Source organism: Onychostruthus taczanowskii, unplaced genomic scaffold (assembly GCF_017590055.1).
Source record: "Onychostruthus taczanowskii isolate IOZ18803 unplaced genomic scaffold, ASM1759005v1 scaffold14, whole genome shotgun sequence".
In the NCBI taxonomy this organism is placed as follows: Eukaryota; Metazoa; Chordata; class Aves; order Passeriformes; family Passeridae; genus Onychostruthus; species Onychostruthus taczanowskii.
The window spans coordinates 8,811,465-8,871,559 of record NW_024498573.1 but is presented as its reverse complement, the minus strand read 5'-3'; the positions used below and the strand labels follow the sequence as shown (position 1 = coordinate 8,871,559).

The 60,095-nt window shown below is 42.6% G+C and overlaps 1 protein-coding gene across 2 annotated transcripts; it reads left to right on the top strand.

Annotated features, from left to right (window-relative positions):
* The first annotated feature begins 37,608 nt into the window (after positions 1-37,608).
* On the top strand, positions 37,609-59,701 carry SMAD5 (SMAD family member 5). 2 transcript variants are annotated; one of them, XM_041397536.1, is made up of 8 exons: positions 37,609-37,760; positions 47,277-47,801; positions 48,986-49,237; positions 50,396-50,515; positions 51,154-51,375; positions 53,650-53,906; positions 54,810-56,753; positions 56,828-59,701. In XM_041397536.1, the coding sequence occupies exons 2-7, from the start codon at positions 47,399-47,401 to the stop codon at positions 54,951-54,953; spliced, it is 1,398 nt and encodes a 465-aa protein (XP_041253470.1). In that variant the 5' UTR covers positions 37,609-37,760; positions 47,277-47,398; the 3' UTR covers positions 54,954-56,753; positions 56,828-59,701. The 2 variants fall into 2 exon arrangements, with proteins under 2 accessions (XP_041253470.1, XP_041253469.1); XM_041397535.1 differs by having other exon boundaries at positions 47,195-47,801.
* The last annotated feature ends 394 nt before the right edge of the window (positions 59,702-60,095 follow it).

Here is a 60,095-nt window from a genome sequence, read left to right as displayed (position 1 = left end):
TAGATTCTAATTTTGTTGCTATAAATTAATTTAATTTAATGGAATTTTTCAAAGCTGAGAATTACATTTAAGGTGGAAAAATGAACTGTCATTTAACTATTCTTTTAGAGGTAATATTACATCAATATTTATATTTTAATATGTTTTCCTCCTTCAGAGAAAATCTGAGCTCTTGTTTTTCAAGGTGAGGACAATTTAACTTCTAACACCAAGAAATGAGGTGTGGAACAAAAGCACTGAGATGTGTAGGAAAGCTGATCCAGGAAGGTGACAGGAAGCAGCATCTACACACCCAGTTTCCACAGCCTGAAAAAAGTTACTTTGACCATCTCTGACATAATATTGTGCCTCTGGCTATGAAAAATGTGGGAGTTCAACACCTTCTAGGATTACCCTTGGCCAATCATGCCGTTAAGTGGAATGGCAGAGTCACCATCCCTAGGAGTGTTTAGGAAACAAATGGACGTGGCACTTCGTGACATGGTTTAGAAGGCAGAGGGGAACTAGGTCAAAGACTGGACTTGATGATCTTGGAGGTCTTTTCCAACCTTAACAATTCCAGGATTCTAAGCCAAGTAATGCAGGAATGCAGTGTAGTCAGTGAAGTTTGGGCAGGTCCACATGGGCAGAGATGTGTTCCAGGCAGGGCAGCCATCCAAGCACATCTCTCCTGGCTCCTGCAGGAAAACACCCTCTAAGGAGATGGAGCTTTGGCATTTCTTCTGTTTTCTGAACGTGATCCTGTCACCCTGTCCAGAGGTGTCACTGCCATTCCCTGACAACATCCCATTCTGCACTGGGTCTGTGAGTCTTTGAGGCCATGGGTCCTCGTGGAGAGAGGGATATGGCTGGTAAAAGCCTTGGCTTTGATGTGATGTGCTTGAGGTACAGGTCAGCAATACACAAGCTGACAAATGAGATGATTGTATTTTCAGGGCACAAATTGTTTGCCCAGAAGAATCTCTCAAAGTGGGGGTTGGCTGTGAGTTTCCAGAAAGCCCAGTTTCTGGCAGAAAATGTTGTTTATAGAGGGCCAGTTTGGGAATATGGAGTTGCTGCTTGTCCTCAGGCTTGTCCTGTATTTATCTGCCTTTATTTTAATTGGATAATTCTTGGCTCTGGAAATGTTTCCTTTGAGTAATTATAGCTTTCATTTCTTCCTCTGCCTCAAACACATGGTCTGAGGGAGGTCTCATCACTTCTCAATGCCTTCTCTCTCTATTACTTCTCCCTGCCAGTGTCTTCAGCAATCTGCTCCCAAAACACATCAGGTGTTTCTAAATTACTTCAAATTGACTTGAGTGGTAATTTTGGGAAGCAGAGATTTATTTCCTATGTTTGATTGTTTTTCTGGGTTTTCTTGAAGAGAAGTCTTGGTCTCACTTTGCTTAAACCCTTTTAACAGATAATGTTGCTTATTTCTTTCAAACATTTTCAAGCTCTCCAGCACAGCATTTAATTTCTCGTGTCTGCATCTACAAAGCTGGGGGTGCAGCTCCTTCCCTACTCCCTTGCTGCTCATCAGATTTCAGGTAACGGCTGAGTGCTGTGTTCTGACTTTGAAAGCCATTTCCCACCATGAATTCCAGACATCTTTTTCCAGACTCCATGCTCTTACATTGTTGTTTAGACAAAGTTACCAGCGAGGGAGGATGCAATAGCTAGCTGGCAGCTCCTGCAGCTGGTACGAGCACAGCAGTGCTGCAGATGCCAGGGATCCCCGCTCCTCCTGAATGGGCTCCCTGGACGTGAGTCTGGGCAAGCACTTGTTTTGGTGCCATCAAACAAAGCCTTTAGAAACCAGTGTGGTCTTCTGAAACCCTCTTTCTTCTTCTTGGCAATGTGCTATGTCAAAACAGAGGGAACACATTTTTACTGTAGAGGTGATGCTCATATGGAATTGATGACATCGGGGTGAACTCTATGGCTCTTTACAAGTCCCTGACAGGAAGCTGTAGCCAGGTGGGAGTTGGTCTCTTCTCCCAGGTAACAAGTGACAGGATGAGAGGAAATGGTGTCAAGTTGTGTTAGGGGAGGATTACATTGGATATTGTGAAAAAAATTCTTCACTGAAAGTGCTGCCAAGCATTGGAACAGCCTGCCCAGGGCAGTGGTGGAGTCACCATCCCTGCAGGGATTCAAAAGTCATGTGGCACCTGGGGATGTGGTTTAGGTGGTGAGCTTGGCAGCGCTGGGTTGGACTTGATGAACTTAAATGTACTTTCCAACTAAAACAATTCTATGATTCTATGAAGGATGAAATAAATTCATGTTCAAGCAGAAAGTTGGGAGGTGATGCTTCATGTTCTGCAGCCCACAGTCACCACCCTGTGTGTGATGCCAAGTGTCTGATCATTAAAGTGTTGAGGTGACAGAAGGACAGAGCTCCTTACATAAACAGAAATGACAAGACAAAAGACCTAGTGGAGAAAGAAGCTAATTTTGGCTGTACATATAGTTGACTCACACGGAAATATCATCCATTTATAGGTTGCCTCCCGGATAGTGACTGGCCTGGAGCAAATTCACCCTGGAGTTTGTGGAAACACTTACAGAGAATTCAGTGGGAGTTCAACTTGGCCGTAGGGACTATTTTCCCCTTTGTAGCTCTTTGGTTTTTGTTGAATTGTTTCTTTCAAGCCTGTGGAGTGCTAATGGACAGCACTCAGTGTGATGAGGCAGACACATAATCCTTAGAGCATCACTGCTTCAGCTACTGATGAAACATGACTTTGTGCTGAAATCACATCTGGGGCACTGAGGAAACAGGGTTTGAAGCAGATGTTGGTGCAGGGCTGCCTGGAGATTGCTGCAGGGAGACGTTGCTCAATCACTCATCCAAACAACATCTGCACACTTGTGCCATTGAGTGAAAGCTGTGGGGCTGGAGAGGGACCTGGAGGGTGCCAAGGAGGAGAGGTAAAATCTGGGACAGGCAACAAGTGATGGGTCACAGAATCATAGAATGGTTTGGCTTGGAAGGGACCTTGTAAAAGTCATCCTGTGCAAGATCCCTGTAATGACCCAGGACACCTTTTAGACCAAACTGCTCAGAGCCTCATCCAATCTCACCTTGAATGTTTCCAGGGATGGGGCATCCACCACCTGTCTGGAGAACCTGTGCCAGTGTTTTACTGCCCTCATTGTAAAAATCTTACATCTAACCTCTATCAAACTTTTTTAGGACAAAGGGTAATGGTTTAAAACTATCAAAGGGCTAGGAAAGGATGGGATGCTTTGAGGACACCAGGCATTGTTGGTGAGGAGAAACCCTTTGTCCAAAGAAGGAAAATGAAGACTAAACATCACCTGAGCTTTTCAGTGGAACACTCAGGAGTTGGCAAGAGCCTGCTGTGCTCACAGAGCAGCAGCCCCCTCAGAAACCCCCCTGTGTGGGCAGCAAACCAAGGGAGAGCTTGAGGGCTTTCCTCCTCTGCCAGGCAGCAGAGCCTGGCTGGAGCATCTCACTGCTGCAGTTTGTGGGATGACTCCCCCTGACACCACACTATGAAACTTGGGCAGCAGAGAGCTGGGAGCAGCCTCTTCCACTCCAAAAACACCATCTCCATGGCCAGTACAGTGCAGCCCTGCCTAGCTGCACAGGGATGGCTCCCTTCCAAGTTCAGCAGTTAAAGGAAATTATCATATCAGGAAAGGAAACCCCCTTAACATCAATACAAGAATTAATCTGCACATAATGCAGAGCCCTGGTGATTCTTGCTTGCAGTCATTATTTCTCACTCATTTAAATGCTGCTCACTTTGGACCTTATCATTCAGGCAAGAAATCACAAGATGTTTGCAAAGGCTGGGGGCAATTTTGAGATTGGAGTTTTGCCATCTCACTATTAAACAGTACAAAGTTTAATAATAAACAGGTGGAGTCGTGCATATGGGTGAACAGCATTTTTTTGAGGTACCATTTAGAACTATCATTCCTATCACTACTGAAAATTGTTTCACAGCAAAATTATCTTTATATTTAAAAATCTAGATCTGATTTGTGGTGCATTCAGATGTTTGAACTGTGGTGCCATCAGATGTGAGCAAAAAACTCCTGACAACTGGTGGATGTTTTAACAGTAGAAATAAAAGTTTAAACACCCAGCCATCTCTTTGGTGATGATGTGAGGCAGAAGGGGCTTTTAAAGCCAAATTCTGTAAAATCTGGAGATGCAGCTTGGATGGAGGCACCAGGTGGTGCTGGGAATGTGGTCTGGAAGGAAACCTCTGTGCTCTGAGCATTTCCAGAGAAAGGTTTTGAAGTGGTATTCCTGATAGCACCATACATGCTGTGACAGAGCAGCAACCCCAGAGCCTTTCCAAGGGAAGCCATCTAAATCTGGGCCTGATCGCAGACTTCTACTCATAAATGTTTGTGTGTGTTTACTCACCCCTGAACCTCTTCTGCAAACACGGTCAGCAATTAAAGCCCATCCCAGCCTTCCTGCTCTGAGGCTGCCCTTGCTGCCCCGGGCTCTGGGGAAGGGGAGGCCGTGGCTGCTGTGGGTGCTCCTGGGGCACACGAGCCCTGTTGTGTGACCTGCAGGGCGCTGGGGTTTGCTGCAGGTGTGTGCTGGCACAAACTGCAGCTCCATATCCTCTCCTTGTTCCTGTGGCTCTCCTGGGGATTTGGGGAGGCAATCTAACCTCTAATCTAATTGTTGTGGGGGCCTGATTATACTCTGATTAGTGCTAGAAAGAAAAAAAATCTCCATCAGAGCAGCTGGGATTCAGGACTGCTTCCATGGGAGGCTCCTGCTGCCCCTGGGCCCCCTGCCAACTGAGGGTCCTGTTAGGAGAGGGAGGAGGAAATTGGAGCCTTAAACAGACACTCTGAAAATGTCCTCTTAGTCCATTCAGCCTCCAGTCTACCCATGGAGGGGTTAATTATATCTGGCTTCTTGGTTTTGGGCATTAATGGGTGTTCCATCTCTCCTCCAAGGTGTGGATAGGAAGATCCCACAAGAAAGTGGGCTTTAATGGGAGATGAGGAATCCATTTACTTAAACCCTTGTATGCAAATGTACTGATGCAATTCCGCTCTGGTTGGGAAGTCTGAAAATCAGAATTAAATCCCTACCCAAATGTTATGGTGGGGAGTGAAATGCTCTCTCTCTCCTTGGATTTAAATTGCAAATGCAAGGTTCTGATCTAAATGGGGTAGAAAAGGAATGTGATTCCCAGTGAATGGTTATTGGATCTTGGTCTGTCTCATGGGGATGTGCACTTTCTCTTGCTCACCAAGGTTTGGTTTGGAATGGGTGTGGAAGGGTAGAAGGTGTTTAAGCTTATGACATGTTTAAATCCCTGTGCTCTTGCAGTGGGTACGTGGTGGCTCCTCAGCAGCTTTGCCAAGCTGTGAGGCCAAAACCACCTTGTCACTCCTGCGCCTCCCTCCTCACACGCACTGGGGGCAGCTGATGCTGGAATAAGGAGCATGTGTCTTTTCTCTGAAAATGAGAACAGGGCTTTGCTGCCCTGGGGCTTGGCAGTTGTATCCAGAAATATTCACCCGAGCTTGGGCTCAAGGTGAGAGCTGCAGCTCCTTGCCGCACTGCAGGAATTTGACCCCATCCTACAGTCACGTTTAGGACAGCTCCGATGGCCTGGTGCAGAGGGGCTCAGCCCAGGTGGGGCTGCCCTCTTGCCCGCGCCCCGGGAGATGAGACGCTGCCGGCAAGAGCCTCCCAGAAAATCCTGGCCTCTCCTCTGGAAGAGCTGAACCTAGGCGTTTACCCGGGGAGGAGCAGGACAGCACAGAGCCGCCTCTGGGCAGCCGGAGCAGGGCGCTGGGCACGGGGGATGCTCACGGCCGGAGCTGGGCACGGGGGATGCTGCCCAGCCGCACGGCCAGATCGGGGCACTGGGCACGGGAATGCCCACGGCCGGAGCCCGGAGCTGGGCACGGGGATGCCCACGGCCGGAGCTGGGCACGGGGATGCTCACGGCCGGAGCTGGGCACGGGGATGCTCACGGCCGGCGCTGGGCACGGGGATGCCCACGGCCGGAGCCCGGTGCTGGGCACGGGGATGCCCACGGCCGGAGCCCGGTGCTGGGCACGGGGATGCTCACGGCCGGAGCCCAGTGCTGGGCACGGGGGATGCTGCCCAGCCGCACGGCCGGAGCCCGGCGCTCCCAGCCCTGGGCAATGGGTCCCTCTGGCGGGGATCTCCGCTCCACAGCCCGCCCGGAGCAGCACCGACACCGCTCGGCCTGGGCTCCCCACGGGCAGCACTGGACACGGCGGTTTGTCCTTCTGGCCCCACGGCAAGCGAGGGAAAGATTCCTGACAGCCCTGCCTTGCCGGGTCCTCGGGCCGCTCGCTGGCCTCGCCTGGGGGCACACCGTGGCTCCGCCTTCACAGAGCGGGATCTGCCCAGGAGCCCTGCCAGGCTCTCCCGGCACCTCCAGGCTCCGTCCGAGGGCGGTGGGGCTGGCAGCATCCCCCTCCCTTGCGGCACAGGAGCAGGGCATGGGGCTCGGCAGGGTGAGGGCAGCGGGGTGCGCCCTGCACCTCTCCAACTGCAGTTTAATTAGTGCAAAAACAGCCCGGGAGGAAAAACAGGACACCTGCTTGTTTGCCAGGATAAAAGGAAGAAACCCACCAGGGAGAGGTTGGCTTGGAAGAAGCGGCTGTCGGTAGCACAGAAACAATCCCATGACAGAGGTCAGCAGGGAAGTTTATCCCTGTTGGCCGTGGGAGGCAGAAATCACCTCTCCCCGCCTTTGGACACGCCGTCGGTCGAGCCTTGAGCGCTGTGGCTTGCCTGGCTTTGTTTATGATTTCTGTGATGTCCCCACCCTGCGTCCAAGGGCTTGGCAGCCTCGGGGAGGGCAGGGAGCGCAGGAGCGGGGTGGGAATGCTGGGGACAATGCAGCACGGGCTGCGCAAGTGCTCGCGCCCGGCCAAGGTCACCCATTGTTCCAGCGAGTATAAATAGCTGTGCTGTAACAACGCAAAACCCAGCCTGGAAATCAAAACTTGATTTCTTCTTCAGCTCTCTAGTGAGGAAAGTGGAACAAGTCACTAGGAGAGAAAGGAGTGTCTCCAGGAATGCCCTGTCCACAAAGCAGATGTATAAAACATTGTTATAAAGTTATGCCCAAATTTCCTGTTTGTACCAGTAATAGGATTTTTTTCCCCCCTGCAAACTGCAAGAGGTAAATCTGCTCTGAGCAGAGACTTAAAAAAATAAGTGTGTTTTCCCCTGTTATAAATAAATATGATATTTGTATATCACAAATACAAATGACAGTGTTACTTCAAAATCAGGTTCAGAAAAAAAATCAAGTTTCTATTTGACAGGTTTTCAGATACAAGAATAACATCGTGATTTAATATTTTTTTTAATATTATGGCTAAACCTCAGCAAAATCCTCACTGTATTCATCTCTTGAGTGAAGTTATTGGTTTTGCTGCTTTGGAGAAGGACTGGCTCTGCAGGGAGCTGTCTTCACCAGTGCAGGTTCAAGGACGTTAAAAGTGAAAATATTCTTGTTCAGTGGCTCTTGGTGCCCACTTGCAGCCTGTTCTATGAGGTCTGTGGTTTCAATCTCATCCCCAATGATCTTGTTTAATAGGGTTAATCCCTCTCTAAACCTTTATGTGATAGTCTGGCTCTGGACTGTCCATGTTGCCCAACCTCAGGGGGCTGGCTTTGGGACACTAGCAGAGCGGGATGTACCTTTTGATTAGTAGGGTTCTCCTTTCAGAGAACAGACCTGAAATCAGTTTAATTGAGACAAAAGAAGTTGTAAATCTAATCATCCCCTACCCCCACCCTGATATCTTCATTTGGGAATTTCACGTGAAAATGAGTATCACCCTAAAACCCATCCATGCTTTGTAAATCATGCATGCACTGAAGGAAAAAGGCACCACAGATAGATTTTCATTTAGGTAAAGGGCAGAATATATGTGCAGGTCCTACTCTGGCTGAGAAAAGAGCAGTTTTAGAGAAGCTGTGTAAAATGAATGTCTGCTGTTGTGACAGTGTGAAGTACTTTCATATGTCTCAGATTCTTTAACCCCTTTCATTGTGCAGTTTTCTTTCTTCTATTCAAACATTTATTGTTTCTAGAAATTGGCTGAAAGGCTGGACTTGCATGTCCACTCTTTTTGTGAATCAGAAGTTGTCAGGGTTATTTAACTGTTTGCGTCTATCTAACTGGATTGAGGAGTGATGAGATGAGATGAGATGAGATGAGATGAGATGAGATGGTCTGTTCCATTTAGCATTGATGCTGTTGGGATCACGTGTGTGACCAAATAGAAAGCTGTGCACTTCAAAACTCTGTTTGCAAGAACAGTGATCTGAATTGGGCTCTGGAGTGCTTTGATTGTATTAATGACAGCATTACTGCACCTTATAGCTCCAGTGCATGTGTTAGTTTATATCTTGTCTTCCTCTGTCTTGCGAGCCCAGAACAGATATAATTACAGCACATCTTTCCTTTTCAAGTTTCCTGCTGGGATATTTTCTGCTTGAAATCAATGCCTGCCAGTGTGCCTGTGAAATTTCCTGAGGAAGTAGTTTAAATGGTGCTGTAAAAACCAGGACTGATTTAGTAAGCAGGAGCAATCCAACATTGTTTCCAGAAACCCATTGCACAGAGGGAAAAGGAGGGCAGAGGGGCTGGAGAGTTTGTGCCCATCAGCTGCTGGCTGCACTGCTCTACTAATACCTGCATGGGAAGGAAAATAAGTGGAGAAAAAGGAACATGGATATGGAGCAAAGCAGATGCAGGACATCAGGAAGGATTGTGTTCTTCAGACAGGAAGGTCTAATGAAACAAGGGAAACAGCATCATTCCTTCAAACTACTCTGCTTGCAGAAGGTGTCCTCATCTCTCATTAGCACAATCTAGACTTCTGTTGTGGGAAATAGCAGAGTAATTCCCTCTTTATCTCCTCCAACTGTCTCCTGTCTCGTGTTAGGATGCATCCAGCCCAGTAGCAATTGTTTGCAATGATCTTTGGTGCCACACACTTGGCACCAGCAGCAAGTGGGAGAGTGAGCACTGGCCAGCTGGGAGAGGTCCGCAGCACTGCGCTGCCTAGGGAGCACAGAGGCAAGCAATAAAGATCTGTCTCTCCCTCTCCTGTCATTCTCCTCTTGCTGTTATGTTCCCAGGAGTAGAGGATGTCCCTTTGGCAGAATCTGGGGGTGGTACTGCTCTCTGCACACTCACCAACAGCATCTCTGATAGGGCCAGACTGCATGTGGGAGTGCTGCCAGGCTTGGGAAGGAGGGGAGAGACATCACCTCACTTTAAACTCTCACAGAGGTGCTAGACTGCTGTCCTGGGGGTATTGGACTGGAGCTGGTGATCAGGAGGGTCCCTTCCTCAGGTAGCTGTGCTTGGAACTTTGATAACATCCCTCTCCTAAGAACTTGAGCCTCTGTGCTAAGAGGTGTTTGAACAGCTGGGTGTGAGCATTGGCACCCTGCTGCAAGGCTGCCAAAGGAGCTGGTGTTTAGGGTGGAATATTAGAGCATTTCTAGGGTTATGGATATGTTTTACATCAGTTCACCATCAGATGGAGCAGTTTTGGAAGCAAAGACCAGAATTGTTCCACTTGCACTCTGCTTGAGGCCAGGATAAACAGTGCTACAGCATCCCGCTTTCAGATCAGTAAATCTTCAATTATTTGAGAGCCTTCATCTGTGGGGTAAAACAGTGGGCTCACAAGTCACTGTGAGTACTCACTCTCTTGGGAAGTGCAAGAGGCAGCTTTCAGTTTCTTCTTGCAAAATAATAGGAATTCAGCCTGGAGCACTGAGTGCTGTGAGAGTGTGGGGCTGGCAATGACTGCACCTTGTGGGGAACTGGGTCTGCAGGAAGGAAAATGGGAGAGGCTGTGCTGGGTCATGGCAACTCCAACAGCTTTGGGCAAGTACTGAAATTGCAATGGTGTTTCAGGTGAGATGTTAAAGCAGGTGAGTGAGCAGGACAGTGAGGCTTTTCTGTGCCTCAGACACAGATCTGTCCTGTCTCACCTGTGACATTGCCCTGAGTTTGCTCCTGTGGACATTGATTCACTTGAGCCAGGCTGTGCTGCTTTGCTCCAAGAGCAACAATCAGCTGCTTAGGGCAGATATTCAAGCTGTGTTCCAGAAAATCACTTAGTATTTACTTTGACACTGCAAGAGTAGTACATAAGTAAGTGCTTCTATATTTAGGCATTGGTCCATCAAGGGAGGTTTTCTGGAATGGGGTATCTGAACTGTGTGAAGTGCACTGTGAGGTGGGGATAAATTCTGGCTGAAGCAGTGGAGAGGAATAAAAAAGCCTGGATTTTGAGAGACTGAAAAAATCCCTTTGCCTCTGGAGACCTCTGGGGAGAAGAGAAAAAGAGTATTTTTCCTTTCAGCTGTGAAACTTCAGTTCTAGCAAGGCACAGGCTGTTGACTGCATGCTGTCTCCATTAGCATCTCGAGTGCTTCCCAGAAATACACCTGCTGACTCCTCTGAATAAGAGGAGTTAAATGAGGTACATTAAAGCCACACTTCCTTGCCATGACTTTCCAGGAGCTCAATAATGCTGTTTTGGCAAGTTAATCTGGCAGTCCTTGTAGTGATGTCTTTAAAGGGTCATTAAAACCTCCTGTTTTTTCTAAACAAAAGACTGAACCAAGGTTTTGGGAATAATGACCCGAGTTAAAAGACTTGGTAAACCTGCTGTTGCATCAGGTGATACATCATCATCTTTATGATGCTGGAACAAACATCTTGATGATGTTTGTGCCTCATTGTGGGACAGCACCTAATTGTCTGGAGCTTCCCCAGGCATTCCCTGCCCTCATCAGCTCTCCTGCCCCAGGTGTGCCCCATCACTGCAGGAATTTCAGATTTGATATCACTTCTTGGTGACCGACAGCTGGAGGTGTTAGGGGTTAAATCCTACCCAGCTCTGAGCACTCATCAGGAATGAGGACCTTTCTAAAGTGAGCTGGAATCCTCTCCTCCTCCTTGCAAAGGCTGCTACAGCTGGGATGCAGACAGGGAAACATGAAGCAGCCCAGCCAACACAAGGAGATGACAACCTCCCTCGCATCGCCAGCCCTGCCCCCCCGTAAATCCACGCCGTTGTTTTTGGCCAGTAAATGAAAGCCAAGCTGAGGCCTTGATCCAAAACTTGGTCCCAGGCTGTGTGGGAGAGTTTGTATACGAACCTACAAAGGACAGACTGTTTTGTTTGCGAGGTTTTTTTGGTGGGTGGTTGGTTCCCCTCCTTTCCCCCAGTCAATTCATTTTAGGTTTCACAAACAATATTAAGCCAATAATGTCTGTGCCAACAAATTGTGATTCTAATCCTGCTTCCTGATACTTGCAATCCTGACTGTTTGTCTGGGTGAGCAATTTGTGTCAGTTGGCTTCTTCCCTGCCTCCCAAATAACTCTCCCACTGTTGGGAAGCCCTCTGCCCAGGCAGGCTGGGAACAGCTCTTCTGCTCCAGCTGCCAGTGACAGTGGTGCTCCAGCTCCTCTGTGGAATTAGCAATCAGCCTGCAGGGATACCCATCTCTGCCCTGTCTGCTGGGGAGAGGGGCTAAGGACATACTGACATGGATACTGGGATGAGAGTTTGGGTTTAGCATGAGGGGAAATAATGGGAAGGCCACTGCACACGACAACTGGTTAATTTTCAAGCAGCCTGTAGCTATTTTAGTTACAGTCTCTTTTAAGGAGATCAACACTGAGGGCAAATTCCTTCCCAGATAAATCATGCTCATTCCACATGCACGAGAAAGTGGGGAATTTTGTTTTTCAAGTGGCTGCTTTGCATGTTTCCCTGGCTGGCAGCTTGTGTGCCAGTGCCAGGGCTGGGTTCACGGAGAGCAAGGGCTGTCGCTCCGGGTGCAGAGGGGAGTTTCAGCCTCACGTGATGCTCATGGGATAACACTCCCTAAGATAACACTCTGAAAAAGCACAGGATTCCTTTAAAAATCCTTTTAGAGAAGGTGCCACCCCTGTGCTCTTAATCTTTTGGGCCTTGGAATAAGTTGGCTTTTTGTTTAGAAAGGAAGGGGAAGAACAGCTTTAGTGCACAAGCTGCTTTTCCTTTGCCCTGACAGGCTCATTCACATCCTAAACCTTGGGCAGCTGCAGCCCCTGCACTCCCTGCACTCCCTTTGGATGCCCCAGCCCTTTGGATGTCCTGGGCAAGGCAGGCAGCCAACAGCAACACTGGTGCTGTGGCCACCTCCCTGCACAGGACCCAGCTGTTTCCCAGGGCACTTCTGGCCTGAGCTTTGCAGCAGTGGCTGCACAAGATCCCACAGGAGATCCATGGAGGCTGGGAGTGCTGCAGTGATGAGGACTGAGGATGCAGCTCCTTGCTGGGACTCTGAGCATCACCTCTTTGTGCTTGGTAGTGACAGGTGAGAAAGGGCTTTAGTCTTTGCTGCCTCCTTAGAGCTCCAAAATTTCACTGCAAATACCTTGGTGTGGGAGAGGAATGGAGGACCTGGAATGTGGTGACTTGACCTTTCCTATTCCTACAAGGTAGCTGTAGCTGAGTGTGGAGGTTTCTTTCCCTCCCATCTGTAAGCTGTATGCACAGAAAACAATGAATTCCCAACTGCGCACACAGAGGAAGCTCCGTGCCTTCCACCAGGACCATTCATGGAGATAATTCCTCTGGAGATACTCATGAACACTATGAACATAAACACCACCAATATTTGTCTATTTTATCTAGTGAGATTTATCTGTCTTTTTTTCATGGCTGAGCTGTGTGTTAGCTCTAACTCAGTTGTAAACATGGCTTCAATTTTCCACGTCTGTTACTCTGAATGCGGAAGAATGAAGATGTTTTTGCTAACTCCCTTTAATGCTAAAAGAATGAAGATGTTGTAGTTGTCAGAAACAATGCTGGTAACTTCCATGTGGTCTGCACAGCTTTGTACTGCATGAGGAGGCCAGTATTGCCTTTGGATGCCTCTAAAACTTTGCATCTTGTATTTGGTTTATAAAATTATGGCAGGCACTGTGAAGGTGACTTCAGTAAATCACTTAGTCTGTTACACTGGCCAAAGTTAATATGAGTCTCTAGCCAAAGCAATGGATTTGACACCTATTAAAATCCAGAGGTTTTCTTGCATTTGCATAAACAGCTCTAGATTTGAGGGTTAAAATGAATTTGTCTTTGAAGGAGTCAAAAACACATGTCTGGGGGGGGGCGGGGGGGCGGATTTCCCCCCTAATGTGTCTCAGGGACCCTTGTGCTTTGTGTGGGTTTTTAATTTTACATGAAGGAGCACCAGCTGAAATGTTCTGCTCCTTGCTGTAGATAACAGCATCTCTAAGAGGAAATGCTGCAGAATTGTTTGTACATTTTTCAGTAGCTCCTGACTTTAAGCCAGGCCTTGTTTCTGTAGCTGGCTCCTTTCTTACCAAGAAGCTGAACATACAGGCAAACTCAACCAGGCCAAATGAACTTAGGGCTCCTGGGCTGAATTCTGCCTCTTGACTCTGTCACTTGGTACACTGATGCTTGCTGGAAATGCACTTTCCATGAGCTCTCATGACTCATGAAAGGGCTCTGATTTCCTGATGTGTGTTGTGCACGTTAAACTTCGCAAGCAGATCCTGCTTTGAGCAGCATCTGCTATTCCTAGTCCCAGCCCTGCTGCAGCCCTGGTATTGTTTTACGTGAATCTGAAGGCCATGTGTGTTTGTCCCTTCCACGGATAATGTCATTTCTCATAAGAACCATCACGTGCTTTTTGTTTTGATCCTTTTCCCATGTGCTTGGGATGTACTTGGGGTCATCTTCACTGCAGGCTGAAGATCACTTACAGGGCACTGAATATTTATTTGAGGGATTTACAAGAAAGCTATTGACTGCAGTTGCAACGATTAGTTATTAGTCATGATAAACTATTTTCTCTGCTAGCTCTTATTGCTGTGAATTTCCTTTGTCCAGAGCAATAGGATGTTCCGAGATAAATATAGGGCTTCTGTTTCTGTTTCACTTAGCAAGTCTGAAAATTTTATTTCCACATGTTCATAAACTGGCCTTTGATTTTCTTTTGGGTTATGTTTTTTGTTGGTTTTGGTTGTTTTGTTTTTGGTTTTTTTTTCTCCTTTAGTTTCAGTCTGAAGGTTTCCTTTTACTCATGTTTCAAATACCCGCATGGATTCGAGACCTTGCATGGAATTGCCAATAATGCTCTTTTCCCACAGATATTTGCTCAAAAATAAGGATTTGGTACATAGTCTTTTTCACTGTGTGTAGATGGGGAGGCACAGACTAAATCTACTGAGAATACTGAAGTGGGCTGCTTATGGGGAGCTGCTTTTAGGGTAATTATGCTTCCATACCCCACCCACACACATGATGTCTGTCAGTACGGCTGCATGAAAAATATTCCTAGTGACAGGTCACACGTGACCAGAGATGTAACTGGGGTCAGCTGAGCTCTCTCAAGAGAAGCCAGAAATTCTGTGGTCTATCAGAAGTACAGAGATACTCAATGAAAATCTTCTTTATCTGAGTTTCTAATTGGAATTGCTGGGGTGCCCTTCTCTGAACAAACTGCTGCATGGGCCTGTGGAGGCAAACCCAGGGTGACACTTTCAATATGTGTTTCTGAAATCTCCTTGGACCCCATCTGTTGCTATCAGTGCTTTTAAAACCCTTAAAAATCAAATTATAGAAAACCAGTTCTTACTCTTGTCTGAACTTTTCCATGCTCTTGAAAACCTTCCTGTGTATCATGGAGCCAAATGCTCTGTTGAAGTGCAAGTCTGTTCAGAATTTAGTTCAAAGGGGCTGGAAGGAATTCCTGATATTGCAAAGCAGGCATTGCTGGAGGCCAATCATAGCCCCTCCATTGCTGCACGGGTCTGGCCAGAGCCCAGGGATGGCAAATTGGTGACTCAAAGCCAAAAACCTCAAATTGGGTTAGTCACAACCTGATGGAGAATCCAGTAAGATGTCCTGGAGGATTGCACTAGATAGAATGTTCTCCAAACATGGCAAGGAAAGAACAGCTAAAACAACAGAGAATTCAATGCATGCTTTAATTTAACCATGCCTTAGCAACCCTAGCCATGTATTTTCATGACAACTCCATCCATATTTTGAGAACAATCACTCCCAGCCATTAAACTATCAACTATGTACTCAGTGTAACAAAATAATTCATAAACTGATGGACTAAGTGCCAGGAAAAGATGTGATCAAGCAGTCTCATGATACTCCAGAGAAATACTGTCTTGCTCCAATGTGCATTTGAGTTTATTTTTTGTTAAAAATAGATGGAGATGAACATAAACTGAACACAGTGAATGTCTGAGATAACTTACAATGAAATGCTGGGGGTGTTGAATTTGCAGCACCAAAGGAAAAACATCGTGAGATCTTACACTTTGATACTGAGATACAACTTGTGGGCTCAGCATTATTCTAAGCTTTATTATCTGTATTTCACTGACTTTGGCCAAATGAGAGCTGACCTTAGGAGTTCTCCATCCCACTGCCCCCTCAGGAGCACTCTGCAGGGCTTTGATACTCTCAGGTGCAGAACTCTCACAATGTTTCTTCCTTACAGGAGGGAATGAAGCAGCAATGCCTGGGGCTCCTTGTGGGAAGGGTTTGTCACTGGCTTCTGTGCCCAGAAAGCTTGGGACCACCCAGTGAGGGCACACAGGTCCCTGTGATCCTGTGTCTTGGGCATTTTCATGGTTAACAAAGATGAATATGACTTGGTTTCTGAGGGATTTCCTAAATATTTCCTTGGTAGTCTTTACCCCAACTAAATCTCCTAAATTTTTCCAGGGCATTAACTTCTCCTTACTCCTGGGAGTTTGGCTATGCAGAATGAGATCACTGTGTGCTCTGCACCCCAAACAGGTCTGGTGCAAATGGGGGGCACACTGGGGCACCCCCACGTCCCATCAGCCACGAGCCTGTGCCACGGTGGCCAGCCCAGCCCCAGCTCCACGGCCAAGCATTCCTGCCTGTAATCCAGGGTGAGACTAACCACCAGATGTCTGACCTCCTCACCCTCCTGGCAACACTAAATGTCCTTTCCTGTAAAGTTCTGCAGGGTTTTATTTTCCTTTCTTTTCCCAGTCTCCAACTGCTGGTTATTATCATTATTAAGCATAAATGGCCTCTTTCACACTCTGCAAGGCGAGTGCTCCTGTGAATGAAGCCTAACTAGCGTGAAAGGGTTTGCATGGTGATACTGCACAGGACTCAGAGAGCGCCTTGTAACTAAATTAATAAGAGAAAGGAACATTATGAACACATCCCCTTTCATAAGTGAGGGGATTTTCCCATAGGCTTGCATCAAGAATGTATCCCATACTTTTGCAAATGGAAAAAAAAGACCAAAGTGAAGCCTTTTCCTTAGGCTAAAGAAGCTATCTGAAGTGCAGCTAGGAAGAAGGTTTCAAAAACTGATTAGTGGGAAAGTATTAAGGTAATAGTCCAGCTCCCAGCCCAAATGAACAGTTGTTTTTCAGTGGTAAGTGCAATTGCTTAAAAAAATATGGCTAAAGGCATTCATCTACAGAACCTGGCAAGGAAAAAAAAAGTACCTCTATGCCATGGAACAGATGAGTATTGTCCTTGCACTGCACTTTTAATTTATCATCCATCACATCTATGCACTAAGGGCAATCTGAATGCAAATCTTGCTTTTATTTGCATGAAGGGCTGAAAATAGCTGGATGCAGGTTACAGTTACGGGCATGTAGATATCAAACCTCCCCTACCCGCATCCTGTTACAATTAATGGGCTGTGTTCCTGCCACCTCATGCTGCAATGCCCTCAAATATCACAAACTAAGCAGAGTCAAGCAGGATCATTGCAAGGAAAGAAGAGCTCTGAAGATTCCTCCTGCGTTGGCAGCACGAGTCACTCTGAACTGGCGCTGTCCTGATTCCCAGCACAGCCCTGTGACTGCTGCTGGACAGAAAAAACAGAAAATACACAGCTTGAGACTGAAATTCAGCAGTCTTACATATTATATAGAGAGATTTTTGTCTGTTCCCTTAATTATGATTTGGCACACAGCTCCTGCATCATGTTGTTTCCTTGGTAAGGCCAGGCTGATTGATTGCTACACCAAAATCCTGCAGAGTTCATCCCGAAAGAGCTGATTAGCTCCTCTCTAGAGGGAGCTCCCTCTAGGCTTACACACCACCATCCCTCCCTTCCCCCCTGAACACAGGGGTGAGCTGTGACCCCCGCGGGTGAAGAGGAAGGAGCACATATTTTTCCAAGAGGAATTGAGAATATAAGTTTTGGAAAATGCATCCCATAGAAATATCAAATACAGTAATCCATGGTCAGAGGAAGGTTCAAACCAACCTCACAGATCTGTAAGACCCACACAATTCAGAAAGCCCCCAGCCTGAGCTGCTGCACACTGCAGAGTGCAGGGATTTCCTCCTAGGGCTGCCAGAAGTGCCACTTTCTGGGTGTGCTTCATCCACCATTTCAAAACCATTTTGCAGAGGTATCAGGACATGTCTAATCCTTAAAAAAAAAAAAAAAAAAAAGGGGACATCACAGTCATTTAGAGAGATTCCCCCCCTTTCACTTTCCTTTGTTAGAACAGAATGAGATTGGATGGACTGTTGTTTACAGTCCCTTACAGTGGACTCTTTTACTGCCAATGCCACAAATGATGTCATTTGTTTAGCAGGAGACTGACTATTAGAAATGCCAAATGTAATTAGGATCTTTCCTTTCAGCTGGGTCTCACAAACACTGATAGTGAGAAATGGCTCCTACCTTTTGAACTTTCAGACTAGTGGTGGGATCCTTGCCCTGACAGGGCTCTTGGCAAAGGTTTCAACCTCGGGTGAGAAAATATTTCACACGGTATTTGCAATTCTCCTCTGAATTTGGAATGTTCATAAGCTTTCAGCTGGGAGTGACATCACTGGAAATAACTCCTCTCCTGGGTGAAAAAAAAAAAAAAAAAAACCTCATTAACCCCTGGAGATTAGAGCCGAGGCTCAGCCTGCTTCAGGTCCTCCAAGTCTGGGAGAAATGGGGCTGAGCCTGGCCAGATGCTGCCAGCTGGTTTGGAGCCAGCGTACTGGGATCCTACTCCACCCATGACACTTAGAGAGAAACAAAGGGTGCAAAGGGTGTGTTAGGGACAGGAAGAGGCGTGATGCTTGTGACTGTACTCCAGCTATTCTCTACTGTCAGAAGCCCCCTGAGGGAGGAGGTGGGAGGAGGCCAGGGGAGGAAGGCCAGGAGCAGATGGCATTAATTTAGCATGGCCCAAGGCTGCTGCACAATATGAAGCCTGGTCCTTGTTTAGAACCAGCCTAAAAACCTGCAGCCCTGCCCTTGCAGGCTGGACATTTACCCATCATAGCAGGAGAGGAAACTGGTCATCTGAGCCAGTCCTGAAATTCATCCAGCAAAGCTCCAGCTGACATCAGTCACGATGCTGTGAGCAAGCAGTGAAGCTCCAGGGGCCCATCCAGTGCTTGCTGACATCAATGGAAACCTTTCAATGGACTTCAATGGGCTGTGGATCAGGGCCCTGGTTTGTAATTGTGGGCATACATAGTTCCTTCTGACCAGAGATGGCAAAAGTGTGTACAAGGCATCTCTTCAATGGCTCTGGCTGTCCTAGCACTGTTCTTGCCCTCATGAGAGGAGTGTGTGACCAGAGTGACACCATGCAGACACTTCTACACTTATGGCACCTGCTTCATTGTGATTCAGTTTCAGCACACTCAGCATGAAGAATGCCACTTGCTACAGCAGCTGGCTCTGCTGAGCTCTGGGGTGTCCAGCCCTGCCCTCTACACTCCCCTTCTTCAGCAAGAGTTCGCTTCTCAACCTGGTTTTGACTTCACTGTAAAATTTACAAACAAGAAAACCTTAAAAGTCCATTTTTTATATTAGGTCCTATCTGTTCTTCTGGTCACCCAGCAGAGAGCCCAGCCTGTGACTGGGCAGCTTTGTATTGACATGAAGAAGCTTAACCCAAAAAGTTTTTGCTGCCCATGATCCTTCAGTGCCAGCTCCATGCTCTCCTCAGACTGTTTCCTTCATCCTCCAGAGTCTTCCCACCACCTCTTCCAGGGATTTTTGTGCAGGTTATTTGAGGATAGGGGTACTTGAGTGAAAATATGGTGATGAAGCACCTGTGCTTTGACTATACACTATCTTTTGCTGCTGGTTTTAATGTTCTGTACATTCCTGTGTGATTAGTTTTCTTCATTCCCTCTCTTTTATTGAGCTTGCAAATGCAAATCAGTTCTGGGTTTTTATTAATTTACTTCCAACTGATAAAACGTCTGTGAGGCAGGAGGGAGCCTGGAGTCTGGTCTGTGTCCTTTAAGCACACACTGCACGCAGCCAGCAATTTTATCCTGCTGTTCACGGTTACAACCATAACAAATGGATCACAAAAGAAAAGCTGATTTTATTTTGAAAAAAATGGAAAAAAAGTTTTTCTCAAAATTCTCAGAAAACTGAAAAAAAGAAAAGGGATTTGTTATCAACATTATGGAACTGAAAAAGTCCCCACGTTACTCTTACATTTATGCTGCTAAATTTACTGAATAGCTTTTGCAAACGCCAGCAACTATGTGGACTTCTTAAAAGAGCAGCCTGGCTACATAGTGAAGAACTTCCCCAGAATTTATCCTTATTTTATGTAAATCTGCCATTATATTTTAGGGACCTCAATATTGCTTCCTTTGGGTTTTGAGGCTAAAGCTCTTTTCAACTCTTCCCATTATAGCAAATCAATGGCAACAATAGAGAATAAATCCAAAATGTTTTACTGCTTTTCTAAAGCTTTCTGGTATTATTTTGGTGTTACCCTTTAGTTTGCACATCTGTGCCACTGAATCCACACAGCCATTCATTTTAATCAGTTCTGAACCTTTTTCTGCTGGATCAATAGGATAATATTGTGTTACCAAGCTTAGGTTATATTCCTAGCCAAGGGTGAAAAAGAATTTTCCCAGTTCAGGTCATAAGGGGAATATTGTTAATAAACTTTGTCTTTAGGACTTGTAAATGAGCACAGAACTACAGAGATTTAGGAAGAGGGTTTTCAGTCTCCTGTTTCTGTGCAGGATGCCTAAGTCCAGTTCACTGCCATCTTTTCCAAAGAGTAATGGGCTGATTTAAAAACTGTGCAGTCCCCTCCTTCCCCCCTGGTTTTTTGCTTTAGGAGCAGAAGATGAGATGGGAAGCTTGTCATTGCATGTAGGTACCTTGGGGTCCACTGTCCCAGCCAGACTGCTGTGCCCCCGCTGGGAAGCAGAGCTCTGGTTTCAGTGTAGGGGTTGATCAGACACCACTGATTTCTGGACATCCATCACAATGTGCCTGTGACTTTGGGCAAGGCACAGCCAGCAGTTTTCAGTCTCTGCATGCCATGACCCTGCTTTTCACAGCTGCTGGCTACCAGCATCCTGGGCCTGTGGAAGCTGAGTGAAATGAAGGAACTCGCACAGAGTTCTCAGACCTGTCTGGATTTGCTAAGCACATCCCTGGACAAGCCCCATGCTCCTGATGCTCCTGGTACTAACAGCAGGGGTAGCACCAAAGTGAGCACTCTCAGCAGGGCAGCTCAGTCCCTCCCCTGGGTGTCACAGGAACTGATGGGGCTGTGTGTGCCGTGAACTCCTCTCCTTTGCCAGAGGTTAGCTCGAGATGCAGCCGTGGGGCCAATGCTTTGTTTCAGGCAGAAAGCTGGTGTAGGACCCACTTCCTGGACACAGGGAGGAAGGAAACCCTAAGGAAGGAAGATGAACAGCACTCTGAGTCATGACCTAAGTCTCAGCCTGCCTCTGGGCAGCATGTGTCATGCTCAACATGAGGTGGGGTTTAGGGCAAAGTGACAACAGATGTTCCAGATTCAAGTATTGTGAAGATATTGCTCTTAGGTTTTCAATTTAGTATTGTGAAGATATTGCTCTTAGGTTTTCAACTTAGCATTCAATAATAAATATCTAGACTGTTTTTAAAGGTGACCATCTGGAGGAATATATAATGTTGTGGCTTAATTAAGCAATGTTAACAGTAAGCACAGGTCAGTGCATAAGGCAAGATAATGAAGGCTGTAGTGCTGATCATGTGTCCTCCTGGTTTGATGCACCATCAGAGTTGGTGGCTTTGGCCAAGCCCTGAGAATTTCCAACAGCAAGCACAAAAGGGAGCTGGATAAGCCAGAGGAAACTATCAGATGGAGAAGACTTTGCAAACCTTTTGTGACTTGGCTTCAACTTGTGCATATACAAAACCCTCTCATTGTTGATGTACTTGTTTTAAAGAGAGGAGTGATAGTCAGAAACACTCAGTAACCTCAGGCTTGAACTGCACTGTAAAAACCTTTGGGGAGAGGAAAATTAAATCCCACACCCTCTCCTTCCTCATGATCCATTCTTGACTGTGTCACAGTCCCTTCCAGGCAGGGCCACCTGCTAAGGCGAAATGACCTTCACAAATTTGATATCCTAAAAGCAGGTTTGAGTATTTCACTCATCAGAGATGTCTATTAATGAAAGGCTTGGTGCAGTTATTTAGCTGGATGTGATAATGAGATTAATTCTTGCAACAGAGTAAAAATGTCAAAGCTGACATATTCTTGTGTTGGAAACAGAATTTTGTGACAAAAATTTTAAGATTTTCAGTAAAAAGGGTACCCAATGGGGTTTTGACACTTGTTTGCCCATTGGTCTCTCCACCTAAATTCTGACAGATTCAGCCTTCAAAGAAATTACAAAAGAGATAAAATTGTCACAGTTTGAGAATCAATCAATACCCAGGTGAAAACAGTAAAATTTTCTGAAAACAAGGGTAGCAAAACCTTGAACAAAGGTAAAAATTCTTTGCTAACATTTGGCTCTCCAGCCTCAGATGCCTGCAAAAAGTTTGATAACTACACAGAGATGTTCTTTATTACTTCTCTCCAATCTTTCATGGTTATTTGAAAGTTAAAACAGATGCTCCTCCTCCTCTGGACAGTCTAGTACAGTGAAAGCAGCTTGTTACAAAACATGGCTAGGAATGTCTAAATAAAAATATGTAGGATAAAGGAAGGAACTATTCATGATGCATCACTTCTCTGACAGGCTGTGAAGTTATTTCACCCTCCAACACAAGTGCTAAAACATAATGGAATCCCTACTGAGTGTTTTCATGCTTACCAGAACATAAAAAAACCCAGCATAACAAAATGCCCAGTGTGCCCCTAACTATTAGCTTGGATGAGGAAGGAGGCCAGGGGAAAACAGTGGCACTGTGGGAAATATTTGTGGCAAGGGAAGGAAACAATAACTGAAAGTGATAAAAATGGATGATTCCCGCAGAACCACGCACCAGCCAGGCTGCTCTTTGTGCCCCGTGCAAGGAGGACAATCTGTAAGCACAACATCAATGCAGGTTTTGGGGTTTTTCTCTCTGCTACCATAACGAATTTTAATAGCCAGATTCAGATTTAGAAAAGGCCTCCAGTCAGGAGAGGAGGCGATTTTTGGTTACAAAAAAAGCCATTCAGCTTATAAGCAAGACTATGTGTGAGATACTTGTAATGCACCGTTTCAATCTATTCTTTTTGGCTTTTAACTTAGCTGAGAACATGAAATGGGCACAGATGCAGCACTGCAGTGTGCAAAAGTGGGGCACTAAGTGGTGCATTAACATAGAGCTGAATTCTGCTGTTGTTAATCAGGCCCTATTCAGAAAGAAACAGCGAAGCTTTTGCCTGCATAAAAACACATATGACTTGGCCTTTAATATACAATAATTCATTTAAATTTACTGAATCCACTGAACTTTATGAACTCATTGTGGTTGTTCAGGTACACATTAATGGTGAACCAGCTGTAAATGATGATTTGCTCCAAAGAAGTTATTAACTCTTACTGCTTTATTTTCCTCTGATTTTCAGCACAGATTGTGAGTGCTTCTGAAGCCTTGCGCGTCATTTGATGTTTAAATGCAAAGAACCTATGAAGAATTGTCCTGAATTATTATCATTTACAACAAGGAAGTGAAGTTTTATGGAGGTTCCAAAGCCCTTCTGTACTCAGAAGATGGGATGGTTTAACTTTGTTCTCCCTTCGCATTGATGTAGCTTCAAAACCACCCAAGGGGAAGTGATGGTTATAGTGTTGTAAAACTGGTGGAAATAACAGGATTACTTTTAACTAACCACAGGGTTTTCCATGTCAGGAATTTGAACAGCCTGAAATCATTCTGTCCTCAGATTTTCTATCTTTTAAAATAAAGGACTAAACAATATCTTTAGGGCTTATACGCAGATTACACAAAGCCTGTGAAAGTAAGTGGAAAGGACAAAAGGCAGGCAATGGGGAGCAGTCAGCCAGAGTGACCTCCTCAAACCAAACCCAGTGTTCCTTCAACTTAGAAAAAGGTGTTTATCAGTCAGATGAAGGGCAGGACGTGGGGAAGCCATCCTACTTAGCATTACGCTGTCTGTAAATGTTTGAGCCACCAGCAGCACCAACATGCTGTAATTTGAGAGAAAACACCTAAGTGCTCATGCCAACTTCTCAAAGTCTCGCCTCATTCTTACGCATGTGAACTTCCTGCAGTAATACTGGCCTGGAGGAGGGAAAGCCCACTCTCCTTCCACCTCTCTGGGCTGGACCATCTCCCTGGGGTACATGATGGATACGCTCAAGTGTTTGTGGCAGCTCAGGTGCTGGCTGTACCCACAGCCACATGCCAGTCCTTGCAGAGGTGAGCTGCTCTAAACTGGCTGTGAATCACTCAAAACTCTTGGTTCCAAGAGTTTCCTGTCTGACATTCTTCCAATACCTGTTCAGTATTGTTGCTCTTCAGCCAGGGACACATTTTCCTGTATGTGAAAATAATTGCAGTAATGTTCACAATACAAAAATGGAAGTGTTCTACACATGTTCAAGGTATTTTTTCATACCTCTGCTAATATTATTCATAGAATTGTATGAACACCAGAAATTCCAATTTTGCTGGGCTTGCTTTTGGTCTGGTTCCATAAACATCAACAGCATTAGAAAAGACTGAAAGTCTTTTATTTCACATTAATTGAAGTAACTATGACAACATAACACAATTTATTTCCTTTAACATTGAATGGTGGTAAAATTGGCATTGTTTTAGGCCAGTTCACAGTTTGCATCAGAAATAGCCTTGCCAGTTTTGTAAGCTGGTTTATGCTCAAATTTTTCAATTATTCTTTTACTTCTTTTTAAAATGGTTACTTCTCTGGTGAACAGATCAAGTGCTAATGACATTTGAAAGGGCTTTTTTTGAGCCACATAAGACTTAATAAAACCATAATTTTTCATTTTATTGCTTCAGTGGGGAAAAGCTGTTAATTAGGAGTGCCATGGTAAAGCAAACTACTTTTTGGCTCTGCCTACCAAGTGGTTTATTCTGCTTATAAACAATTGGTCCCACTTAATGACTAGACCATACTGTATTTACTAGCTACTGTCAAGCATTCCCAGACCTCATAGTTTTATGTCTGTGAAACACTTGCATATTATGATCTCACCTCATGATAGAGAATCTCTCTATTCAAGTTTATACATGACGTGGAAAGTCTCCGAGATGTACTCTGAGGTGTAAAATTAGTGTAATTCCCCTGGAATCAAAGAGACGTGCCAGTTTCTAGCAAGTGGAGCTATGGCCCACAATGTCTCAAAGACATTTGCTTTTGTCTAGAAAACAAGCAAACAAACATTCTTCATTTCAATGGAAAACAACACTTATGTCTCTCTTTGCTCAAGTACAGAAGGAGATCAAAGATGGCACAAAGGCTCCTTGCAAGGCAGTGTTTCACTTCCAGACAATTAATTTGATAGTATCAGGGAAATGAAAATCTATTCCTTGCCTAGGTGTTTCCCCTCATGGACTGGAAAACTACTTGGTTTATCATTTTCTGTCTTTAGGCAAAAAGGGAACTCTTATTTGCATGTTTGTCAGTTTGTGCTTGAGAGTACAAAATTTACTTAAAAACAAGCTCAGCCAGCTAAATGAAATGCCAATGGTCTTATTATCCTGAGAGAGTAGAGCACTTAAGTCCATTATTAAAATGAAGTTAATTGAATTTAAACGTGGGCTTAAAGTAAAGCACAGCCATAAATACTTCAGTGAATAAATGGGAGATTATTCTCATGCTTAAATGTAAGCACTAATCAGTATTTTCCTAAAACCAAAGTTTATAGCTTTCTATCAGCAGTTCCAACTATCCCACTAATAACACCTGGCACTAAAACCAGAATTTTTCTAAGAAATTTGTTCAACAGCACAAAAATCAAGACATTGCTCATACAATAAATTAGAAGACTAGGTTTGAAACAAGAATACAAATATTAAAATCTGGGTGTGATGAGTTATGTATAAGAAAGGCAGGAAAGAGCTTATTTCAAGTTGAATTGTGCGGCTTTCTCAGAAACAGCTCTTTGGCAATCTAGAATGGAAAAACCTCCTTGCTCTATAAAACCCCAAAATGCAGAGAACTGTAGATAAATGTGGGAACTGCAGAGCAACTATAACTCTGTGTTTATACACCCAAGATCCTCTGCATCAGAACAGTCTTTGGAATCAAAACTGGGAGTTGAACAAGCCCTGAAATTGCCACTGATATATCTGACTGATTTTGAACATGTGGCATTTTCTAGCTGAACCTAATATTCTTCGTATTTCTAATAGCAATGAAAATGCCTTCCTCTTAGAAAGTATAAAAATCAAATATTCCTCAAGTATGTTGCCATCCTTTCGAACTGGACCAAAGAATCTCTGGCCTGTATCTCTTCAACTGGTCTAAATAAATTTGTTAAAGTACCTCATGAAATACATTGTATTTTACTGCTAGTTTAGAGAAGGAAGAGAATGGACAAAAGGAGAAGTTCAGCTGCAATCCCATCTCATCATTGTCAAAATTCGAGTTTTGAAAGTTGTTTTTCCATTTGATGTTCCTCACTGGCACTACTGTTTCAAAAGAATTTTCTTCCATCAAACAAAACTTGTCAAATGCCAAATGATTGTTCTGTCTGCTACCACTTTCTCTTCAGAGAAAATGTAAAATTTTTTGTTTGTTTGTTTGTTTGTTCGTTTGGCATGAAGAGAAGTTTCTCATTATTACACAGCCCTGGTATCACTGAAAGAGACCAGATGCCTGTTTCAAAACATAACTGTCATTGTTGTACACAGTGATACAAAAATGTGGATGAAAAGATGCAACAGGGCTCACTCACTCACTATCTGCACTGGGTTAGGAGCTCTCATAGTCATGCTCTACCATACTGAAGCTTCACTAATTTGAGGTTTCTATTTAAATTACCTTTAATGTGGAATTCTTAATGATAGTTTCTTAATGTAGATTAGAATAATTGATGCATTTTTGGGCTGTAAACTCAAAATTCAGAGTGTAAACTCATTACTGACTTTTTGGAATTTTTGCTTCTGAGTCTATTGAGAAAGTCAGAGTGGTACATAAATGAAAACAATTTCACCGTTTTTGAATAGAAGACTATTATTCCTATTAACGTGTGTCTCTATATGTGTAATTTATGTAGATGTAAAATATTTGTAGAATGGTGGAGAGGTAGAACTGGGGTATCACACAATTTAGTAAAATGCAGACCAGAATTTGTGATGTTATAGAAAATAAAATGTGACTGCAGTGAGAGAGGAGCTCCAGAATGAAAAACAGTTCCCCTGACACGTGAAGAACATGAGTATGACGCTCGCAGGCGGGATCAAAGGCCTGTCCAGCTCAGTGTCCTGTGCAGCAGCCACAACAGGGATGCCCACAGGAAGAATGCAAGTGCTGAGAAAACAGTGAATCATGGAATCATCACCCACCAATTTGCAACTTCCAGAGCCATAGACCAGTGTCTTGTATTTAATAACTTTTAATGGGCTTTTCTTTCATGAATTTGCTTTGTCACCAGTTTTGATTTTTGAATTCATGTAAACCTTTAGTATCCACAATGTTTGGGAGCAGAAATTTGAACTCGTCATTACACTTTGAATGAAGAACAACCTTTTTCTTCTCAAAAGCCTGCAGCTAAGCTTTCTTCTTCCAGAACTTGAAGACAAAGACTTTTCTTTCACCTTTTCAATTTTTGCTGTGTGCAGATGTCTTTAATATCCCTTTTCAGCTGTTCCTTTTTCAGATAGAAGAGAATATTTAGGCCTGCTCTGCATGGGACCCATCTGATCTTCAGACCACTCTTTTTGGCTTGTCTGTACCTCTGCCAGACGTAGCATTTCTTCCTTGAGATGGAGAACTGGCCCTCTGTCTGGAACCTCTGATGCAGGTACACCAGGAATTCCCAGCAAGGAATCAATTTTTTCTTTGTTTACTATTGCTTTTGTAGCAATTCCTGATGTTCAGTGCATTCCTTGGTGATCAAAAATTCATCCAATACCTGCACTGAACAATTACAAAACATAGCTACTGGTTGATAATATGTTAGACCATGTAATCTTTGATGTTAGTTCACCCCCACGTGTGCTACTTTGCATTTATATCTAGACTGGATTTCATCTACCTTTTATTTCCCACTCAGTATGGGAAACTCATCCTTCAGTTCTTCACACCAAGTCCTCATGTTCACCTTCGTACATGACCTTGTTATCCACAGCTCATCTAAGTGCCTTCTCCAGCTCCCCTGGTGAACACTGAGCAGCACCAATGGGCACTCTTCCCTTCCAAATTCCACTTCCTTTGCTCTGAAAAGGAACCAGAAGCCACTACTCTTTGCTGCCTTCTTTTGACAGTTATACCTTTTAGGAGACATTACCTCCGCTTCTCTGGCAGATAATCTTCTCTAAGACAAGGGGGACACGTTGCCAAGAGCCTTTTAGAAATCCAGGTTGAATACACCAAGAATATTAACTCCTGCCTCACACTCTGGCTGAATCCTTCAAAGAAAACCAGCAGTAATCTGCAGTCTGACTTTGCTTTGACGAGCCAACACCTCACAGGAGGTTTTAACCTTCCTTTCCACTGCTGGCTCAAATCTTGTCAAACAATTGATATTCTGAGAAGGGAACTTGAGCTCGTAGGTGAGGGAGACACAAAGTTTCTCCCAAACTGGGGTATGAGAGGGTAGAGCTGGTCATTCACAGCTCTAGTCATCTTCATGAACAGCAAGGGCTAATGATTCGCCACAATCATAATAATTTCAATTTTTAATAATAAATGTTTTGATTCTGCAAGCATCTAATCGCATAAATTTGATGTTCTGTATTAAGTGGTTCTTCTAGAGGGTGCAGCTGTTAAACAGTTCCTGTTAACTGGACTTTGGAACCTCTGTGAGCTCTCTTGGCAACAAGACTAATCCATTTTTATGGTGTTTAGCTCAGTAGATACACAGAGAACAATCTGTCATTTGCAGACCTGTATTCTCATTTACAAATGTTACTCTCCATTTCTGCCATCTCGTTTATACATACGGAGTAGTAAAATGCAAACATAGACCTGATATAAAGATCATTCATACTTTGTAATTTTTACATGAAAAGCACCATTATCCTAATTAAACTTCCCAATTTTGAAGTGTGCATGTTGATATGAGCATAGACATAACATGTGAATACCTTAAATATGCGTATACATATGTATTTATACGTATTATACATGTATATACACATTTATATCCATTAAAAACTCAGACTGTGCTTATTCTTTTTCTGCAGAGAGACTTAATGCAAAGAATCAATACACCGTGATTGCAGTTCCCGTTTTGCAAACTAGATAAATTAATCACCAAAAGGGATCAGCGTGCTCTGGGGCAAAGCCAGGATTTACACCGGCAAAATCCAGGGATTGTCGGAAAGGCACAGCACAAAAGATGGCTGCGTTGCATCGGAGTGAAGGGCGCTATTACAGGATGAAAGAAGGAAGGGAAAAAAGACCTGACACACGAGTTGTGCAGAAGGTTTCTAAAGCGGGGATGAGGTTTCTCCGCGGGCAGCCCGGGGGTGTCAGCGCCGGTCCCTGCAGGCCTCTCGGCAGGCTCTGCCCGGCCCGGGAGAGGGAGCGGGGTCCCGTGAGGGAGAGTGACAAAACACAGGGTGAGGAAATGGAGCTGCAGTAATTACTGGAAGGTAATGCTGTGTTCATTCCCGGCTTGTTCATTCCTTCATTGCTTTGTTTTGTTTTGTTTCTTTTTGTTTGGTTTGTTTTTGTGGTTTTTTTTTGTTTTTGTTTTTGGGGCTTTTTTTTTTTTTTTTTTTTTTTTTTTGTTTTTTTTTTTGTTTTTTTTTTTTTTTTTTTTTTTACGCCAGCCTGCCGGCCGCTGCATTTGTTCCGCTTTGAAGTGCGTTGTGCAGCAGGGAAGGAGATCCGCGGAGATGGCGTCACTTTATAAAAGTTTCCAGATTTTACCGAGCCTCTTGGTTTTGGTTTTTTTTGGTTTTTTTTTTTTTTTTTTTTTTTTTTTTTTTTTTTTTTTTTTTTTTTTTTTGTTTTTTTTTTTTTTTTTTTTTTTAGGAGAGGGGGTTGTACTATTCGTAATGCAAGTGGGCGATGCGGCCGAGACCTAAATATACCCCTGTGAAAGCAGAAGCCCTGAGATAGCGACACCGATAGCCCAGGCTATTGTTAACTTTTGGGATTCCAATTAAATCCCGCAATGTTAAATATTTATTTAATTACTGGAGAGAGAGCAGGAATTCTCGTTGACTCCACTAATGGAGTCAGAAGAGTGCAGTAGGGGAAAGTTTTTTCTCCTGCCCCCTCCCATCACCCCCACTTCCAAATCTAAATAGATGTGGACAAGCACAGGCTGGAATATGAACATTAAGGGGAAAAAAAGTTTCAGCTTTGTTTTAGGAGTTATATTTCAGTCGGATAAACAAACCATATTGCATGTATTTTTCCATATCTTCAGTTCACTCCAAACATAACATTCCAAAGGATAAAATCTGTTACAAAATAAAACTGACTTTGTGACAGCTGAACTTCTACGCGGAGTCTAAAAATTATCTAAAAGCGCCTCGAGAATCCTAAATGTCATTCCCAAGATGTGGCGAATTGTAATTACGGTTGTGAACTATTTTAGTGGCAGTGCCTTACACGGAGCCCAGCTAAGCAGCGGGAGCATTTATGAATTTATTTTTTGCCCTTTACAGTGTTACATATGAAGGTATTTAGACAACAACAATACTAATTTGTATCAGACTAGAAAAAAATGTCGCTAGATTGAAAATGTGTTGTTTGCCTTTTGAGTTTCCTTCCTGTACTTCCTTCTAAAACATATGTCATAGGGCAGTGCTTAAAGAGTGCAAGAAGACTCATCAACAATAAGATAGCGAGAAATAACATTATCATTACTACAATACTGTTTTATGATATTCTCATCTTACTGCCTTTTCCAAAAACTTTTGGGTTTAGAAGATGATCCAGTTCCCTCTTCTCCTAACAAAAACAAAACAAAACAAAACAAAACAACCAAAAAAAAAAAAAAAAAAAAACCCCCAAAAAAAGAAAAAAACAAAAAAAAATTCAGTGGAAATTTTGATAAGAGAAAGCAAATAGCTTGCAACACACTGTCCAAAACCTGTACTACACTATGCCCAAAAGCACTTTAATTTACAATACACATTATTATGCTTCTATATGCAGATCTTGATATGGTAGAGGAAATTACTAAACCCAACTATTTGGTCATGAGGCTGCAAGACAAAATTGTGTCCCTAAGTGTGCCACAAAATTTAAATGCAAGTTATAAAGGCACAGCACCCTGTAACTTGGTGACTCCGTTGGAATTACACCCAGAAGGAGAAAGTCAGGTCCTGTCAGTTCCTACATGAGAAAGCCTGAGTGCTCTGCGCTGCCATCCCTAATTGTTTTGTGTTGGGAAATGCTGAGGTGATAAAACGGCTGTTAGAAAGTTGGCTTGTGAGTAATTAAGTGTAGGTCTGGCTATTAAAGCCTGATTTGTTACTCATAGGTTACACTCATCTGTGTTGCCTTCTCTCAAGATACAGATAAACTCAGTGCTTTCACTAGTCTAGGCCAAAAGTGGCTGTGGAATGAATGGAGAGGTGTCAGCTCTGGGTATGGTTCACACATATACAGGTGGGGAGAATTACCTTTATCACAACAGATACAGTTACTGTCATAGAGAGCTTCTGTTTCAAACAGTTCCTTTCTCCTTTTATTTATTTCCAGAGGAAATGCTGGAGCATGCACACTCTTCTTCATTTAAAGTTTAAAATACTTATTTTGCTCATAAGCAAAACTTCACTTAAAAAAAAAATATAATTTCTGTTTCTGAGTGTCTCTGTTTACTATACTCAAGCTTCTTCATAGAGTGGGTGTAACCAGGAGAAGAATTTGGCCCATGATGTGAGCTAAATTTTCAGTGCTTCCACTATTTAGAGCTCCGTTGTGCTAAAAATAGTTTTCCTGTGGTTTTGGCCATGGAGCCACAAATGCAAGTTTTCAGTGCACAGTTATTGTGGATGTTGGGTCCTTCTATTGCCGGATGACACAGCTCATGACTGTGTCAGCAGATGATTATGTTGAGTGAGATGATTATGTGAGGCTGCTTGTCAGATCTCCTCACTGTCCTGGAGTGAGCATGTGTCCCACCCAAATGCCAGGGACCACCAAAAGGGACCATGCTTGGAAGGCAGTGCTTGGGCTGGGGACTGAAAAACCCTAGGAAAAACTGGGACCATGCAGGAGATAACACTGAGGAATTCACCCAGAAACCTCCATGTTTGGCTAATGGTATGGGATGTAAAACAAACGGAGGGAAGGGAGTAAACCTTTGGGAAAGGAAGACACAATTTTCTTCATGGCTAATTTGAAGCCAGTTTTCATCAAAGAAAAAAGCTCATGGTGATCACAGGGTTATGGTACATGTAAGGAGTTCACTGTGAAGTCAGATTCATCTTATTTCTGTACTACATATTCGATCCCAATTCCATGGTCCATTTTCTCTGTTGTCCATAGGAAATTGGTCTGGTTGTTGCAGACAGCTTTGAGGAGGCAAGGGCCAACTTTTTTTTGAGCTTAGTAGCAGATGTCAGACTCCAGAAAGTGTTCTTGTAATGTGAGGTCATATTCTGGAAATAGTTGAAAATCACTGATTTAGAAGAACGAGAGCACTGCATGTTTCTGTACTGCTGATGTGATGGTGAGGGCAAGCTGGGGATGGTCCAGAAAAATAACACCAGGGGAATATTCAAAGGAATCGAGCTGTTTAAAACTATTGTCTTTATTATTTTCTCTCAAAGCACTATAACACTTTGTGTTCATCAGCTGGGACATTTTTTTTCCACTTCTCTGGGAAGGTTTTCACCCTGTTCCAAGAAGAATATCTGATTTATGCATTCTCTGCCCTGACTGGACTCTGTCCACAGGTGGATACTCTATCCACCAGGAAGGGTGGTTCCCACTCTGATGTGGAGTTTGTGACAGTTCTCAAGCAAATGCTCTTGTTCATACCTTCATACACATCTTATTCTTCCTGCAGTGTTCCTTTTTGTTTCTTAGGATGTTGCCTTTTTAACATGTTTTCAGACTTTTTTTTTCTTGAATTATGTGTTCAGGTTTGCATCCTAAGTGACTCTCAGGTCTGTTGGACTGGATATACCATCCCCAGTATATTCACAATTTTATTCTGTGCAGTTAAGCTGAACTTACAAAACTTTTACATAATTATGTCTTTGTTTCTAACATCCCCAGAGATGTCCCATAGCATTATTCAGCTACATGTCTCACCCCATTTCTTCTTCCAGTCTAGGAAGAAAAACTTGCAGCTTTAAACTTGCTTGGAAGAATACTTTTGGCTTGCCTTCCCTCTCTCCCCTGGTCTACAATTTCATGTTAATGTCTTCTATCTGTAGCTTCAGGAAACAAGACTAATTCTTCTCTCCCTTTCTCTCTGTGAGCTGTCATGCAAGGTACCCAGAAGTGTGGCTGTAACAATAACAGGGTTCTTAATTTGAGAACTGGCTCTGGGGATTCAAAGGCTGTGAGCCAGTGAGTGTAACTCTACAGGAGCCTACACCTCTGAGGGCCTTGTAGAAAACACTTTAATATCTTTCCTCCAGACACTAAAGGTTATTTCCATTTTCTTGCACAAGTGATGCAAGGTACACAGTATTTGTGTTGTCTTCTTGGGAGGCAGCCTCTTTGCACCTCCTGTGCCTGTTCTCAGCCTGCTGTCAATTGTGAACTTATTTAAGAGAACCAAATGGCCAGAGTGAATGTCACCTCCCTCTCCACTTGCTGAACTCTGCTTAAACACAACACTGTTTTTCTGCCTCAAAAATATACATAAAGGTATGTATAGTATGTTAGCCCCTCCTTAGCCTTTCCCACCCTGAAACTTTTCAAACAGGGATGGCATGTTCCTCTCTTCACTGCCAAAAAAAAAAAAAAATAAATTCCTTTCTCAGCATTTCCCCCTTCCCCCATTTCTTCTCTGCTGACAGCTGTGAGAGTGGAACTTTCTTGAGCTATCCTATTCATTTCCCCCAGTTCTGCTTTTAAGCTAGATTTGGTTTAAATATCTAAGCCGTCTTTCACACTACAGGATTTTTTTAACATAAAGTGGCTTTGCAAATGCTTAATGTGGGTAGAGACATGGCAACAGTTTACATATATTTATTTTTCTTTTCTAAACAACAGTCCACCTTCTTCCCCCAGCAATTTAGAAAGTTGATAGAGAATGAAATTGAACAATACAGCCATTTAAGAAATTACAGGAAGGCCAAAGTTTTGTAATAAAGCAACTTTTTTTCAAGGCTATTTCCTTATAATTCAAGCAATCTATCTGATTTTCATACTAATTCACTTCTAACCATATAAAAATTTCATTAAGAAATATAGGAATAGTATTCAAAATCTGGAGAGTAAAATGAAAATAATGGAATTTAAGATAGTTCTTGAACTTCACACTTCTCACAGAAGGCCTGATAGCCTGATAGATAGTTCTTCTGTTGGTTGTTTTGTACTTTGATCAGACTTTGAGGTTATCTCTCACTCTGACATAAACACCTACCGTAACTCAGCTTTATGGGGAGGTGTTTTTCTGCCCTCATTGCATTAGCCTGTGGACAAAGGAACCAGACAGGTACTTGTACAAGGCAGGCCCCAAAGTATAAACATGTGCAGTTCTCTCTGCAGAATCTAACATAATTTAATTATTAAAACATTCAGGTATGGGAGAGTTTGGGTAGTCATTTTTCCTTGGATTAACACAGCTGCATGTCTGTGTGCTGGAAAATCTGCATTTGACAGTGATAAAATAGGATCGATGGCTCCATGAGTTGTGAAATTCAGGAATTTGTGAAATCACATGATTTCTGGAAAATGTGTTCAGGGTGCTTTGAGTCTCCTTGTTGTCCTTTTATTGAACTTGGTATGTTATTAGAGTGGATCCATTGGAATGTGGCACTAGAGATCCAAATGATGGAGACCAAGTATGAACAGGCAGTGGTGAAAGTGATGTTAAATATCCTGTGGCCTTAAGGGCACACAGACCTGAATCATCAGATAGCCAATGTCACTTATTTTGTATTTTATCAGTCTCATTGACTACAAAGAGATAATTTGACTTCAGACATTTGGGTTTTGCCCATACAATATTAGTCTATGACAAAATGGCATGGAAAAAAAAAAAAAGGAAACCTACTTTTCAGACCAATTATCAATTATCATATTCCTTGCTACCACACTCCAAAACAGCCTCTGCATTGTGCTTAAAAATCACTGTTTTCTGAGGAGGGTGTGCCACAAGCAGACATGTCTCCATTGCCCGTAAATCAAGAATTTTTTAGAAAACTTAATTTTGGAAATCTTAGCATTTTCCTTGTCTTGCCATACTCTTGCATGCACACCTTCAGCTTCCCTCACCACTGGAACCCCGAAACCTCCACAGCAGGAAGCGCATCGGAGCTCTGTGATGTAGATTCACCCAGCAGCATACAAGTGTTTTGTAACTCCTCAGCAGAGGAGAACATATTGTTTTCTAGAGACATGATGGTTGGCACATGAACAACACCTAAAATGCCTGCTGCCAATTTGTTGTTTGTTACTTGCTTTATTAATTAAGTAACACAAAAGATTTGGAAAAAGGCCAACAGTTATTGTTTTATTTTTTTGTCCCATATTTTGGACTGCCTGGCCAAAGCAGAACAATTGCTGGTGCAGAGATACAGAGGAGTCCCCAAAGATTAGCTCTGTTCTGAGACTAAATTACACCAAAGCCTTGCTCCTTCACTGCTGCCATGAACTTTAGTAGAGATATCCTGTTGGGCTATTAATTGACTTCTTAAGAACTTCTGTTTACATCCAAGAGCCATATAGTTTTGAACCAAAAGAAAATTTCTTTAAAGCTCAAATATACTTGAAATCGAAATTGCAATGGCTGATTTGATATTTTTTCCTATTTCTATGAAATTTACATTGCTTTTTCTTGATTTCTTTTTGGTAGATGTTTTACCTTTAAGTTACACAAATAAAACACAGGGTTTCATGTCGCTTCTTTGTAACTTAATTAGGTATGTATTTTTATGTGTATATAGAAACACTTTCAATTACATTTGCGTGCTTCTGGGTTTTTTTTCCAAAATGAATCTGATAGCAAGATACACTTGGCATGCCAGATACAATTGGCATGCCAGATTTCTAACTGTAGTTGCACGTTCTACAACAGAGACACAAATTTATGTACAGATGATGGGTTTGCCACACACATCTGTTCCTACACAATGTTTTTTGACCAGAGGAAGAAACTCTTCTGTAAGAATTTCTGTAGTCATCAGACTAGGATTTAGCTTAGTTCAGTAATATGTCTGAAGGTGGCCATGATCAGACTCCTCTGAGGAAAGCAGCCTTTGGGTTATGAAGTAATTATCCTGTAGAAAAAGTTTCCCCTTAAAATCACTTGGTCAGCTGAAGTGTGAAATACTTTCCTCTATGTGGACATTCCTGTTGCCCATATAAAGCTGAATTTTTCAAAGCCATTGGAGTTCAGACCTCAACAATAGTTTGTGGTGACTGGTTCCACCTGGTCCTGAGGAGCAGAGTTGAGTGTGGGTCAGCCTTGCACACATTGCTCTGCAGCACCTCATCTCTTGTAAGGCAAACAAGACCTGCAGTCCTTCCGTGCCATGAGAGGCTTCTGCATGGACAACTGATTTTTATAACTGATTTCAGTGGAAGAAAGCACAATTCTTTAGCTTTAGTGGAAATTGAGGTGTTTGGAGTTCCAAAAGTCAGTAGTGTATTGAGAGCAATTAAAACAATTAAAACCTTCTGACATCAAGTCATGGCATGGAATCCAATTCTTCTTTAGTATACCCTCATCTCTAATAATTTACTCAGTTAAAAATGACAAGAAACACTTGTGCCTGCAGTATGCTTAACCAGGGTCAGACCCTGCTGTGGCACACTAGACATGTTTTTGCCCAATACGTCTTTGAAATTTTCTTCTGTGCAGTCCAAAAGCAGCTTTGAGGCAACAGTGCTCACTTCCATGTCACACAATGAGGACAGTAAAAGTCTGTTCCATAGTGGCATTATACACAGCAGGAAAATCTTCATCCGTGCAATTCTTTATAGAGCCATCCTTAACACTGCTGACACATTTTCTTGAAGCTTTACTGAGTGTTTTAGTAATTTACTCATAGACACAGTCCCCTGGAGGACCTCAGCTGCCCCAAGACATTGTGGATAACACCCAGTCCCACCAGAGAGGAGGCTCGGGGGGACCATCCCTCTCTCTACAACTCCTTGGAGGGAGGTTGCAGCCAGGCAGGAGTCGGGCTCTGCTCCTGGGCAGTGACAAGACAAGAGGACACAGTCTTAAGCTGCCCCAGGTTGGGCATCAGGAGGAATTTCCTCGCAGAAACTATGCTCAGACATTGCAAGGGGCTGCCCAGGGAGGTGGCGGTCACTGTTCCTGGAAGTGTTTCAGGAAAGACTGAGCGTGTCCCTCAGTGCCATGGTCTGGTTGACACCGTGGTGTTGGTCAGAGGTTGGGCTCAGTGATCTCCAGCTCTTTTCCAGCCCAAGTGAGCCTGTGACTCTGTGAGAACAGCCCCCGTGCCCAGGCCGGTGTCAGCCGCTGCCGGGCACCAGTGCACGGTACCGCTGAGGCACGGTACGGCTGGGGCACGGTGCCGCCGGGGCACGGTACTTGCTGAGGCACGGTGCTGCTGAGGCACGGTGCCGCCGGGGCACGGTACTGCTAAGGCACGGTGCTGCTGAGGCACGGTACTGCTAAGGCACGGTGCCGCCGGGGCACGGTACTGCTAAGGCACGGTGCTGCTGAGGCACGGTACTGCTAAGGCACGGTGCCGCCGGGGCACGGTACCGCCGGGGCACAGTACGGCGGGAGAGCGCCGGCCCTCGGCCCCAGCAGCGCCCGCCACCGCAGCGGGACCTTCGGGGCCTTTTGTATTCTTCCCTTACGTGGTACGTTACTTTCTGGACACCGAGCCCCACACACTTATCTACTAATTCATTATTTGCATTTATTTCACAGAGCGGGGTCAATTCCCCACGGGGCCCATTCCCACACAGCACCCGGGCCCGGCCCTTTTCCCGCTTCCTCCCGCCGCCGCCGTGGCGCGCGCGCGGCCCCGCCCCTCGCGCACATCCGGGTCCCGGCGCTGGCCCCGCCGGCCCCGCCGCCGCCGCTCCCGTCCCGCCGCCTCCCCCGGCAAAGTTTCGCTGCAGCAGCGGCAGCAGCGTCGGCCGCGGCCCAGCCGGCGCCTCACGGACACCCGCCCCGGGGAGGCCGCCTGCTCCGCGCCGGGTGGGTCGGGGCGGCTGGATGGTTGGGGGAGGGTTGCGCGCGGGTTGCGGGCCGCGGGGTCGCGGCGCTGCCGGTCGGGTTCCGGGCAGCGGTGGGGGTGCGGGGGGAGACGGGGCCCAGGCCTCGAGCGGGCCCGCGGTGACACGGGGGTCCCGGCGGGGCGGGAGGGGACGGGGAGCGGCCTGCGGGGGAAGGAGCAGCCCCGGGAGGGAGAGGAGAGCGCGGGGGCGCCCGCGGGGCTGCTCGGACACGCGTGGTGCCGGTACGGGAGCGGACATCGCAGTGGTCGGCACTCGAGAGGGTTGTCTCTTGTTTTTTGTTGTTTGGGTTTTTTTAGTTTTTTGGGTTTGTTTGTTTTTTTTTTTTTTTTTTTTTTGTTTTTTTTTAAGACGAGGACTCTCTCAGCTGGAGTCAGGCCTGACCGAGCGAGGGGAGAGCAGCAAACACGTTTGCAGGCGCTGGCAGGGAGGCGGGAGGCGATGTGAGGGCTCTCACACACGCGCGGCTCTCACAAACACACGCTTGTCCACCTTGGCCTTCCTCGCGGCGCCCTGCCCTGACAGCTGCCTGACAACAGATGCGCAGCTTCGGTGATTTAGAACGGCAGTTTTTGTCTTCTGCGGGTTGTAAATTGAATAGAGGAAATATGCTCTTGCGGTTAAAAGCACAAGACTGGAAATCAAATGATCTGTGCTTTGTTCCAGTTGTGGGGTTTCTAATGTGACCTTAAGGTGATTGAGTGATATTTCGCAGGAAAGTGAGATAGGGAAGAACTGATTCAGCAGTAGTGTTGAATGTATTATTGAATAGGTTCAGTAATAGTTGTTGAGTGTCTTGGTAGAATAGGTAGGGATTTAGAAATTCCATGCAGTGAATCACTTGGGCTCGCTGCTTTAGCAAAACCGCCAAGGAATAACTGTCAGAATTTGCATCAGCAAAGTTTTGTCTGTCATGGGAAATTAGACTGTCAGTATATGATGGGTTTAGATGAAATCTCATGCTGTTTTCATTCCTTCGTTAATTTCAGATAATTAGCCTTCCATGGGTGGCTTTAAAAGAATGAAAACTGAAATGAGCGTAGTTCATTGCGTGTCAGTTACAAAAGTTCTGCACAGAATATCTTCCTGGTATTCTGAGGAATCACAGTTTGACTGGAGTAAAGAAAAAGGTGCAAACACTTGCAGGCATGTGCCTGTGCTCATCAAAACCTGTAAAGCTTTATGAAGTTGGCAGCTAGTGGTAGTGGAAGTTAATAGAAGCAGCAAATAACTTAATTGAAGATGTTTCATAATTAGTGTGTTGTAACTTTTGAGAGTGCCCTGTCTGTGTTGGATTTAATGTCTTAATCCCTACCGTTTGATAGTGGTTTACTCTTACTTCTGATATTAAAATTTTGTTCACTTGGCCTTGAAATTGCTGCTAAGTGAGTAATGCCACTTATTTCTGCAAAATAAAACCCCAACAAACCATGTGCTTACCTACCTTTTTCAAACCTTTCTTTTCCTTTCAAATGTGGAGGACATACATTTGAGATAGGAATTTTCTCTTTTTCTGAAGAGGACTTTCCTGTTGGAAGCCCAGATTGACAATCATGATGGGGCTGACAAATGGAAAATAAGGAAGACAGTCTTCCTCTGCCTTTCTTTCTGTTGGTGACAAAAGATCACAACAGAGTGTGCTGCTGTGTGCAGCTGTGGTGGGTGGTTTTTTTGGGTTTTTTTGAGGTTTGTTGTTTTAACCTCTAATGGAACTTGAAGGAACAACTTTAATTGTTGACCTTGTACTATTTTGTACTTGTTAGGAAGTCAGATTTTTAATCTTGCACCTGGAGTGGGTGATCTGTACAGAGTTTTTATGATCACAGAATATTATTTGAGCTGGAAAAAAAATGTCTCCCAAGATGGAGCACTCGTGCTCAATTAAGGAACTTTTTGGGCTTTGAATGTTCTTTGCAAATTATGTTGTGATCTTTAATGCTTTTGGAGGACATATTTAATTGCAGAAAACTGTCCTCTATTTTCTTTATAGATGTCTAAGGAAAGTGCTAGGAGCTCTTTTATTGCTCTTGGCTGAATTACATACCTGCAGAAATACTCCTGTGGCAATTTTGTGCAAGTCCCTGTGTGTTCCCTTCCTTCCAGTTAAGGCCTTGCTGGTTACCTTCATGTTTGTTTGGTTTTTTTAAGTTAAAATACGCATTTCTTCAAATATCTCTGTTAGATCTGGTGGAATGAATTTTAATCTGTTAATGTTTCTTTAAAGATCTTTACTGATTTTTTTTAATAACAGGTAAGGAACGAGAAGATTTGTTCTTGTGTGAGCTGAGTGCACTTGAGATATCTTCATGGCTAACGATAAACAGCTCATTAAAAGCAAGCTGAGCAGTAATTTAACACTTTTGCCGTTATCATTAGTCACAGTGCAAGTTCCTGCCCTGTTTTCTGGAAGCCTTTTTAGCCGTGTTCCTGTGACCACGTAGAGGAGTTTGGCCGGCACTGGAGCGCTTGACCAGCGTGGGTTGGCAAGGTGCAGCACGCTGCCTGCCAAGCGCGTATCCCCACTGACCTACCACCGAGGCTGAGCCTGCCAGCGCTGTCATCCTTGACAGAGGATCTTTGTCAGAGTCCCTGCCACTGATACACCAACTATGAAGTAGTGTCTCTGAATTCTGGGTCAGTGGATGTCACAAACTGACAAATTTAGGATACTTTGCCATTCATTCATTCTGTGCAAGGGGGGAAAAAAATAACTTGCTGAATTACCATTGTCAGTGTTCCCTCCAATCCTGTAGCTTTTGTAAACTTGTCACAGGCTTAATGCAATTCACTTGGAATGAAGTGTATACACACACATATACATCTTTATTTTTTGTCTTCTTTTAAAGCTTTTTGGCTGTCCCATTTTGCAGGTTATACTTTCTGTTGCCAACTCATAGTTTTTAGAATCTTGGTCTTTAATGAAGGTCTTGCACAAGAGAGTCTATATTTTTAGAAGGCTTTGTCCAGCTTGCTAATTTTTTAGCATACTTTAGGGTTTGTGAAAAGTACAAGATGCCCTTTATTTTCCCATTTTTGTCTCCAAGTGTAGTACTGAGGTCATTCCTAATCACCCACTTGCTTGTTCATGTCCAACCTACCAATGGAGGCATAGGCCTTTGTTTTCATGTTTAGTGAAATGTAGCAGTGCTTTTCTCTGGAATTTTAATTAAGAAATGGATTCTAAGTTGTAGTTATCTGCTTTGGTTAGAGTAGGTCTTAAATAACCTTAAAAACAGGAGGCAGTTTCAGGGCTGTCTGCTGTTGATGGTGGCGTTTTCCAACATAATGGTTTGGCTGGAAAGTGCCAGTTAGCTGAAATAGAAAAGTGAGAAAATGTACAGTTCTGATAAAACACTTAAGGAAGACAGGTTTTGCTTCTAAGATGGAAATTATAGTTTTGAGAATTTCTACAAAAGCTAATTGCTCAGTAATTAGAGCAGCTGCAGAGACCAGGGCCATGGGGAGCACTGGATTTTTTTGTTGTAAATGTGGATACTTTAAGAAATAGAACATTTTAGGCATAGCAAGTTTTGGTGTTTTCTCCCTCCCTCTCCCTTCCCCTGTGTCAGAGTTAAACTCAAATTTTGCCATGATGCAGAATGAATTCAAAACTGTTCTTCGATTATAATTTTTCTGAGCTTTTATTGACATCAGATGGAAGGGAGGGTGCTTTGAAAATGCAGTGGAGTCTCTTAGTTATCTCTTTGCCTGGACCTCTCTTGTGGTATGTATCATTATCACTGGTATTATTTTTTGACAATAATTTCTGAGAAAACTTTAAGAAGAAACAGAAGGATCACTTTGCTATCTGAGTTATATTCTTCTATGTACATTGTATTACTTGCTGCTTGTGCTGAGCCTCAGAGTTTGTTAGTTTTTTTATAAGAGAGTTCTGGTTAAATACTTCTCAGCTGACAGAGCTAAATGCTTCAGCATTTTTTTTATGCTGTGTTAGATGGTGTACAGATGTGGAAATTAAAAGCAAAAGTATTGTGTGAGAAAGCCGTGTCAGCAATTGTCAGTAGATTCTTCTGTTTGCAGGGCAGTCACAGTTAGTAAAAGTTTTGAAGATACCAGACAGTTATTTTCTCTTCTTGTTTACATATATTATCAGTTAGATTATATTGCCTTACAAGGCACATTTGAAGCAAGAAATCTAGTGCTAGGGTAAAAGCACTTAGGTAGATTTTTGTCAGCTGGATGCCAGTTCTCATGAAAATACCACAAGTTCCTTTTTGATGTAATTTATAAAATCTCTTTCATCTTTTACTTATTATGGGGAGAAGAGGCAAAAGAAGTTTTTTCATTGGTATTCCTTGTGGCTGAGATGTTGCACAGGATAATTGAAGAGAGATCTTTCCTGTGGAGAGGCTGTGGCAATAGTTTGAAGGATGCAGGCCCTTCAAGTTCATTGAACAAGTTTTTTTAACCACAGTGTCATCTTGAGATCTGTGCTATGCTTGATGTGTATGGAGAAACTGTGCAGCTAACATTTCTCCTGTGTTTGTCCTGTCTCTTCTCTTCAAGAGAAGACTCTTTAGTATGTGCCATTGCATGGGACTGTGTGCTGGGCTACAATGTAAGCTTGGGAAAATGATAATAAAACTCAAGCACAATCCTGCACAGTTCCTGTCAGGAAATGTATAAGGAAAGAAGGATTTTAATAAAACCAAGTGAAATGATGTGTGAGGTTGTAGTTTTAAAGAAAGTATTGATCCGTGTATATAGCACAACGCACTATAATATACTACTGCAGTTGAGTTTCTGAGCTTTCTGTATGAATATGTATGTTAATGTGTGTATGGAGTCAAAATACTTGAGCATTTCTGAGTTTGAAGGGCAATAAAGTTAAGCACAAGAGCTGACTGCAGAGCAGCTTTAACTGCAGATCTGCAGCAGCTCTAATGAACTCCCAGTTGTGCTGCTGCTTATAAGTGGTGCTTTGTTTATTGTATGGAGTTGAGTCTCAAAACAGCTTCTAATCATCAGCAGTGAAGTTCCTTGTTTCATACTGGCTATGATGCTACAGGAGGCTTCTGAATTTGCAAACAAGTAAATCAGTGGGAAGAGAATAGTCCTTGTATATTTGAAAACAGCCTTAGAACTGGCAGTAGGAAGGGAGAGTTATTGGTTTTACCCATTTTAAAATGGTTTTACCCATTTTATTCTTGTGCTTGTGAAAGCATCATTCACTGCCCTGCTGCTTGGGATGATGGTTTGCTTGGTTAATGGTACTTCAAACCTAGATTTTACAGGTGAGAAATTAGTTTGGAATCAATGGGAGAACATGTTACATACAAAATGGATCTCATGAAAATAGGTACACCATATGTAATGTTACATTTTCTGTTCTGCAGTGGCTCTTGCTCAGGTCCTTTTAGCCAGGAGGAGATTCCTTGGTATGACATCAAATGAACCTACTGAACTTGTCAGTTTAATGGAGTAGGCTAAGAAAATTCCACAAGAACTACTAAAGGGAAGTCAAGTTCCTTGGGATTTGTGATGACAGATGGAAGGTGGTAGAGTTCTTCCATCTGCATAAATGAAATATAAGTTCTGTTGTTGGCCAATTTTGTTTATATCTGGCTGGCTGGCTGAAGTATTAAGGAGGGGGTTCGCACAATGGACCTGTTCACCCAACTAGTTTCCTTCCATTTGCTGTGGTCATTAACAAGAACTTTTAAAGTATAAATAATGCATGCCCCAAAGTCTAATTTTGATACAACGATTACTTCCTTTTATACTTACCCTTTGAAAGCCCCCTCATGCTACTCCATGTAATTCATTACACTCGCTCCTTAAAAAGTGTTTGTAGCTTTTTTTTTAAATGTAACATTGTGGTTTTCAGTCTATATTCTCTTGTAGCTCAGCTGAAAAGTTGTTTAATAAAAGAAGGTAATGCATAATAGACCCTCTGCCTCATAAGGAAATTTAAGCAAGCTTTTTTCCCGTGAAAGTTGTTACCAGCTGTGTCTAGAGGTGCAGCAATAAAAGTAATTTGTGCACCACTGAATGAGAATGTGACTCTTTAAAGCATTTGTTTCTGTATTCAAAGCTCAATGATGCTCTGTGGTACTGCAATCACAGCTCATAACTTGTGCTTTTAAGCCTCAGAAGAAATTGATTGTAAGTACAGATGATCTGGGGAAGCTGTTCCTGGCAGATGTCAGGATTACTTAGAAACCTTTCACAAATTAGATGCTGAAATTACAGCAAATGCAAGTAAATGTTCTAAATGTGGTTTATGCCACACATTCAGAAATCTAAAAACCCTGCATGAATTGCAGTTTCTACATGGAAATGTTTGGTTTCTACATAAATACCTGAACCTACGGCTTTGTGGCCTTAAATAGCTCATGAAGCCAGCTCATGATTCATGAACCTTTTTAATTCTGCCTTGTTTTCTTAAGAAAGGCAAAAACTGTAAACCTTCCGTGTTTTGCCATCCAAAATGAACTGCAGGCAGGTGTGCAGTGGGATAAATTCAGTGTCATTTTTTACTTCTCAAACCCTGTTAGTATTTTGTTGCATTTTCTTTCTTGCCCTTGATTTTCTTGAGCAGGTTCAAATACACTACAGAAGAGTCTTTAAAGCCTCATAAGTGGCCAGAGTGGAGTTACAGTGAATGGTATTAAGGACTTCAGCAGTCTCATTTTTCAGTGGTTAGAGGTACAAGCATGTATGCGCAAACTTTTTTTGAAGAAGGTGAAGCAGTTTTGGTCAAATCTGTTCTGATGCTTCTGAAATACTTGTATTACCAGGCTTTGCTTTTGTTGATGGGCCCCCAATGTCAAGTTTTTAGAGTTAATTATGTTACTTACTGCTGGCAGATTATTTCTAAAATGATAGTTTGTAGGACAGTCATTTATCATAATTCCCTTGCCATTTGCTCTACAAATACTAATTACTGCAAAATATCATCTTAGTACAACTGTTCCAACTTCCTTTCCTTTTAGTGAGCTTGTTTATTCCATGAGTGAACTTGTGGGTAAATGATGTTAAAATTATATAAAACAAATAAAATATCTTTCCTAGTTGATCCATTATGTTCAAAATAATAAAAAACAAAATAAAATTTTACATGATCATAGCATAGAATTGTAGATCTTTAAATCTGGTTTCTTAATACAGATGGGGCTCCTGTAATGGGATAGATCAGGGGATGTTTGTTAAGATCTCCTTTGAGCTTAACTAGAGGAATTTCCAGCGCATCTTTTGCCTTGATGATGCATAAGATTCTTTGAAAGCATAGCTGGAAGCAAAAATAGAACATTTTAATTGTCTTCTGGTCTGAGAGTCTAGGTGGGTTCATTTCCTTTTCTAGGGGTGTGAGCAGTTGCTGATCTTGCAGCTATTGAATGTATGCAGGGTTGAAAGTTAAGTTAGTTGCAACTATAAACAGCTTTTACTTTTTTAAACAGTAAACTTTTATCCTCAGTAAAAGAAAAAATTCAGTCTGAGTTCCTGGCCAAGTTTATTTCCCTTTATGTATTTCCTGTTACTTTGAAGGGTGCAAAGATTCTTATGTGTAATAATCCGAGGGAACTAAATTAGTCTCAAAGTGCAGACATGGTGATATTTCTGAAGAAAACAGGTGATACATAATAATTTGAGTTTTTTCCTTTAGTTTTTTCTCAATGCCTTCTTCTAGGGAGTTACTGAAGTAGTGGGAGACTTCTCGGTTTTTTTTTCCATTTTGTTTTTTTGTGAGAGCTCTGGGAAGAAAGACCTTCAAACAGTATTTCTGTTTGTTTCAGTAATGTGGGAAAAAAATCAGAAAAGCAAAACAAAGTTGAATAATCAAAGAAGTACCAATGGGATTAAGCTACTGCATGAAATAAATGGATTTTTTTCCTGTAGAGGAACACCAAGTGTCCTTGGGTTTGTTCCCTGCTTTCCTCGCCCCCTAACTCCGTAATAGAAAATATAGGATGGTTACACTTGGGACATAACTGCCTTGTCTGGGGATGTTTGCTGTAGCTTTGGCTGCTGCTGCTTAGCACATGGTTTTGTTATATAGAAAGATCTGTCCAAGTGCCTGAGTGAGCCTGTAAATGTGCCCAGACACTTAAAAAGCCTTATCAGATGACTTTTAGTTTATCAAAGATGGAGGAAAAGAGATCTTCTTGATTAAAGGTAGCAGTCTACGAGAACCAGCACAGAGATATTTAACATTTTGCTCCCAACCACCCCCCCAACCCCCTTTTTCTCTTATGTGCAGATTTGATGTCTTGGGCTGGGGTAGGTGTTCTAATTCACCGTGGTTTATCAAAAGTGGAGAGACAATGTTGTTTGGCAGTCTCTGTAGCAAGAGAGGAAGCATCTTTTGTTATTGACATCCTTTCTCTTAGCTCTGCTCTTGCTTTTTGCCAGCTGCTCATTGTCTATACTTGCTTATTTAGTATTCACAAGGGATTTTACAAGTTCTTATCAGTTCGTTGCCACAGCACATCATTTCCTCTTGTCATCGGTACTCCTTAAATTGCTGGGGGGAGGATTTGCATTAGGGCTGGTGAGTGGTAAAACACCATTCATGAGCCAGTTGTTCTGCTCTTCTCCTTTCCGAGGCACTTTGTAGTAAAGGTCACATTTCTAGTGCTTACTCCACCATGTCTTTTCCCCCCTTCTTTTTTCTGGGGAGAAGAAAACAATTTTCTTTTGCCAAGGCTAAAAATATCCAGTTCTTCAAATACTCTTCTTAAAAGATATAAGGAAGTGCAGCATAAAATTAGCTACAGCTAAAAAAAGGTTGACCACCTCTCTGGGTGGCTGGAGAAGGTTTGGTTTGTGCTTTTTATTGGGGTTTTATTTTAATTGTGCTTTGTTTTCTTCGTCTACAGTTTCTTCCTAATTTCTTTTAATACTCTCAGAATCATGGGGTAACTAATTAGAGCTCAAGAAAAAGCAGATGCTTTAGGATTTTTTTCCTTTTTGGAAATAAAGATCCATTTCAGAAGCTGAGTATTTCTGTGCAATATTGGCCTTGGAACTGGTGGTTCCACCCTGCCTCTTCCCTGTTTCTTCAGGGAAGTTTTCTCATAGCAGGTTTAGTCTACTAATGCAGCACCATGACAGTGATATATTGCTAGTTTTAAAGCATATTCCTCAAGGCTATCTTCTGAGAGAAAGTAATCAATTTAAGGAGTGTTAACGGGAACTGTGCTGTCCCTACTAACCATCATCCCTTGATGGTCCCTTTTCCCACTGACCAGTAGTGCAAGCTTTGGGGACTGATTACTTTTTTGGAGTGGGGTCATAGTACTACTGGGATTTTGTTTTGAAACAAAATCTGGTGCAATGCTAGGGTTGAAACAGGAAGTCTTCTCATATATGCCTTTTGTTTTACCACAGCCTTTACTTGTTTACTAATTCCTTGTTAAATTATCTTTTTACTAGAACTAAATTGGAGGAATCGATCATCATTTTTGATGTGGAGGCTTCATCACTGACATCTCTATGTTCATTTGTCATCCTCCAGGAAATAATACGGCTCATCAGTTGCAATAAGTGCTTTGGGTGTACACTGACATTTATTTGGAAAAAAACAAATAAATAACCCAACAGACAAAGCCCAACAAACTTTTTGAAGACTTGTGTCAAATGACGTCAATGGCCAGTTTGTTCTCCTTTACTAGCCCAGCTGTAAAGCGTCTGTTGGGCTGGAAACAAGGAGATGAAGAGGAAAAATGGGCAGAAAAAGCTGTTGATGCTTTGGTAAAAAAGCTGAAAAAGAAAAAGGGTGCTATGGAAGAACTGGAGAAAGCCTTGAGCAGTCCAGGGCAGCCCAGCAAGTGCGTTACTATCCCCCGCTCTTTGGATGGACGGCTGCAGGTGTCTCACAGAAAAGGCCTTCCCCACGTCATCTACTGTCGCGTGTGGCGCTGGCCGGATCTACAGAGCCATCACGAGCTGAAGCCCTTGGATATTTGTGAATTTCCTTTTGGATCCAAACAAAAGGAAGTCTGCATCAATCCATACCACTACAAGAGGGTGGAGAGCCCAGGTATGTTTGAAAGTTCTTGTCCTAAAAACGAAACTGAATCTTTAGTAACCGCTTAACTATTCACTCCATCCTCTTCCTCCTTGGGTACTGTACAACCAGTTGAAAGTGGTGTGTGAGGCAGTCTGGGAGAGGAGTGTTCAAAGTACACATTACTGGTGGGGTTTTTGGGATCACCTTTTTCCCACAGACTTCTTAAGTCTGCTGCCCTTAAAGTTAGTAGCAAAGTTCTCCTTTGTCGTGAAATAGAATGCAGTGATGTGTTCTTTGAGGTTCAGTTTCTTTGAGAAACGTGTTTCAAAATCTCAGTCCTTGCAGGAGGGTTGGTGGCTGCCTTTCAGGGCCTTGCTGTTTAATCCATTTGTGACATGAACTGAGGAGATGAAAAATAAAATTAATAAAATTCTAGGGTGGTAGAGTTCCCCACATGACTTCCAGTTAGGAGACAGCAGAGATGAGTATAACCAGGAGATGTGATCAGTTAGAGGAAGGTATGTGCCAGATGTGTGTCAGGTAAGGAGCCTGCTGTTAAAGTGTGCTGTGGGAAAGGTGAGGAGGCTTGGGATTGCAGTGGGAGAGATGAAGAATGTTGCTCTGGACAGTGTGGTGAGAAGTTGCTTCCCTTGCTCCCCAAAGTGGTTGTAACTCTACTGCATTGACTGACGCTCAAGTGCACTGCTGCAGCACTGGAATTCCAAACTCCAGCAGTCCTGAAGTTAAAATATATGGCAGTACAGATTTTGTTTCTCTTCAGTGGAAAGAACAATATGTAACTATATAGCTTGACTGTAGTAATAGAGACTGTATTTTCATTTTCTCTGATTTGCCAACGTATGCAGGTGTAAGTTTTGCACTTCTGCATCAGTATTTCAGTATGTGCCACATGTAGCCTGGTTTGGTTTATTATTTTTTAAAAAAGGTCATCTTCGAGTTGTGTGAAATATATGTGTGTGTGTTTTTGTGATTCTTGCAAGAGTAAAGTTTGAGTCTTCCATTAAGACTGATGTGCAAAAATGAAGGAGAGGATAAAGGGGGTAAAGGCATGCCACATTCATCCCCTGCTCCTCTTTCCACCCCCACTAGAGTTGAAATTATCATGATGAGCAGAATAGCACATTATTTGTATCTCTTACCTTATATCTCAGGTTTTCATCTAAATGTATCTGGGTTTTGTTTGTTTTTTGCAGTTCTACCTCCAGTGTTAGTGCCTAGACATAGTGAATTCAACCCCCAGCACAGTCTGCTAGTTCAGTTCAGAAACCTCAGCCACAACGAGCCCCACATGCCACACAACGCGACATTTCCGGACTCCTTCCAGCAGCCCAACAGCACTCCGTTCTCCATCTCACCAAACAGCCCCTACCCCCCTTCTCCAGCCAGCAGCACTTACCCGAGCTCCCCAGCCAGCTCTGGGCCATCCAGTCCCTTTCAGCTGCCAGGTGAGTACAGCCTGAATGGCAGTTCAGTAAAAATCACTGAAATGTCACATGTTGTTGTGACCCGTGACCTCAGGAATTTGTCATAAATGTTTTTTTCTTTTGCATTTTATGGGATTTTCTTCCTAGTTTCATCACTAGTCGGAGTCAAATGTTACAGTTTTATTTTTCCAACTGATTTTTGTCAACTGATTTTTGTACTGGTGAGGGTTTTTTGTACAGCTTCACTACAGCATAACTGATCTGTACTTTAGAAGAAGAATAGCAATGAAAAGAAAGCAAATGCAGGATGCTGAACAGGAAGCTTACTGATGTATTTCATTGAATAAAAACATTTAAAATAAGGTGTTTAACTGGAAAAAAGTAACATTTTTGTTGGGAACAGATTGGATTAAACTGATTCTGTTTAAATGAGTTGGAAAACACAGAAAAAGCAATTCATAGGGCCAAAGGAAAGAAGTCTTACTGGTTCTGTCTGATTATTGGTGTGGTTTATAAAGCCAGGAATTTAATAGAGTGAAGACTTTATTTTTCCACTAGCTCAGTGGCCTAATCTTTGTAGTCTGGTTGCTCAGTTCCCCAGAATTATCCCAGTGAGAGGGTATCTGTTGGCCAAGTACTGGGATCACTGGGGTGGCTCCATTTATGGGGCATAGTGGGGTGTTGCCACACTGAGTGCTGTGCTGATGGAAGGAAACATCCACACTTCTGTAATGAACTCAGCCTGCAGGAGCAGCAAAAACCCCCAAATTGTTCTAGGCCTTTATTATATTAAGCAAATAGTTGTTTCTTCTACTGCTTTGTTTTTGAACACTGAGAAGAGGGTAGGCAAGAAAGCTCATGTTTGTGTGACAAAAAGGGGGAAGCAGAGTCATCAAGCCCAAATGCAGGAGTGCAGGTATTAAAAAAATGCAGAAAGAAAAATGTGCATCTCTTATTTTTTTCAAGTTTCCAATCTTGTTATTCGTTCCATAGATGAACTTTCAGCTATTGAAGGAGTTTACTGTAAAGACAGCTGGCTGTGTTCAGATTTATTTGAAAACAAGGCCAAATTTTTTAACATCTTGTTGGGGAATATTTTTGTGTGTTTACAACTGTAGAATGTATAAATAAATACTCTAAATTGTTGAAGTTTATTCTTATTTTTTTTCATGCCTGTAGCTGATACTCCACCTCCTGCATATATGCCTCCTGATGACCAAATGGGGCAGGATAATTCGCAGTCTATGGACACAAGCAATACAATGATCCCTCAGATCATGCCAAATATATCTACCAGAGGTAAGTTGTATAGTCTGGTGTAAAATTACATAGTTTGGCATCCTGCAACTCATGACCAATCTGAATGAATAATTTCAAATGGTCAGTAAATCTTGCTGGTAGGTGGAAGCAGCCCTCCTAGGTAAACTGGGGCTGTTAGAGACATAATTGAGAAATAAACTTACCTTGCTTATTTTTATTTTCATCTTTTCCTTTCAAAGCCTCGGGTGCATAATATTGCTTACAGTGAGTTAATTTTTTTTTTCCATTTCTTTTCTGCAGCCTTTGCCTGTTGTTGGAATAACATTTGCACAAAGGCTCTGAAATTTGAGTCCCAAAATACCAGTTATAAGAGATGTTTTAAGAGTGGGCAGAAGAGTTACGTTTTACCTGCTATCATGTAGTCTTTTCTGTGTATATAAAGGTTGTTTTTGTGTAATATCAGGCTTAAAATTGTAAAAAAAAAATCATAAAATCAACTGGCCAGCTAAAATGCACAAAGATCAAAATCTTTAACATTATAATCAGGACACTTGTTGCCCATTATAATTGTTTACTCAGATTTTACTTAGCTGTTGGTGTTTTGGAAGGTCTGCTTGACAGTTGTAGCTTTAATATTTTAACATTTATATAAACTGTTAATTCCATTTGCTTTTCAGATGTTCAGCCCGTTGCCTATGAAGAACCCAAACACTGGTGTTCCATTGTGTATTATGAGTTAAATAACCGTGTTGGGGAGGCTTTCCATGCATCTTCCACAAGTGTCTTAGTAGATGGGTTTACAGATCCCTCCAACAACAAGAACAGGTTCTGCTTAGGTTTGCTGTCCAACGTTAATCGCAACTCAACGATCGAGAACACCCGACGGCACATTGGCAAAGGTAAAACTGAGTTTGTCTTATGGCAGAGGGAAAACTGAGTTTGTCTTATGGCAGAGGGAAAACTGAGTTTGTCTTGTGAACCAATCCTTGGTTTTATTTCTAGCAGCAGTGATAATTCTCAGATGAAAATGCTAGAGGTAATCTGAGATGTGGTACATTATCTACCTCTCCAGTATCAGAAAACTTAGTTAGGCATGGTTTGATTCTAATTAGTCAGGAATTGCATGCATTTTTCTTTGTCACTAATTAAAAAGACTAAATATTACTCCTTCCTTACCAAAATAGATTGCCATTGGGGCTTGCTTGTTAGGGTAGATGTAGTGGTCTGCGTTTCAGCACCAAGAAACATTACAGGATGTGCCATGATACTCCACATTATATCTGCTTCTTAAATTCTGCATACACCTTTGCAGTATGTCAGAGGTTTCTTTTATTTTGTTGTTGTAAGGTATTACCTTCTGTCTGCAGTATGTTCAAATATCTTGGTGAGTTGGCAGCAGGACTTTGAAGTGCTAATGCAAAACTGCAAGGGCTCATTTGTCTGAGTGAATCCATGGGGCGTGGATGTGTGTGGGAGGGATTCCTGGAGACAGCAGGTTTTGCAAGATCTTCTAGTTTTCCTGTACTGTTTTGGCTGATAGTACATAGAGATGCACAGTTTTCATCTTTGATGGAATGTGCCTGGATTATCTTAAATTGTAGAACACTTTTTCTGAAATTTGTTTGTTTTTGTGATTAACTCAGTCCTGAGAAGAGAACCGTGTTTCTCTTACACATGTTTAGAAGACTTTTTACCACCTAAGAGCATTTGGTAAAGTTGGTCTTGAGTTTTGATTGATGAAAATTCACCCTGTTCCATAACATTCTTTTAATTAGGAACTACTATAAATACGACCAAATTTTGCAGATAATTTGGAGACCAGAAGTTCTATTTGTGTCTGTTGGAAACTTGGCTCTGCAATGCAGTTGTCCAAAAAAAATTATAATATTATAAAGGGGAACAAGTGATGCTGGGGCATGGGTGGTTTGTCAGGCTGTTTTGTTTTGGCTCACCCCTTTTAGTGGTATAGACAGAGAAATCTTGTGCATCTGCCTAAGGTCAGAAGTGTAACCAGGACCCATCATCATACTGTAGAATAGTAATGAGCTTTGTCTGCATCTCTAACCTAATAGTAATTATTGAACTTAAGCTTTGCTTTATGATAACTGTTCCAACAACAATTAAGGTTGTTTAGAGATAAAATACTGTTATTTATGGCTTTTGCTTGAAAGGTCTTGAAGTTTTGTCTCCTTAGAACCACCCAATCCTATATGCTAAGGTTTTTTACTGTAGCTGGCAAGTGGTGGTCACTGCCTTTTTAAATAAATAGGGTTGTGTTGTGAAAATGCAGTCTTGCCCACCCCAGATTCTCTGACAGCTGTTCGTAGTTGTTGAAGCCAACGGTTCCTCTGTAACCTCCATCCTACCTTAGTCCCAGGTGGGTCTAGCACTGTTCACAGCAGTGGCTGCTGTCTGAAAGATTAACTTGCATCTGTTGACTTGCTGCAGCCTCCTCTGGCACATCACGGGATGGTCCCTGGTGGATTCTCAGGGTATTGCAGGGAAGACTTAAATGGAGCTGAATCTCAACCATGTAAAACCTGAGTTTGGGTGCTGAAGGGATGTGCAGCTTTTGTTTATTAATTTTTAGTCAATAATAATGTTGTAAAGACTTCAGAACATGTGCATAGCTGAACACAGACAGATGTGATAAATCTGGGGGCTTTGTTGATGTTAAGGTTTGTAAACCCTGATGGTAATTAAGTGGAGCAGCTAGTTGGACTTAACTGTCCCTCGGCTTGATAAAATGTACTGAAAATCAGAGCAGACTGTGGATATTCTTTCTCATTCATGTCCCATCACTGACCCTTCTCCCAGGACACGCCTATTTCTGTTTTACTTGGTATAAGCAGAAGCTGCCAGGTGTATAAAACTGGGGATTTAAAATCCACATACATTCTCCCGAAAAATAGCTTGAAATAACAGTTGAAATGTGGCAGTAATTTTTGCATTCTATTCTGTAATTGATCAGAGAAGGACATCTAGTGGCTGGTGTATCATGAGCCTGATGTGTTCAAATGAGACAGTGTGCTACAGTGCAAGCAAAAGCTTTCCTGAGAACCTCCTCAGGCAGAAATTTGCTCTTTTTTCCCCAATAAAATGGAATTTAAGATAACTACGTTGAAATCAGAGACAACAAAGTAATTTGAAATGTTCTTATCTTTGTTTTCAAGGAGTTCATCTCTACTATGTTGGTGGAGAAGTCTATGCCGAGTGTTTAAGTGATAGCAGCATATTTGTACAGAGCAGGAACTGCAACTACCACCATGGCTTTCATCCAACAACTGTATGCAAGATTCCCAGTGGATGCAGTCTGAAGATTTTTAACAATCAGGAGTTTGCTCAGCTTTTAGCTCAGTCTGTCAATCATGGATTTGAAGCAGTATATGAGCTCACCAAAATGTGCACCATTCGAATGAGTTTTGTAAAGGTAAATTATTCTGAGAGTATTTAAGTTTATTGTGGGTTTGGGTATTTAGCAGTAATTCCATTAGCACTGTAGCAAAGCTGTTCTGGCCTGATGTGGTTCTTTTCAATTATATTTAAAGTAATTAACTGAGGGAGAAGGAAATCAATGCAAGAAAGGAAAAGCACAGATTCTATATTGAATGTTGGCTGTGTATTCAGTTACTTTAGTATTCAGGACAGGAATTTATTCATTATGGTTGCTGTCATTTTGTTAAAGGAGATTTAAGTTCATGGTCTAAATTTCAAGGAGTAAAGTGAATAACAAGTCCACTAAAAGAATGTGAGTAAAAAGGAGCATAATTATTGAAGAAAATTTTCAGCTTCTTCAAATTGATTATTAGTTTTTAAAAAAGCCCTGGTTATGGAAAAAAGACATGATTTGAGTTTCTGAACATCTGACATGATTTGAGTTTCCTGAGCATTATTTAATCAAGGTGTTGTCTGTCTCAGGTTTAGTGTGGAGTCCAAACTTGGGGCTTTCCAGGTGTTTTGTTTGCATCTTGTCCAAAAGACGTCTCATTGGTTTTGTCAGTTATGACAAATACTGCTCAGTTTGAGGGTGTGGAGGAGAGGGAGCAGGAGGTTTAAAGGGAAGAGAGATGTGGCCATGGCCAGGAGTCATCCTCAAGGCAGCAGTGAGCTCCACAGGAGGCTGTGGCATGCAAGACTTGATTCAGGCTTCAGGTACAGCTTCCCTCCTGCTCCTTCCCAGCCTCAAGTTTGTTCCTTTAGATCAGTGTGACTAGATTGTGAATTACCTTCAGAGAAGTATCTTGAGATCATGATTTCCTGCTTCTTGTTAGTAGTTATTTTAAAAGACAAGCATGTCCTCAAATTGATCAGTGCCATTTTGTTCGTTTTCTAGGGTTGGGGAGCTGAATATCACCGGCAGGATGTCACAAGCACCCCGTGCTGGATAGAAATTCATCTTCATGGGCCCCTCCAGTGGCTGGATAAAGTACTTACACAAATGGGTTCTCCTCTTAATCCCATCTCATCTGTTTCATAGTGCTGATATTCCACCTTCAGCCTTATTTTTAGCGAACTTATTCTAATTCTAGAGAAACTTCCAGTGGATACTGTGAGCTATATGGAGAATGGATCTTATGATTTAACTTTTTTTTTTAGATCCCTTTGTGACCAATTCCATTGTGTATAGCTAATCAGTTTTACATTTCAAATTGTTCTTGTGATGCTTAAGTGACAGTTGAGCCCTAAGGGAGAAAAAAAAGTCTATTGAAAAATTCAGAACACTTTTCCCCTTCTTCCCCTTAAAACTTAGACAAATGTCTTAACTGGAAAACCTTTTTGTCCTGTAGGGACAAGAATTAATGAAGACCGACTTCAGAAAATAAATACATATCATAATTTGGGATTTTTTTAATGTGTTTTAATGAAACTGTTTGAACATGTGCAGCTCCAGCTTACAAGCTGTATTTTTAGCTTAGTGTTTTAACATCTTAAGGTTGGCATCTGTCATAAGCAAAATTAGACTTTATTATGGCTAATTTGCCTCAGATTGAACAATGTGATTTTTTTTTTTAAATGTACACATGAAATATACTTTTTACAAATATTGGAGTGGTGTAAAAACACTTGTATTTTCTATTGGAAAATGCTGTCATAAACACATTGTATATTAATGCAGAATAGCAGTTCTTAGCCTTTTCCCACTTTGGTTTTGTAATATCTCTTTTAACCACCATTTAAGGTAGTAATTGATCCAAGGTAAACATCCTGCACGGTTCTGGAGTAGTGATTCTTGTTTTGCTTTGATTTACACTCATGCCGTTTGGATTTGGTTGCCAAGGCTGTTTCTTTTTAGGTACCTTTCTCTATTTTAACATAAACACTACTATTTGTAAATGGCAGTGCTTACTACTTTTTGGAAGGAATAAGTTTTTTGTTTTCTTTTTGGTGTTCTAGCTGTTTATTTTACCTGTCTGGAATTGATCTGTGTTAGGCCTTTTTAGTCTCTGAGTAGACATTATGCAGTATTAGTGATTACACTGTATTTAATTCACTTTCAAGTATGAGTTTGAGTCTCTTTGAAGACTGTGAATGGCTTAGCAAATGAGTAACTGAATGCAGAAGCTTTTACTTCCAGATTATATAATTTAATTCAGACCTGTTGGTAATGACCAAAAGTAATCACTTCTTTGTAGCCTGCATGAAACAGTGCTCTTGATCCTGTCCCTGATGGCAGGGCTTCAGTCAGAAGACTTGTAGCTGTGGTTGGCATCTTTATGGGATTAAAGGACTGTGTTAATATGACAGTGAAATTTCTCTCTCATGTCTAAAGAATCACAGAATGTTAAGGATTGGAAGGGATCTTAAAGATCTCCCAGTCCCAACCCCCCTTTCCATGGGCAGGGATACCTCCCACCAGACCAGGTTGCTCCAGCCCTTCTCCAGCCTGGCTTTGAACACTACCTGGGTTGGGACATCCACAGCCTCTCTGGGCAACCTGTGCCAGTGCCTTACCAGCTTCACAGTAAGAATTTCTTCTGTATGTCTAAGCTAAATTTGCCCTCTTTCAATTTGGACCTCTTACTCCTTGTCCTGTCACTACAGTTCCAGACAAAGAGTCCCTCTCCAGCTTCCCTGTAGCCCCTTCAGATACTGGAAGGTTCCCATGAGGTCTCCACTCAGCCTTCCTTCTCCAGGCTGAACAGCCTCAACTTTTTCAGCCTCTCTTTTCAGGGGAGGTGCTCCAGTCCTCTTACCAGAATTGTGACCTTGGGACTTGCTCCAGCAGTTCCACATCCTTCTCACACTGGGGGCTCCAGAGCTGTGCTCAGCACTGCAGGTGGGGTCTCGACACAAGGGTAGGGCAGAGAGGGCAGTGCACTGGGGGCTCCAGAGCTGTGCTCAGCACTGCAGGTGGGGTCTCACAAGGGTAGGGCAGAGAGGGCAGTTCCCTCCCTCACTCTGCTGCCCCTGTTCCTGGGGATGCAGCCCAGGATTCTGTTGGTTTTCTGGGCTGTGAGTGCTCAGTGCCAGTTCATGGTGAGCTTTTCATCAGCCAGCACCCCCAAGTCGTTCTCTGTAGGGCTGCTCTCAGTCACTTCTCTGCCCAGCCTGTAGGTGTGTCTGGGATTGCAAGGTGTAGGACCTTGCACTTGGCTTGGTTGAACTTAATGATGTTTGCATTTGGCAAAGTAGAGAATTTAAACACTGTACTGAACACTAAAATCAATTACATAACATATGCATATTTCCGTCCTTTATATCATAAAAAAGAGGCTGAGAGAAACATGTTAAGAGAATTAGAAGTGAATTATATACAAAATTTTGCATGCAGAAAGACCCTATTATATTTTTTAAACTCACCTTGCTTTTTCTCTTTCCTAAACACCTTTTCAGAAAAGGGTTCAGTGTTTGGGGGAGAGGCTGAAAACTATTATGCAAATACTTATTAAAAGATGTGTTGCAGTTAATTACTGCAATCCTGAGAAAATTATTTTTTAAACAAGTTCTTGTGTCTTCTGTTGAATGACAGTTTCTCCTCAAGTGTGGAAATCATGCATTGTATGGTACCTAAGTAACAAATGATCTTAGAGGATTAAAATTGTTTACGTGTCATTAAAATGTTTTTTATGAATTGCCTTAAAGGAATAAACTGTAACACTTCTGCAGAACCCTAATGTTCTCTTGTACAGGAATTTCTGTATTACTGTTTTGGTTTTTTGTGTTTTGTTTTGTTTTTTTAAACAGTTTCTCAAGTATGTTTGAAAACAGATGAGTGCATTTTCAGGAGAAGGGGAGTAACATTATTTGCCACTTAGCTTTGGTTTCTTCCCTTTCATTCTTTGGAGCTGCAACCCACTGACAGTTCTTTTGATTGAATAAGATGCCAAGTCAGTTGGCCACAGGATCCTGCTTCTATTTTCTTCTTGGGGCCTGACGTTTGTCAAGTTGCTGAATATGTATATTTAACACTACAGAATATTATATTTCTTGACTAGCTTATGTAATAAATGACATGGCACATTGAATTAAGGAAAGATTGCAGTTGTAGGTACAAGATTTTACTTTATCCAAAATGTTTTTTACCTGGCTTCTCTCTGTTCACTTGTATGCTTAATGTGGCCAGCTGAATGACTCAAGAATGGGTGCTGCAGTGGGTGCTGTGAGCCAGAGCTGGTGTTTAGTGCTAGTATTGTGGTTAGATTGGCTACCCATGCACTGAACCATAATTTCTGCAATAATATCCAGTTAACCCACTTCTGATGCTGTCATTAAATACTGAAGTGCTCTGGCATTTTTCTGCTTGTGTGCATATTCTGGAACTGTATTAGCTGCAGTGCTGGGATGTCCTTGTGACTGCTGGCTTTGGCAGGGCAGGCTTGCAGCAGCAAACCCAGTCAGATTCATCTGTGTTCTGCTCCTCTGGTCCTTCCTAGTAGGGCTTTTTGGGAGCTTTCTGGGTAGCAGATTTTGTGTGCTACTGGTTCATGGTGTTGCTAATCCTGTTTTGTTCATCTGTGCTGCTGATACAATATTCAGATATGGGTGCATGGATAGATGGGATAGAAAGTTTTTTGGTGCCCAGCAGTGTGTGAAGTGTCACGAGAGCAGGGAGTGCTGCTCCTGGTACAGCACATTGTGCAGAAATCACCCCTTGGTCTAGAGAGAGGGTTGGGGAGATTGACTCAGCCAGTGGCAGGTGGAGCCTTTCCACTGTAGCCCAGCTTAGACTGAATGTTACTCCTCAGTAAAAACTGATTTGGCTCTTGTAGTGTATTTTCTTCTCTCTGGGCATCTTTCTGCTTTGCACCAGCCCCAGCACTGGCTGGCAGCTTTGGCAATACCAGCAGAGAGCATGGAGCAGGTTTATCCTGGAGGCTTTCCTGGGAGTGCTTTTACAGTCCCTGAGATAAGACAGCAGCTTGGCTGTTGCTCCTTAGACACCTGGGCCTTGCTGGCAGTCAGGCAGTGCCTGTGTATCACACTCATTAACTGCATTGGGAGTGAAGGGCTGACACTGGCTTATAGTATCTACAGGACCAAAATAAAACCTTCTAGCACGACTGACCAGTGAGAGACAAATCTGACAGAACAGCCCAACAGGCAAAAGAATGAAGAAACAGCCCAGATGTCAGGATTCAGGATAGAATTGTTTAAAATGCTGGGATTCTTTTAGTTTTGCTTGAAGCAATGATCCCCCCCACCCCCACAGTATTACAGTGTGAAAGTTGTCAATTCTTGGGTGTAAGATTAACTTGGATTCTTGCAGTATAACTCTAGAGGCCATTGAAATGTGTCAGGCTTCCTCGCTAGTCTGAAATAGTAACTTCTTCAGGATATTGTTTACTTGCTCAAAGTGTTGCTGGTGATGGTTTCTGGAAAGGCAAAGAAACAAAAACCAAAAACAAAACCAAACCATTTTCTAAATGTTTTGCTTCAAATGACAAACATGTGACTAACTTTCTTCTGGAGTTGTGAAGTTTCTGTTGAGGAGGGTTTCCCATTCTGAATTCAAATCAATAGACCAAGCCATCCGATTACAATATAATGTTGCTTTCTTGTGCTGCTCCATAAACCTGCTTCTGTGTTTGTTGCAAGCATAACCTTTATGCTTTTGTTTACATTGTAGAAAACACAGTTCTAGCAATGAGGTTTTTTCATTTAACTCTAAACATCTTTTTATTTTGTTAATTTTAAAATTACTAGGTTTTGCTATGTTATGTTTTTAAAGATATTTTTTGCATACTGCTGCTCATATTTCAATAAACAAAACAAAAACCCCACTGATTTCCTTTGACTCTGTGTCTCAAGTATTTGTTTACAAGGGTTAATTTATCACATGTAACTTGCTGCTGATGCCTCTCCATGACAGGTGATCCTGTCATTTTAAAAGTACCTTTCTGTAGCTTTTTGGTAACATAAAAGCTGCTGTGCTCTCAGAAGCAGAGACTTAAATTATTTCATAACTTCATTTTTTAAAGAGTTCTTTTTTCTTGTAGAATGCAGCCAGCCAAAATGGTATCATCTTGATAGTAGTTATAGAACTATTTTTGTACTACCAACCGAAGTATTTCTGTAAGACCTCAGCGATTTGATGTCTGTTGGGGGTGGTTGGTGTTTTTTTTCCTGCTGTGGCCAACCATAACATTTTGAAACAACTCATGGTGCCTGTATGTGTTGA

What these genes read in the sequence shown, in the direction of transcription:
- SMAD5 (XM_041397536.1), top strand. Translation starts at nt 47,399, where the DNA reads ATGACGTCAATGGCCAGTTTGTTCTCCTTTACTAGCCCAGCTGTAAAG. An exon ending in CAGTCCCTTTCAGCTGCCAG is followed by an intron (nt 49,238 to 50,395) that starts GTGAGTACAGCC and finishes TCATGCCTGTAG; the next exon opens with CTGATACTCCACCTCCTGCA. An exon ending in CCGACGGCACATTGGCAAAG is followed by an intron (nt 51,376 to 53,649) that starts GTAAAACTGAGT and finishes TTTGTTTTCAAG; the next exon opens with GAGTTCATCTCTACTATGTT.